Here is a 72,089-nt window from a genome sequence, read left to right on the forward strand (position 1 = left end):
TGGCATGGTTGTTGGTGCCAGAAGGGCTGGTCTGAGTATTTCAGAAACTGCTGATCTACTGGGATTTTCACGCACAACCATCTCTAGGGTTTACAGAGAATGGTCTGAAAAAGAAAAAACATCCAGTGAGCGGCAGTTCTGTGGGCGGAAATTCCTTGTTGATGCCAGAGGTCAGAGGAGAATGGGCAGACTGGTTCAAGCTGATAGAAAGGCAGCAGTGACTCAAATCACCACCCGTTACAACCAAGGTAGGCAGAAGAGCATCTCTGAATGCACAGTACGTCGAACTTTGAGCAGCAGAAGATCACACCGGGTGCCACTCCTTTCAGCTAAGAACAGTAAACTGAGGCTACAATTTGCACAAGCTCATCGAAATTGGACAGTAGAAGATTGGAAAAATGTTGCCTGGTCTGATGAGTCTCGATTTCTGCTGCGACATTCGGATAGTATGGTCAGAATTTGGCGTCAACAACATGAAAGCATGGATCCATCCTGCCTTGTATCAACGGTTCAGGCTGGTGGTGGTGGTGTCATGGTGTGGGGAATATTTTCTTGGCACTCTTTGGGCCCCTTGGTACCAATTGAGCATCGTTGCAACGCCACAGGCTACCTGAGTATTGTTGCTGACCATGTCCATCCCTTTATGACCACAATGTACCCAACATCTGATGGCTACTTTCAGCAGGATAATGCGCCATGTCATAAAGCTGGAATCATCTCAGACTGGTTTCTTGAACATGACAATGAGTTCACTATACTCAAATGGCCTCCACAGTCACCAGATCTCAATCCAATAGAGCATCTTTGGGATGTGGTGGAACGGGAGATTCGCATCATGGATGTGCAGCCGACAAATCTGCGGCAACTGTGTGATGCCATTATGTCAATATGGATCAAAATCTCAGGAATGCTTCCAGCACCTTGTTGAATCTATGCCACAAAGAATTGAGGCAGTTCTGAAGGCAAAAGGGGGTCCAACCCGTTACTAGCATGGTGTACCTAATAAAGTGGCCGGTGAGTGTATGTCCCCCTATAACTATATACAGTCCCCTATAATAACTATACACACCCCCATAACTATATATTGTCCACTATAATTACTATATACAGTCCCCTATAACTATATACAGCCTTCCTATAACTATATACAACCTCCCTATAACTATACAGTCTCCCTACAATAAATATATATACAGTCCCCTATAATAACTATATACACCCCATATATTAACTATATACAGTCCCCCTATAATATCCATATAAAAAGTCCCCTATAATAACTATATACACCCCCTATAATAACGAACTATATACAATCCCCATATAACTAACTATATGCAGCCCCCCTATAATAACTAAGTATATACAGACTCCTAGTATAACTATATACAGTCCTAAGTAAAATAATAAAATTGTACTCACCCTCCATCGTTCCCCCGATGCACGCCATCCTCCTTCCCTCGTGGCATCAGGATAGTATCGGAGGACTGCCGGCATCTTTGTATACCTCCGATCGTCTATGACAGAGCAGGGAACTTATAGTTCCCTTGTTCTGCCATAGACTGAAGACGGGGCACATCGGCACATCTGCCGGCCCTGAGATTACAGGCCATTTTTTTATGCACTTGGTATTTACAGTATTTACTGTCTGCTTCAAATGACACGTCAGCTTTATGCTTTTAGTCAGTAAAGTCATGGAAATACCAAATTTCTATAATAATATCTTATTGCAAATAAATTTCTAAACTGTTAAAAAAATAATGTTGCCATATCCCTGTTTTCTGACACTCGTAACCAAATTTATATTTCGGTGTACAGAGCTGAAATATACGAGGGGCAGACTAGCTATATACACTACAAGGGGAGCAGGCTGGCTGTAATCTACAGGGTGCAGGATAGCTATATAATACAGGGGGGGGCAGGCTGACTATATCCTAAAGGGGGACAGACTGGCAGTATAAACTACAAGGGGAGCAGGCTGGCTATATACACTACAGGGGGGGGGGCAGACTAGCAATATAGACTACAGACGGGCCAGGCTGGTTATATACTAGAGGGGGGGGGATGGTTATATACTACAGAGACACAGGCTGGATACATACTACAGAGGGGGCAGGCTGGCCATATACATTACAGAGAGGGCTGGGTATATACTACAGGAGGGCAGGCTGCCTATATACTACTGAGGGGGCAGGCTGGCTATATACTACAGGGGGCAGGTTGTCTATATACTGCAGGGGTGGCAGGCTGGCTATATACTACAGGGGGAGCAGACTGGCTATTTACTACAGTTGGCTGGCTATATACTACAGGAGGGGCAGGCTGGCTATATACTACAGGGGGCAGACTGGCTATATACTACAGGGGGCAGGCTGGCAACATACTACAGGGGTGGGAGACTGGCTATATACTACAGGGGGGCTGGCTATATATTACAGAGGGGACAAAATGTCTGGCATAGAAGCGGAATAAATGTTTTTTTCAAGCACATACTATGTAAATTTTGGATAGATTATCACTGCTAACATTTGTATATTGTTATCTCATATCAAGTTGTAACTTTAGGGATGTTCTTGCTAATTATATACTCCGGTGTCTGACCAATGAGAAGTTCACCTTTATATGTTTGATTTCTAGTTGTTCACATTGGGGCACATTTACATACCCGTCCCGTTGTGTCCACCGATCCGGAATGTCCTTATTCTTCTGGATCTCTTGCAGCATTTGACACTGTGAGGGCGGATTCCCACATGACTTTGGCCAAAACGCATATGCGTTTCCCATTAAAAACTATGCATTTGATGGGAAACGCATATGCGTTTTGGCCAAACCCCCTCCCACTAGTGTTTTGGATGCATTTAAAAATGCAACAAAAACGCCACGTGGGAATCCGCCCAGAACCACCAGCACCTTCTCAGGATTCTTCACTCCAATGGACTGAAGGACACTGTGCTCTCTTGGTTCTCTTCCTATCTCTCTGACCATACTTTTGGTGTTTCCTTGGATCTCACTCCTCTTTTGCCTGCTGTCTGGGTCCTCAGGACCTTGTACTAGGTCCTCTCTTATATATTCCCTCTATACTGTCCCCGTTGGACAACCCATTAGCAGATTTGGTTTTCAGTACTTAAAGAGGACCTGTCACCCCCAACAAATTAGTTCCCCCTCATCCTATCCCCTGCCCCTTTATATTTATTGAATTTTTATTTAGATTTGTGTTTTTATACTTAGTTTAAAACGATCCGACCACTTATCAAATAAGAGGTCGGATCGTTGTACAAGTTCCCTAACAGTCAGCCATATTCATGAGGGGGCCGGCCGACACACCCCCTCCACGCCCCTGTCACTCTGGGACCTGTAAGACTCGCCAGCAGCAACGCATGTATTGTGCAATTGCTGTCGGCTCTATGCGATGCAGCGCTGTACTGATAGCGGCCATAGAGGGGCTTATTCACAGCACTGGCCGAACATTCAACCAGCGCTGTGAATAAGCCCCTCTATGGCCCCTATCAGCACAGCACTGCATCGCATAGAGCCGGCAGCGATTGCGCAATACATGCGCTGCTGCCGGCGAGTCTTACAGGTCCCTGAGTGACAGGGGCGTGGAGGGCTGGCCCCCTCATGAATACGGCCGACTGTTAGGGAACTTGTACAACGATCCGACCTCTTATTTGATAAGAAGTCGGATCATTTTAACCCCTTTGCGCACCTTGACGTGACTCTACGTCATAGGCTGCGGGTCTTTCCCGCGCCTAGACGTAGAGTCACGTCACAACTTTAAAGTGTCACTGTCATGAGTGACAGTGACACAGACTCGCGATCTCGGCGCCGGCCGCCGGGTCCGGTATCCTAGTAACCGGCAAGGGACCTATCACAGCGGTCCCTTGCCGGCGATCGCTCTGATTGGCCGATCTGTACAGAATGGCCAATCAGACAGCGATCACGTGTCAAGAGGAGGGCTGCAAGCTCCATTCTCCTCATTCAGCGTTGTGAAGTGAAGAGAACGGAGCCTGTGTCCTTCTGCTGTCCCCTCACAGTCAAAGTCCACAATTTTAACCCTTTGATCACAGCTGCCCCTCTGTGATCATCCCCCATAACTCCCACACTATTAGGGAGTTCCCAGTTTCTTTTTTTTTTGTCAAAGTCAGTGTTAGTTAGTATCAGTGTCAGTCAGTGTCCGTCAGCGTCAGTGAGCATCAGTCAGTGTCAGTTAGCGTCCGTCAGTGTTGGTTAGCTTCCGTCAGCGTCAGTGAGCATCAGTCAGTGTCTGTCAGTGTCAGTTAGCGTCCGTCAGTGTCAGTTAGCGTCCGTCAGTGTCAGTTAGCGTCCGTCAGTGTCAGTTAGCGTCCGTCAGAGTCAGTGAGCGTCCGTCAGAGTCAGTGAGCGTCCGTCAGAGTCAGTGAGCGTCCATCAGAGTCAGTGAGCGTCCGTCAGAGTCAGTGAGTGTCCGTCAGAGTCAGTGAGCATCCATGAGAGTTCAGTTTCTTTGTTCTTTGTCAAAAAAACTTATACATAAAAATTTTTTTAAAAAGTCAGTGTTAGTGTTATAATCAATTAGTGTCAGTCAGCGTCCGTCACAGTCAGTCAGCGTCCGCCACAGTCAGTCAGCGTCCGCCACAGTCAGTCAGCGTCCGCCACAGACAGTCAGCGTCCACCACAGACAGTCAGCGTCCCCCACAGCCAGAGAGCTTCCGTCACAGCCAGTGAGCGTCCGTCACAGCCAGTTTCAGTGTCAGCGAGAGTCCAACAGCGTTATTCACTGTCAGACTGACAGTTTTGAACAGTGACAGTTCATCTGTGTCCACCAGCAGCAGTCAGTGTCACTGTAACGATTGTTACATTTGCAAGTAAATTACATTATACTTTGTTACAGTTTCAAATAAAGTGCATTAGACAAAATGACACAAAGAACATACAGTGCTGAAGAGGCGTATGCTATGTTAGCCTCAGACACAGAATCAGCGAGTGAGGGAGGCACAGAATTTGTTCTGTCCTCCTCTTCTTCTTCCTCATCTGATAATGAAGAACCTCCTCGCAGGGTTAGGAGGGCCATAACTCCAGTTTTACCTCCACCTCCAGAAACTAACTGGTTTTCCACAACCTCCTATGTCCCCCAAGTACTTGACTTTACCGCTGTTCCAGGAGCCCAAGTACAAACAGCAGGGTTATCTGAAATTGGCCATTTCAAATTATTTTTTACAGATGACCTGCTGGACTTGATTGTTGAGCAAACCAACTTATATGCCCAGCAATTTTTAGAAACTAACCCCAATTCATTTTATGCCAGGCCATATAGATGGTATCCAACCACTAGAGAAGAAATTAAAAAAATTTGGGCATTAGTGCTAAATATGGGCCTTACAAAAAAAACCATCAGACTATTGGTCTAAAGATCTATTACATCATACCCCCTTGTATGGATCAACAATGCCCAGGGCTCGCTTTGAAGCCATCCAAAAATTTCTCAATTTTTCTGACAATTCCCAATGCCCCCCCCAAAATGACCCCAGTTTTGACAGACTATATAAGATTCGGCCCCTGATTAAATTTCTAAGCCAAAAATTCTCTTCCCTATACACCCCAAAAAGAGAGATTTCTGTGGATGAGTCCCTGGTGCATTTCAAGGGGAGAATAAAGTTTAGGCAATATTTGCCTAACAAATGTGCCAGATATGGCATAAAGATTTACAAAATGTGTGAGTCCGAAACAGGCTACACTCACACATTTCGGATCTATGAGGAAAGGGACAGTCAAATTCAGCCCCCTGATTGTCCTCCATCCCTCACAATAACTGGGAAGATTGCCTGGGACCTCCTGCATTCAGTGTTTGACAAGGGGTACCACGTGTACCTGGATAATTGGTACACAAGTGTGCCCTTGTTTCAGTGCCTGGCTGGGAAAAAAACACTCGCATGTGGGACGATCCGCAGGAATCAGAGGCACCTTCCCAAGACCCTAATAAGCCTAATAACAATTTTTGCACGCTACATTTCAACAAAAAACTGTAAAAAAACCATAGCGTCAAAAGGCTGATCATAACCATAAATGCATTCTTTCAGGGGTGTAGTTTCAAAAATGGTGTCATTTGTGGGGGGTTTCCATCATTCTGGGGGTCCATGGTCTCTTTGAACATTACTTGGGGCTGTTGAATCAATCATTCAAATATTGGTCTTTGAACGCCTCAGGTCGCTGCTTCACTTGCAGGCCCTGCCGTATGTCCAGTTAACATATTTATGCCACTTTGGGGGTATTCCTGAACTCAGGAGAAACGGCACTATAAAAATGAAGCCCATTTGTTTCACTTTCATGCTCTGCATCTGACAAATCTGTCCTATAAATGCTGAATTTGTGAAAAATGGCAAAAAAAAATTTTCACGCTACATTTCAACAAAAAACTGTAAAAAAACCATAATGTCAAAAGGCTGATCATAACCATAAATACATTCTTTCAGGGGTGTAGTTTCAAAAATGGTGTCATTTGTTGGGGGTTTCCATCATTCTGGGGGTCCACGGTCTCTTTGAACATTACTTGGGGCTGGTGAATCAATCATTCAAATATTGGTCTTTTAACGCCTGAGGTTGATGCTTCACTTGCAGGCCCTGCCATATGTCCAGTGAACATATTTATGCCACTTTGGGGGTATTTCTGAACTCAGGAGAAACAGCACTATAAAAATTAAGCCCATTTGTTTCACTTTCATGCTCTGCATCTGACAAATCTGTCCTATAAATGCTAAATTTGTGAAAAATGGCACAAAAATTTTTTGCACGCTACATTTCAACAAAAAACTGTAAAAAAAACCATAGCGTCAAAAGGCTGATCATAACCATAAATACATTCTTTCAGGGGTGTAGTATCAAAAATGGTGTCATTTGTGGGGGGTTTCCATCATTCTGGGGGTCCACAGTCTCTTTGAACATTACTTGGGGCTGGTGAATCAATCATTCAAATATTGGTCTTTGAACGCCTCAGGTCGCTGCTTCACTTGCAGGCCCTGCCATATGTCCAGTGAACATATTTATGCCACTTTGGGGGTATTTCTGAACTCAGGAAAAACAGCACTATAAAAATTAAGCCCATTTGTTTCACTTTCATGCTCTGCATCTGACAAATCTGTCCTATAAATGCTAAATTTGTGAAAAATGGCACAAAATTTTTTTTCACGCTACATTTCAACAAAAAACTGTAAAAAAAACCATAGCGTCAAAAGGCTGATCATAACCATAAATACATTCTTTCAGGGGTGTAGTTTCAAAAATGGTGTCATTTGTGGGGGGTTTCACCCTTCTGGAAACCTCAGGAACTTTTGAAATGTTTCCTGGCACCTGATCTGTGTCCTTTGCCGAATCTGCCCTCCAAAAGCTCAATGGCGCTCCTTCTATTCTTTACCCTATTGTGGCCTCATAAAGCGATTTACATCCACATGGGGATTATTGCCATAGTAAAAAGAAACTGCACAAACAAAAATTTGTGAGGTTTTTTCCTTTTATCCTGCATGGACATATGTATTTTAGGGCTAAATATTAACTTAATTGTAAAAATTAGAAAATTCCAAATGGAACCTCCATCTTGTTTCAATTCATATGAGACACTGAAAGTGTTAACACACTTATTAATGGCTGTTCTGAACAGTTTGAGGGGTGCAGTTTTAAAAATGGGATGATTTGTGAGGAGTTCCACAAAATATAACTTGTAAAACCCTTTACAATATGAAATGACCTCTAAAATCATTGAATCTTACATTTTTTTGAAAATTTGAAAAATTGCTGTTCTATTATAAAGTCACCTAATGGCCAAATAAAATATTATAACATTTAAAAAATGATGCCAACATAAAGTAGATTTATGGTAAATGTTAATTAGTTACTAATTTGGGTGGTTAGATTTACTGTAAAATGGGAATAACATTTAGAAATAAAAAAATTGCCATTTTTTCAAAATTTTTACCAAATTTCTTACTTTTTAATAAATAAATGCAAAGCATAACAACCAAAATATACCACTAACGTGAAGTACAACATGTCACAAAAAAACAATCTCAAAATTACCTGGGTATGATAAACCGTTCCAAATTTATAACTGCAAATAGTGACACAGAACAGATTTTAAAAATTGTGCTTGGTCCTGAAGCTATATAATGGCTTAGACGCGAAGGGGTTAAACTAAGTATAAAAACACAAATCTAAATAAAAATTCAATAAATATAAAGGGGCTGGGGATAGGATGAGGGGGAGCTAATTTGTTGGGGGTGTTTTCCCCGGGTGACAGGTCCTCTTTAATACTGATGATGCCCAACTACATACTTCTGCACGTGATCCCTATTTTACTGCAAAACACCATAAATTGTCTCGCTGCTGTTTCTAACGTCATGACCTCTCTCTACCTGAAGCTTAATTTTCTGAGACTGAACTTTTTGTCTTTCCACCATCTACAAATTAACCTAACCCTGACATGCCCATTTCCATCAGACATCACCATAATCCAAAAGCCTTTTGAGACATTGTAAATAATTTTTATTAATGAAGTTCTGAGACATGAGGCGGTCCTATGACTGATAGAAGCGGAATAAATGTTTTTTTCAAGCACATACTATGTAAATTTTGGATAGATTATCACTGCTAACATTTGTATATTGTTATCACATATCAAGTTGTAACTTTAGGGATGTTTTTGCTAATTATATACTCCGGCATCTGACCAATGAGAAGTTCACCTTTATATGTTTGATTTCTAGTTGTTCACATTGGGGCACATTTACATACCCGTCCCGTTGTGTCCACCGATCCGGAATGTCCGACGAGGAATTTTAAATTCTGTGGTTTGTCCAAATCAGTCGGGTTGTCCAACGGCAACGCCCCCCGATTTGTGTCGCATGAAAGCCGGCGCTGATGCGGCAAAATCGGATTGCGTGCCCCAAAAACCCCAGTACAAATCAGGGCAAATATATTCGGGAAACCCTACGGAAATGCGTCCGACGGACCCTTAGTAAATGTGCCCCATTATGTTTGAGAAAGGTTCTGTGCCACCGAAACGTTGCACTATGGAAAAAAGACACTCTTCTTTTCATCACAGATTGGAGTGCTGCCTATTCCTTGCATTATGTATTTTTATTAGGGTATCCCTAATGTAATGCTAGAGTGTGTATATCTATCTGTATGTTTACACTTAGTAACTGCTTAAAAATGGCTCCAAGAGCTGAAACGTTGCTGATTTGTTTCATATGTGGATAAAATGATCTATGGTTGTTATTTAAAGTGCCGCTTCCTTGCTGTTCGTTTTCCTGCAGGGACCTAAGATCCAGGTCTTCTTTGAGGTCTTGTTGTTGTGTAACCATAACTTAAAGCACTGGATCCCATTGTGGTACTTTGTGTTGTCTTCAAGATTATTCGCAAAAAAATATTCTTTCCTGTTGCTTCATATTTTTCTGTGGTTTTTGAAAACTTTAATGAAATCTTTTACACTGTTCACCTTACAGTATAAAAAAGGTCTGTAGGTTAGTGTGATTAACCTCCTTATGACACAGGACGCGTTAGTATTGCATGGGCCGAGGTGACATGCCTACCTGTGCAGTACTATCAAGCATCTGGCACCGATTCCCTTGTGGACCCTTTGCCAAAAGCTGTGTATACAGCTGACAGCGGCCCCTAACACCCACAACTGAAGATACTTCCAAGTGTGTGTGTTAACAACTTACTTGCCGTGGTCAAGCATGCCCAAGGCATGTAAGGGGAATGTGGCTGCTCTCCCTATGGACCAGAAGTTATGCCTTCAAAAAGATAGAGGTTTTCTTTTTGTCAGTAAAACTGTACAAGTTCTGGATTATAAGGTGGACCTACATGGCACAAGTCATAGGGCCTCCACCATCCTGCTTGCCCCGACTTCTGACATATAATTTGCTGTATCAGTGTTCTGGGAACTTACTGATACTACTGTTTTCTATAGAGTACATACACTGTCTCGACCATCCAGCTCCTGGTTTTAGAGCCGACAGAGGGGGTGGAGCTACGAAAGTATATGCAGTTACTAAAGATGGAAATGTACCTGCTCTTCTTCTTTTTTGTTGTCTGCTTATACAATATTCTATAATATGGACGCCTAATAATTTGGTTATGGATATATAAACCACAACTTAGTACTAGAATTGCAGTCAGCTCTGACTTTTGGGTCTGTTGCTAGGCATTGCCAGAAACATCTCTATGCTACCTAACAAACTACCTCCATGTATAATGCAACATCGCCCACTGGGGCCTAGCCTTTTCTTGGGGCCTGGAGTCAGCCCGGGGCCCGCAGTACCTGAGTGGCTGGCGGTTGCGGCCTAGGCACGCTATTGTCACGGTGCTTGGTATGGGGAACCGGAGGGCTGTCCTACAGCCTGGCAGGTCTCCAGCAGGGTGGTGTTGGCAAGAAATGATGAGGGAGAGGCTGCTATAGCGGTTCTCCCTGGGGCAACCCTTTGGTGTCTAGAGTAGGAGTCTCTGTATGGTGGACAGAGTGCCCGTGATGGTGACAGCCGTAGTAACAGGGACCAGATGGAGGCAGACGTTGAACAAAGATAACTTACAGTTCTTTATTGGAACCGACAGGAACAGTAGCAACGTGCCTTGACAAAATGGTAGAATTCTGGAGATGCAGTTGGAGGGAGCCACAGGATGGATCATCAGCCTGGATGCAAAGGGCAGGCTGGGAGGTAGCTGTGTCCTAGTAGGATGCTTCAGCTTGTTCTGGGTTGCTTCAGATATCACCCTTGAAGGTAGGATGATACCCCTTTCTCTCCTGCTCTGGTCTGGTGTGCTGGCTGCACTGACTCTTCTGAGTCTCTAATCTGAGAGAGTGAACTCTCTCCTCACACTGGACTCTCTTCTTCTGAACTCTAGAAGATTCCTGACCAGGGGTTTTGTTACTCCCACTGGTCAGGTGGTGGCTACTCCTCCAATTACATCTCAGCTCACAGAAACAAAGTAGTGCTCTTCTATGTTATGTAGTGACTATGTAGTGACATGCTGTGGGGCTGATCAGACCCTTCACAGGCTGCAAGCTACATGGTGGGACGTATTCGCAACCACCTCTCTGCCTTGCATCGGCGAGGTTGTAGCAATAGTTTTAGGCCTCGTGCATGCATACATTGTTAAGGGACGTTTGCTAGCTGTTTCATCAATTGGCACTCAATGGGACTTATTTACTAAGGTCCCGCGGCCGCATTTCTGTTGGGTTTTCTGACGTTTTCGAGGATCGCGCCGGGATTTAACATTCAAAATTGTGTCGCAAGCCAAGCACTTACATGCACTGGGAAGATGGTGAACACCGGTGGACCTGAGTGGGGAAGCGACACATGCAGGAACTTGGGCACACAATCTTCATGAATCACGGCAGATGGGCATTCCAGCGGACAACGCACCTCGGGGATCACGCAGGGACCAGGTAAGTAAATGTGCCCCATTCCCTTGTGTTCTATGGGTTCACTCACATGGCTGTGATTTCCATTGCGTGTGAGCTGCCTGCCTGCAGGTCTTATTCCTGACTTGCCGATGACATACATTTGTGTGCACGAGGCCTACATCTGAAGGTCTACTAATGAATGATTATGATAGGAAGCTAGCTATTTTAAACCAATTCAGTGCTATTTGTTTACCTTGCGCTTTATCACATTTACTGTTTGTGCTTTGTAATTTTTGACGCAATAGGCAGCGGTCCTAAACGTAACTATTGTTAATGGTATAAGGAATATTTCCAGTGATACCATTACTTTTTAGAGGTTAAGATCCTGCAGCCTGTCAATGTTCCATGTTCCCTGTAAAGAAGCCCTTAATGTTACCTCCTACCAGCTTGGCAGATGGTTGCTAATGTCCTGTTTTGGGATGGGGTGTGCATAGGGATCAAGTGTCCTTTGCATTCTCACTGCTCCACTCTAAACTAGGATTTTTTTTTCAGTGCACAGGGAGAGAGAGGGAGCAAGTAGGTGAGTGTTTGGAGAGTGGGTAGGGAGGGGGCAGTAGGACAGAGAGGCAAGGGCACTGAGCCAGAGATCAGACAGGGGTAGAGGGACAAGAAATCATTTACATATAATTGTATGCAATTCTATTTAGAAAATCTGATACACATACACATATACTGAAATAGAAAGGTGCACACTGAATGAGAGGCTTTTTAATAGGAAGCTAAATTATTAAAACTCTATACGCCACAGCTAAATTACAGAACAGAAAAGTGGAAGAAGAATACCAAATTGGAAATGCAAAATAAGGATTTATAAAAGTGACCCACATTTGAATCTAGATAAGCTACACAAGGTTACAAATTTTGATAGAAAGCGCTTAATTGAAATCGTACTGCAGTGAAATAACTGGCTGTAAGGAGTCTGAGGTCCAAGGATCAGCCATACAACAATTATCTGGGAATCAGAAGCACTTTTATTTGGATATTTGGAATTCATTCATCTGTTCTGGATAACGGAGAATCTGGAACATGTCTACAGCAGTGTCATCCTCAACGATGGACAGAGAAGGGGGCCACACAGGCTTTGTCTTCAAGGTAGCGCGAGAAGGTGGAAATATAAATGCTGTAGTCTATTCAATGTGAATTATCTAGATAATGACATCTTACCCCTGACTCACTAGAATCCGCTGACAGGGCTGCGCTGGAAGCGACTGGAAGAGCCACTTGGATTCATTAAATTGTTAGAATGGGTAAGTAAAACTTCTTTCCCAATATGATCTTGTAGCTGGATGCTTTTAAATAGCTTTCTTTAAAAATAACTAATATATATATATATATATATATATATATATATATATATATATATATATGTCAATTTCACTTTTTGAAACCAGTTGTTCTATTCCGCTTGGGTTACATTTTTTTTAAACAAATAATGTAGGGGTGTAAAAGCAACACAAAAGGATATTGTACATTTGGCAACATGTGACAGTCTCAGCTGTTTCTGCACTCAAATAGTGACAACTACTCTGCCTGTATGCATGGATATTTTTGGCACTATAGGGGATGTTTGCTCCAAGACTGGAACACACTAGAAAAGAGATCCTTTAATTTGGGCACAATTCACACATTAGTATTATTCATTTTGACTCTTTTTTCAGTAATATTTCTTTCACACAATATTATATATTTCTACTCCCCGCCCCCAACTTGGAGGGCACTATATGCCAATCACAAATAGCTGTTCTCACATTTCACTGCAGTTCAGGAATCTCTCCCAGTCCGTAACCTTTCTACCATCTCCATACCCCACATGCTTGGGATCACTCAGCACTCAACTTGTGCCAAAGAGTAGTCATATTTCAACCATATATTCAGTGTTTGACACGTACCTTTTACATCTAGTAACTGTGCTCATAAAATGATGATAACAGATAAAGAGCTGAATCTAATGTAGTACAAAATATATGTAATGTTTTAACCCCTTCCCGACATTTGACGTAATAGTACTGCATCGCGGGAGGTGCGTTCCCGCAAAATGCAGTACTATTACGTCAAGCTTCTGGCGCCGGCTCCTGAACGGAGCCGGCGCCAGAAGCTGCGGGTGTCGGCTATATATTATAGCTGACATCCGCCTCTAACACCCGCGATCGGAGATTTCTCCGATCGCGGGTGTTAACCCCTAACACGCCGCGGTCGCGCTGACCGCGGCGTGTCAGAGGCATTTAAATGTCTATATTACCTGAATCGGACCCCCCCGCGGCGCGTACCGGGGGGGTCCGCTGCTCAGATCGCAGCCCCGGGACTGCCGGTGCCCGGGGCTGCAAGATCTTGATCCGGAAGCCGGGTCCGTGCCTTCTGGCAGGACCCGGCTGTAAGACACTGGGCATGCGCAGCATGCTCAGTGTCTTACATTACACAGTGCAATACATCTGTATTGCACTGTGTAATCTGTAAAAAAGCTTGAACAAGTGATCAGAAGATCACTTGTTCAAGCTTAGATGTCATTACCTGTAAAAAAAGTAAAAATAAATAAATAAAGGTTTTTTACAGTAAAAATAAATAATAAAAGAAAGTGAAAGTCCCCCCAAACACCACATTTCCCTTTACACAAGTAATAAAGTATAAAAAAACACTAAATCACGAAAAAACCCCACTTATTTGGTATCGCTGCGTCCGTAACAATCTGTACAATAAATCCTAATCATAATTGGACCCGCTCGGTGAACATGGTAAAAAAAAAAACCCAAAAACTTGCCAAAAATTAAAACTTTTTATCAAATTGCTTTACAAAAAATGTTCTAAAAAGTGATCCGAAAAAGTTACAAGCACCAAAATGATACCAATAAAAAGAGCAACTTGTCACGCAAAAAATAAGCTTACAACCAGTTCCGTAAACCAAAAAATACTATAATTATGCCGCTATAAAAATGGCAATACTAAAACAAATGCAATTTTTTCTATTCTAGTTTTCCTTCAATAAAATTGGAAAAATAAAAATAAAACTATATAAATGAGGTATCACCGTAATCGTAGTGATCCGTAGAATAAAGATAATATATTATTGTTATGCTACAGTGAACAACCCCCCAAAAAAATGCTAAAAATCCAAAACAAGAATTGATGATTTTATTTTCCTCCACACGTAAAAAGTTAATAAAATTGCTTCAATAAGCTAAAAACCCACTAAAATTAAGTTTTTTTTACAGTGCATCTCGTCTCGCAAAAAATAAGCCCTTATTTGTCTAAATTGCTTAAAAAATAAATAAAGATTGTATAGCCTATTCCCAACGAGCGTTGTTATAGAACGGTGCGGCGAGTAGTGACTTTACAACACCGGTCAGGGTAAGACGGCGGCTGTTCACTGATTGGGGTAAGACGGCAGCTGTTCCTGACAGCCATCCATCCTGCCCCATGGACCAGAAGGGTTACCTTCCCCCCACACACCCCCAGTTTATTATCGCTGCTATTGGCTCATCAATTCAGACGAGCCAATAGCAGCGAATTTACTTATGACGTCAGTAATACCGGTCACTATGTCTGTAGACACGGTGATCGGGGCAGGGTGGCGGCTGTTCCTGAAAGCCACCAATTGTGCCTTGCGGTCCAGAGGGGTTTTGTTGCCCCCCTCTGTCCATGTTTGCCGCTATTGGCTGGTCGATTTGGTCCAGCCAAAAGCAGCAATATTCGTCACAATGGGCATCGCTAAGGTGAATAAGAGCAACACTTGGCGATAATTTCCCTACTAAAACGAAGAAAAGCGCTGGCTGTGCACATTGTTCAGATGATGCTGTACAACTCTTACGAGCTGTTCCAATGTGCATGTCCTGCAGTATCATTTCTCCGTTTTCAAGAGAAAGATATTAGGAAACTAATATTGGGACAAGAAGGACGGGGCCCCAGTACCTCTGGTTTAGATGTTTCTGTGTTTTGCCAGGACAGCATTTTCCCGGTGAATTCTGCTGCTTCTAATGATAGGACTCAATAAAGAGTCTGTTCCAAAAGAGGAGTTAGGATGGACACTATATACTAAGGATGGACACTATATACTAAGGATGGACACTATATACTAAGGATGGACACTATATACTACTAAGAGACCTGCGACAACTCCAGAGTGACAAAAGTTTAGTTGGTCCCTTGATATATACTACCTCCTTATACACTAGACATTCACAATTCACGCCCAACCTATTGTGAATTAATTTCGGTAAAATGAATAATTGTAACAACTGTTATTTCCTGTTGCTCCCTACACCCCTCCATTATTTCATAAGGGGCGCCACATAACGGGCACTGAACTTTCCAGAAATAATTGAAATTTCCATCTTGGACTCCATTGCACATCATATTTGGAAACCACCTATATGTTCAAAATGCTCATTTCACCACGTGTATTACACTACACCACATATTACACCTTGCTAAATTCCCCAAGGGGTGTACATTCAACAATTAGGGTCACTTTTCGGGTTTTCCTCTGTTTTGGTACCACTACGGCTCTCCAAATGCATCCTGACACATGTGAAGGATTTCTTACAAATTTGGCCTCTAAAAGACAAACATCCCTCTTTTCCTCTACTGTGCGCCCATAAAGCATTTTATATGCACATGTGGGGTACTTCTACACTCGGGAGAAATAGTTTTACACCTTTTTGGGGTTATTTAATATATTATCCCTTGTGGCTTACAAAAATTAGAGGTAAAGTGACATTTATAGGAAAATTTTCACCTTTTTAATGATTAGGGCCTAATTGGATCATTCACCTGTAGGGGCAAATACATATATTACACATTGCAAAATTCTCTAAGGGGTGTGCATTCAAAGATTAGGGTCACTTTTCGGATTCTTATCTGTTTTATACCACTAGGGTTCTCCAAATGCATGTCAAACATTTCTGTCAAATCTGGCTTCTAAAAGGCAAACATTCCCCTTTCCTTTTACTGTGCGCCCATACAACATTTTATATACACATGTGGGGTACTTCTACACTTGAGAGAAATAGGTTTAGACATTTTGAGGGGTTATTACATTTTTTTATCCCTTGTGGCTATATAAAATTAGGAGTAAAATGACCTTTATAGGAAAATGTTCACCTTTTATCTATTTAAGTCCTAATTAAATCAAACACCTTTACGGACAAATACACATATTACACCTTGCTAAATTCTCTAAGGGGTGTGCTTTCCAAAATGGTGATACTTGTTGGGGTTCCGCTCTGTTTTGGTACCACTACGGCTCTCTAAATGCATGCTGACACATGTAAAGGATGTCTGTCAAATTTGGCTTCTAAAAGGCCAATGCCCCTCTTTCCCTTCTGAGCTTCACTGCGTACCCATACAACATTTTATTTGCATGTGTGGGGCAATTTTATACTCGGGAGAAATGCTAGTACACATTTTTTGGGGTTGTTTCATCTTTAATGCCTTATGGGATACAAAAATTAGCCATAAAAGTGACTTTTTTTGGAAAATGTTCACTTTTTTCCTTTTAGGGACCTTATTGAAGCAAACACCTGTAGGGGAAAATACACATATCACACCTTGCTGAATTCTCCAAAGGGTGCACTTTCCAAAATGGTGACACTTGTTGGGGTTCCCCTCTGTTTTGGTACCACTAGGGCTCTCCAAATGCATCCTGACACATGTAAAGGATGATTGTCAAATCTGGCTTCTAAAAGGCCAAAGCCCCTCTTTCCCTTCTGAGCCCTACTGTGCACCCATACAACACTTTATATGCAAAAGTGGTGCAGTTCTGTGCTTAGGAGAAATAGTTTTACACATTTATGGGGTTGTTTTATCTTTTATCCCTTGTGGCTTACAAAAATTTGGGGTAAAAGTGACTTTTTTGAGAAAATGTTCACCTTTTTTCACTTTTGGGGCCTAATTGAATCAAACACCTGTTGGGGAAAATACACAAATTACACGCTGCTAAACTCTCCAAGGGGTGTACTTTCCAAAATGGTGTCTCATGTTGGGGCTTTTCTCTGTTTTGGTACCATTATGGCTCTCCAAATGCATCCTGACACATGAAAACTTTTTCAGCCATATTTGCCCTGCAAAAACGAAACAACGCTCTTTCCCTTCCAGGTGCCCCCCTGTGCCCGTACAGCAGTGTACAGTGACAAAATGGGTATTGGCATACTCAGGAGGAATTGACCTAAACATTGTAAAATGCATTTTCCTTTTTAACCTATTGTGAAGGTGCAAATTTTAGTGTTCAATGAATCTATAGTGAGATAAAATTACATTTCTCTAATTTCACTTTCATTTATCTTTCACCCTCATGAAACGCTCAAAGGGTTAACAAAATTCCCAAAGGTTGTTTTGAATATTTTGAGGGGTGTAGTTTCTAAAATGGTGTCATTTGTGGGGGTTTTCTGTCATGTGGGCCTTATAAAGTCACTTCTAACTAAATTGACCCTCCAAAAGTAGGTTTTGATGATTTTTGTGAAAATCTGAAAAATTGCACCTAAAGTTATAAGCCTCCTAACATCCTAAATAAAGGAAAAGATGTTTGAAAAATGATGCCAAGTTAAAGCAGACATATGGAAAATGTTAGTTATCAAGTTATTTTAGTGATATGACCCACTTTCCAAAAAGTAGAAAATTTTGAATTTGGAAAACATTGTTTTTCTCAAAATTTTTGCCAAATTTCCATTTATTTCATAAAGAAATACTAAATATATTGATTACATTTCTCAACCAGCATGAAGTACAATGTGTCACGAAAAAACAATCTCAAAATCAACTGGATATGTTAAAGCGTTCCAAAGTTATAACCACTTAAATAGACACATGTCAGATTTTAAAAAATGGGCCGTGTCAGGAAGGTGAAAAGTGGCTTCAGCGTTAAGGGGTTAAGGAGATCTTCAAGGTGTCATCTCATATAAGTGAACTTTCTTTGTTCCCCCTTTTTTATCCATTACTGTCACTATTATAATAATAAGTCCTAATTTTAATTATACGGGTAAGTCCGAAAATACAGATGTATGCAGAAATCTTGAAAATCAGACCTTTCTATAGAAAGGTGGACTGTTGGGTTACAGTGGTAGAAGGTTGTCCTCTGCATAAAATAATTTATGGTGTTACCTGCCTTATACACTTAATGAACCTTCTTGAAGCCCTAGTGTTCAGTACTTCAGGCCAGCCGTGTAGTATGAACTGTTCCAAGATATTGAGAAAATCTTCTGCAGCAGCTGTGCACCATTTGTGCTATGTTGGATTTGCATGTGTTTCTTGTGGTTTTCTAAAAAATAAGTGCCTCATAATGATGGTTACTGATGAAAATGTTAAATGTAATGATGTGGAAAATGTAATACTTGTAATGACTGGTTATAAATGTGCAGTATACATTTTGTATTTTTTAATTGCTTAGTGCTTCTCTCAGTGACACCAATGATTATAATAGTGGGGGGTTGTACATTTAGGGTCCCATAATTTATACACAAATAAATATTTTAAAAAATGCCTCACATTCCTAGGAACAAATTGAGATTAACTGATCTCAACCTTCAAGAAAATGCTTGGCATGAGTCTAGGCAAATCAGTAAGAAAGCCAAGCCAAAATATGCAATAGAATGCTTCTTTTTACTCCACACGAAGTTTCCTCTAAGTAGGAATGGAAAACATTTCTCAACACTTCTCAAGACTTCCACCATGTTGATAACATGGTATATAATGCTATAGTCAGCCTAAAATGAACACGGTTATAGGTACTGTATGCTTATGTAGAATGATAATCTGCAATGATGGAACAACTGAAGTAAAACTATCATTCTTTGAATTAAAATTGTCAATGAAACTAGTGTAACACTATGTTGACTGTCCAGTGGATATATTCATTGTATTTACAATCAAACCCACATCTTAGTTGTACGTGATATATAGCTTTTTATACAACAAGGCTGTGACAGGTGTATTCATATTGTACTTTCAAAAAGAGGGAGGCTGTTCGAATCAATGAGCTCCTCGGCCAAGAGAGTGACAGCTGTAAATCTGGTGTGTCTAGAAATACCAACCCGTGTTGTTCCTGTATATGTTGACAACTGCTTTTCTTATTTCCTATTGCTGACTAGCATCCAGAATCCATTTTCCAGGTCTATCCTGAATCATTGGTATTGGCTTAATATATTAACACTTCACTACAGTCTCAATAAGGTTTATAACAATTTTTTATCAAATAAAAAGTCAAATGAATTATCTGCAGATCTGGCTACAGCTACATGTGCACAATATGCATCGACTTTGAAAAATGAAATTAGTAATAGGATAGACATATAATTAGGTGTCATGCACACACACAGGTATGCTATACCTGGGCCTGGATCCAGGCATTACAACCAGCTGGAGTAGGGTAAGGGTAAGGGTGTTTGCTCCTGACCCGTCCGCTATCCATAAAGAGACATACAGTCTTACCGTATTACTAATGAAAGATGCCGCCTGCTTTATCAGTTTCCGGTGACGTCATGAAACAGTGGTCACCATACCGTGATGCGCACAATGCACCTCTATGGCATTGCATCCTAATAGTCTTTGGCATGGAGAAAATGCACCTCATAATCTACCTCCTATTCGTTTAAATGAACGACTATTGCCTTTTTCTGCTAAGGGATTTTTCAGCTGCAAGAAGAAAAAGCTACATGCTGCCGAGATACCTGTTTGATAAATGGAGGTACAAATTCACTTAAAGGGAACCTGTCATCAAGAACAGGCACCGTAAAACTTACTCACCTCCACTGTTCTCTTTGTTGAGAAGTTCAGTGTAGGCATCCTATCATAAATCTGTCTATGTTGACTCCACCCATTGCCGATTGGTCCTGCCCATTGTGGGGTGCGTGTAGTGGTAACAAGATGTGCAGCTTCCCACACAGTGCTCACTGCTAAATACTCCATGCAGTGAGAGGGACAGCATTCCATTAAGTACATGAGGTTGACAGAAACAGAAGTTCTGGTCAGCTCAGGCCGAGAATTGATTGACAGCTCAGTGTCACTTCAAAAGAAGGAGGTGTGGTTCACTGGCAGCGTGAAGAAACCATGACTTTTCTCTTGTCTCTTCTGTACATGTGTATTGAGAGCAGGAACAGATGTAGGAGGATTTCATTGGTAAAGGTCCTTCTTGGTATAAAATTTGGTGGGTGGTTTGAGGGCTATGGGTCCCCTAGAAGGCTTGGGGCCCAGGATGTTGCCCAAACTGACTATATTATAATCCACTAATGAGTATATCAGAAAAAGGCTCTAATTAAGGTACAGTTCCTCATTGGCAGATAATATTAGGTGATTTGGGGCATTAGGACATTTTACCTTATACCAGCAGGTATTACTGATGTGAGGGGTAAAATTCTGGTGACAGGCCTTCTTTAAAAATCCAAAAAAATCCAAAGAAAAAGCTTTCACTAAAATCTTCTATGAAGATACGCTAACTTTATTATGTACCTTTGGCACATCTTTGTACATCTTTGGTGACAAAAATATTTATTTTTATCAGTATATACTTGTGACACTGTGTAATAAATAAAAAACATAAACTGATGCCATTACTATTACTACATACTATTATTCCATTTTTTTCATATCATTTTCTGTTTAATTTTTCTAGCTCTTTGCCGTCTTTGCCTTTGGAACTTGTGGTTCCTTCGTTGGAGAGACAGCAGCAGTCGTGATGTGTAAGGTTTCAGAGACCCAGACAGACACAGATTTAATTTCTGTGCCTTTTGGGTACCCTTTCAGGTAATATGTTGGCATCTTTACTTGACTCAGCTTTTCTGCCTTCTTTGTCTCATCATTAAAGGGTATATCCGTTTTATAGGTTATAAGAATATACAAAGCAGCAGATATAAACTTTCGCAAAAATGTATATGTTGTGCCCATTAGTAAAAAGCATATTGCAACCTAAAATATGGTCCATTCACTCACTGGAAGCCTCCTATTGAGTGCCCCTTTGGTCAAGTGATGAGAAGACTGGCATATTGAATCATACATAGTTTGCTGTAATATTTTACTATGCAATTCTATAAGGCTCAATATTGGGCATCCAAGGTCTACTGGGATGTTTGGGGTAGTAAAGGCTAGCCTTTACTAGGCTAGTTGTCAGATGCTGAAGTAAACATGGCAACATTAAAAAGTTAATACTGGTTATAAGTTATGCATTATGGGAAGACAACAAGCTATCAGAGACAGTGCAATGCTTTGGAGAAGCTTTACCTAGGAAACCTGAGTGATGATATTCATGTTGATGTTACTATAATACATATCACCCACCTAATTGTTGCATATCATCCAAACACTGACGTGACAATGGTATTTGCAGGGATGTGCTGGAAAAAGAAATCCGAGTCGAAACCATATAGGACGTAAAGAAGGTTCTTCTAGTATCTTGGTGTCAATACAAGACAATACATTATAGAGTATGCAATATGCTTGGTGTATATTCTTATCAATAGCAAGTCAAATTGCTTTATGCATATTATGTATTTTCGCTTGTAGTGCTCCTAAATTACAGCCTTAAATATTGTCTCAGGATATATTCAGAGCCCTATTGGTTGTCATTGGTAACAAAACAGTTTATTCAACATCATAACACTATTGCATAGAAGATGAGTAATTGGAGCATTAAAAGGGGTAGTTCCTTCATTCTCAAGTCCCAGAGATGATACCTGCATCTTTCAGACATTTATGACATATCCTTGCATGTTATGAACTCATCCCTATATTAGATGAGTGGATCCATAGTTTAAGTTTTGGTTCGGTCACACAACCAGGACATATTGCCAGCTGAACAGCAAATTGACGCTTCTTGCTACTCACCAATCATGTTTGTTGTATTGGACAATAACATATTATTGGGGTAGCTAGACATTTCATTGTACATTTCACGTTGTTGTGCTATTAAGTATGTATGATCTAGATTTAATTATTTGTTAAGTTTGTTAAGTTTAGTACTTGTTTATACTGTAAACATATAATATGCTGCTTTGATTTCTGCATTTTGTATCAGATTGCATATTTGTTTCTAGGCTTTATCGACAGCGCTATGAGATGCCAGTCTGTGGCGACACTGAAAGTCGTATTTTGCACCTCTCGGGGGATTTCTCTGCACCAGCTGAATTCTTTGTTACTTTGTCAGTATTTGCTTTCCTGTATTCCATGTTTGCACTTGTAATTTACTTGGTCTTCCATGAACGATATACTCAGATACGAAGAGTACCAATTGTGGTAAGTGGCTTCAGAGAGGCAAATTGCTAGTAAAGTAATTAAAACTTAACAGAAGGAGCATTAGGGCCCATTTGTAGTGCGGTCCATACAGGCTTTCATAGTTCTGCTGATTGTTGTTAGAAACACTGACTTCTTTTTTTAACAGTTCCTTGCAATAAGGTTCCATTATCAGGTGACCCACTGTGGTCATGTTAGAAACATTAGTTTGAATGTTTTTGGCCATGTCATGCATAGCATCAATATAATAGGGCAGATTTATCAAGCTTTCATTTTACCAGTGCTCATGAATATTTTAAGCGGGAACTGTGATTGGTTGCCATGGGCAACTAGAAATATTCTGACTTTCAGACAGCTTGATAAATCTGCCCCAATGTATTATTGGAAAACCCCTGAGCGTTTCTTTGGGTCTCCACACCCTGTACTATACGTCATAAGAAAATAAACGCTCCACACAATGGCTTACAATTTAGCTATTTTTCTTTATCAGAGATATGTAAGCCATAACAAGCGTTTTAATAAAAAATAATCACCCATGTGCAATAGTCCATTTAGTCTCGTGTGAACTCCGGGATGCGGGCTGAGATCACCATGTGTTACTCCACTAGGGAGGATGGCATCAAACACTTGTTATGGCTTACATATCTTTGATAAAGTGTGAGGAGCGTTTATTTGCTTATGGCCATATTATGGATGACAGACACATCTTGAAGTAGAAGAGGATGAGAAACTATAGTATGAGTTTTTTGGTCATAGTATCGATGATACGTCTTCTTGTGGAAGAGAAACTATAGTATAAATGTTTTTGGCCATATCATGGATGGCACATAATTTTTGTGGGCAGCTGCACCACTGAAACATTATGTAATTTATGTGATTTATCTGAAGAAAATGTTAGACCACTGTATCCTTATGTATAATGTTGTTACACTAAAACTGCTCAAATAATCCAGTCTTACAACCTTCCTTATGTTTATGTTATTTTTCAGGATTTTTGTGTGACTGGTGTATTTACCTTCTTATGGCTTGTAGCTGCCTCAGCATGGGGAAAGGGTCTTATGGATGTGAAATTAGCTACTCACCCTTCTAGCATCCTGTCATCAATGCCAGTTTGCCAGCTGGAAAACGCAGAGTGCAGTGCTGGCGTTACACCGTACTACGGCCTTGCCAATATATCTGTGGTAAGAGTAGCACTTATATGCTTCTCAATGTAAAATAACTCAAACATGTATAAAAAATAAGTATGCATAGTCACATACACTTGTCCCACAAGTTTTAAACTGTGGCATAATCCAAAGAATTTGAGGGATTTAGGAGTTAAAACACATTTGGTGGGCACATGCATAACAGCAGTTCTCAACTTGTAGTAAATGTACTGAAAAGGATATATCCCACACCCTGTGTACATAATCTTACAATCCTTCTTTCATTCCCAAAGCCCCCAATATAAGCCTCACCTTAACTATGTTCATTTACTATAGACACTGCTGCCAGTGTTACTTCCTGTCTATTTGGCATGAGTGAAGTATGACTCTGGAGTTTGCACTTACTTCACTTCCTCTGCACCAGGTTTTAACAGTAGGGTTCAGATATTGATGGGGTACGGCTGGCTATACTAAGATGCCTCCATTATATTTTATCTTTTCCCAAATCTGAGTGTGCGCCATTGGCACTTGTGTGGTTGTAACAGGTTCCCCAATACTGTGTGTTCCAGCCATAGTTTTGCTGTAATAATATTAGGCAGGAACAGTTGCACCCATATCCATGTGTGCAGTCCACAGCTACACCAAAAAGAATATATGCAATAATGCAAACTATCGGTTTCCCCAATAAGGTTCTCCTTATGTTATGCTCTCACAGAAGCAATAAGGCATCTGAGTTACAAAGGAACGGAATAAAGGATTGTTTTATGAACGCTTATAACTGATCGGGAACAGTTATTTGGAACCTGGGGTAATTGTTATGATTGCAGAAAATGGGATAAAAAACATTTAGCATGATTGCTATGTGTTATCGGTGATGATGCCCCTCCTACCCCCCCTTCCGAGGTAAATGTTGAGAGAAAATCACTTTGGCTCTACAAGGGCCAAATGTTATACCATGTCCCCCTCTGTATTGTCTGTGCCCCAGGAATAGAAAATGCTAAGTGATGTAGTCTTGGGCCTCTTTCACATGAACATATGAAAACAGCCGTATGTTACCCATACTATACCTTTTACACACGTAGCATGTGGCCACTTTCATTTAAATGGCCATGTTTTCCACCGCACCATAATGTAGTACCATAGAAGTATATGGGAAAATTTTAAATACATGTTGCAATATGTGCTGCATACAGTTGTGCACAGTACGCTGCCGTATATATGTGCAGTATCTAAGGAGACCAGAACCAGTGGGAAGTACATGCTGTCAGCCAGTCATCATGTGCCAGCCCACTGTATTTTGTACGGATACTGTGACATACGTGGACATACAAAACAGAAATACGGGACTGGAGAAATCATACGTTCCTGCAAAAAGGGCCTTAGTCTCGCAAATCCTTGTCGTTTCCTATTTGTGTATTTTATGTCAAAACTACACTTCAAGGACAGCTTTGACATAATTCATAGATTTCAACTCATTTCTATGATCAGCATCCTCCGAAGTTTTAGAAGGATGTTCAGTATGCCTAAAGGTGTAAATTCACGCAGGGGAATTTGCTCGGCATATTTTCTTCTTAGGAGATCCCTGGGAGAAGATATTACATAATAAGGAAATATGTCCCGAACATCCCACCTTTAGTCAGATGTTGCAACCCCCCTCTTCACATGACAAGGGGGTAGGGATTAGAAAAATATTCAAAAATAGCTTACCAACATTCATTAAGGGTCAGACTCCGTTCTCTTCCGGGTATCTCTTTTTCCAATCTAATTAGTAAGAGCTCTGTTTTTATTTATTTTTACTGTTTTGCTTTTAAGTATGCATGTCTGTTTATAAGCTATAAGCATTTTTCCTTTGTATATTAAACTGACCTTTACTAAGTTATTCCTTGTGGCTCTATAAACGTTCCCATATCTCTCCGGAGGTAAATTACCGCTATGGCGTCTTTACCTGTGAATGTCTGTATGCTAGCAACACAGCTTGTGTTCTGCTGTAAATAAAAATGTGTGCCCCGATGAACTGTACAATACCTTGAGTATTGTTTATCTGGGTGTATGTGTATTGTCCTGGCGTAGACATCTTGTAGGCCTTAATCAACAGGTGGTGACAGTAAAAAATGCATGGAATAGGCTGAGCGTGTTTGGGATAATTTGCTTTCCTGACAATTTACAATTTTCTCTCATTTCACTCTAAATTTTGTTGTTTTTCACCAACAGCTCTTTGGATTTCTAAATTTTTTCATCTGGGCTGCCAATGCATGGTTTGTGTTCAAAGAAACTGCATGGAGCAAACAGGCTACCACTAAAGAAGATTCTGCTGAGCGTGGTGAGGCTGAAGATCTTCAGTGATTCCTCATCACTTCCCATCAAGGCCAGGAAGTCTTTCTCTGTCAACTCTTCTTGTTCTTTGGAGAGGACTTCTAAAAAGACTTGGGCTTGTATTTACTAATTATTGCTCAGTTCTATGTTACTTTGAACTAAATAACACTCCGGTTCATAGTTTTCCATCTTTTTGTTTTAATCCATCTAGAAATTGTAACATCTTCGGTGCTATTTATTAAATTTAACAATGTACACTTTCTCTTCAAACCTAGACTCTTACCTCAAGCAGAAACAAGTGACACTCACAACAGAGGAGTTAACTTTGATCCGGTCATTTTTCAACTACAAAACAAGTGTTTAGCAGTTAGTAACTTATCTAAAGAGAAAAACATGGGGGGGGGGGGGTTTATTGATCAATATATCACCACAACTGAAAGTTTACCAGGAAGTAACGGAATTACCTTAAATTGAGACATTCTGTGCTATAATTGTAGATATAAAAAAAAAACTAATAAATAAGATAAAAATGTCTCACAGGTCTAGCAACATGCACCAAATTTATTGTGCAGCACACACCATGGTGATAAATTTGGCAAATCTTTATACTGTTTGGTTTATGTTGAGTATTGGACACGATTAATACATTTGCTCCATATAGTGTCAGAACGCGCTAAATTGCTTCTATAATGTTTTAGCCACACCCAGGGCTGCATTGCTGGGAGGGTTAATTGACAGTTGCCTGAGCTGGGTGTGTGTTCTTTGGGAAAACTAGGTTGCGTTATTTGGTAGCTAGTGTGTGTTTAAGGTGTCGGTTGAATCATGGACTTCTAGGGTGGCCTCCATGTGTGCCTATAAATGTTTGATCCTCCCCCCCATCTAGTTTCTGGTTATTACTAGTCTTCTTGCCACTGCTTGCTTTCTACTATACTTCAACAGTTTGTCTAAACTCACTTGTCTGTCTATTTTCTGTTATTTGTCCCTTTGTGTTTGTTGTCATCATTTATAAGGTCCCTTTCGCACAAACCTATGATTTCTTTAGTCTTGTAATTCAGGTCTCTATGAATCCATATATAAGTGAAATTTTTCATCTGTATGTGCACATATGATCCACTGTATCTGTACCGTATGTGCAGGGGTGTAACTTGAGGGGGTGCAGAGGGTGCGGTCGCAACCGGGCCCAGGAGGCATTGGGGGCCCATAAGGTCTCACTTTCCCATATGAGAAGACTAGTACCATCGTTTAACCATCGTTAGGGGGGCCTGGCACAGACTTTGCACTGGGGCCTATCAGCGTCATGTTACGCCACTGCGTATGTGTATAAAATGTGGTGAGCTGGCAAATGATAATTGGCTGACAGAAAGCACTTCCCTCTGGTTCTGGTCTCCCTGGATACTGCACAACTGTAAGCAAAACATATTTTAAGACTTTTAGACTCCTATGGGGCACACAGAACAGAAATACTGGACAAAATAGAGCATACCATGTATACTCGTTTATAAGCCGAATTTTTCAGCACAAAAAATGTGCTCCTCTTCTGTCTTCCCCACGGCTCCTCTTCTGTCTTCGCTCTTCTGTACAGCAGGCAGGGACGCAGCCACTTTAGCTTCCTGGCCGGCTGATGACGTATATGCCCCAGCTGGGAGATAACATGGCCGCGTCCCTGCCTGCTGTACAGAAGACCGGAGCGCATCAGGGACATCGGGAGGATGAGTATATGTTTATTTTTTAAGTGCTGGGTGGGCTGGCTGTATACTACAGGGGGGCTCGGCTGGGCAGGCTGTGTTCTCCAGGGGGCAGGCTGGGCTGGCTGTATACTACAGGGGGCAGGCTGGGCTGGCTGTATACTACAGGGGGCAGGCAGGCTGTATACTACAGGGGGCAGGCTGGCTGTATACTACAGGGGGCAGGCTGGCTATATACTACTGGGAGCTAGCTGGCTATATAGTACTGGGAGCTGGCTGGCTATATACTAGAGGGACTGTGATCAATGCATTTCCCACCCTTGGCTTATACTCAAGTCAATAGATTTTCCCAGTTTTTGGTGGTAAAATAAGGGGTCTCAGCTTATACTCTACATATACTCGAGTATATATGGTAATCTTTTTACGTATCCCTCACAATATGATACAGTACAGTGGACAATGCGGCCATGTAAATGGATGGTTCACTGTTGTACAAAAAATTCCCCAAAAATGTGGTGCCACTTTTTATTGTGCAAATGAAGGCAGACATATGGGACTCATAACTTGTAAGAAAGCTGAATATTTATGTCCTAGAGCAGCGGTGGCAAACCTATGGCACTGGTGCCAGAGGCGGCACTCGGAGCCCACTCTGTGGGCACCCAGGCCATCAACCCAGCATGAAGTTCACCAGACAGGACTCAAAGAATCTTCCTACAGAATCTGCCTGCAGAATCTTCCTACAATGATATATGAATTTGCCCTCCTCCTTTGAACTGCGTTGGTGTCCTTAGGAGGCTGAACGATTGAAAGTTGTCAAAGAACAAGGAGAAATAAATTACTGCTTAAATTGCTGTGGTGGCACTTTGCGATAAATAAGTGGCTTTTGGTTGAAGTTTGGGCACTCAGGCTCTAAAAGGTTCGCCATCACTGTCCTAGAGTATTCATATTTATTAGAGTATCCATCTGTGCTAGTGATGCCCCATGTGTATTATTGCAAAATTAAAAGAGTATATTGTATTTTCTGTGTTGTTTTAAGGCTGGTGAATAGAAGGAAGAGAAATTAGTAATATGCAGTAGTGGTAGGAAACTGAGAAGACCTACTTTTTGTCCAGTACTCACAATAAACCAAAAACTGTGCACCAAGATAATTAACGAATAGCCTTACTTGTAATGGAGCTCTGCCCATGACTTTATCCCCTATAGGCTAAGTTCCGGCATTCCATTCAAGGTGTAAGCTCTACTCTAAGAGGTTCCAGGTGAAAAGTACCACCCACATTAATGTCATGGGTGCTAAGGATGGCCTGTACAAAACACTTGTAATCCTATGCATCAGAAGACAATGGCTTCCTTCATAATTTCTTAAAATAAAACAAAACATTATAGATCAGGGGTCTCAAACTCGCGGCCCGCGGGCCAACTGCGGCCCGCGGGACAATATTTTGCGGCCCCCACCTGCATGGAGAGGGCAGGTCGCGCTGCATGGAGAGGGCTCACGGGCCGAGCCCTCTCCATAGCCGGTAAGTCTTTGCTGCATATTGCAGCAAAGGCTTACCGGTAACACCCGCGATCGGTGCTAGCACCGATCGCGGGTGTTTTGACAGCGATGGCTGCCGGCAAAGCTGCCGGCACCTCAAAAAGATAGCGGCGCATGGGCGCCGCCATCTTACCTGGGATCGCCGCTCCCCGTGACGTCATCGGGGGACGGCGATCCGTCTCCATGGTAGCCTCGGGTCTTCCGTAGACCCGAGGCTATTTCGTTTTAACCCCTTCATTACAATGTGCTGATAGCACATTGTAATGAATGAGGAGGAAAATCCCCATATACTGCCATACTGTAGTATGGCAGTATATGATAGGATCGATCAGACAACCTGGGGTTAAAGTACCCTAGGGAGTCTGAAAAATAGTATAAATAAAAATACAAAAAAGTTAAAAAAAAAAAAATTATAATAAAAAAACCTAAAATTTCAAATCACCCCCCTTTCCCTAGAACTGACATAAATATAAATAAACAGTAAAAATCATAAACACATCAGGTATCGACGCGTCCGAAAATGCCCGATCTATCAAAATATGATAACGTTTTTTCAATGCTTTTAACCCCGTAACAGAAAATAGCGCCCAAAGTCGAAAATGGCACTTTTTTGCCATTTTGAAAAATATAAAAAATCTATCAAAAGTGATCAAAAGGTCGTACAGTCCTAAAAATGATATCATTGAAAATATTATCAAATTTCGCAAAAAATGACACCACCCACAGCTCCGTACACCAACGTATAAAAAAGTTATTAGCGCCAGAAGTTGGCAAAATCAAAAAAATAATTGTTGTACAGGAGGTTTTAATTTTTGTAAAAAACATTATAAACCTATAACAAATTTGGTATCCCCTTAATCGTAACGACCCATAGAATAAAGTAGACGCGTAATTTGGGGCGCTCAATGAAAGACGTAATATCCAAGCCCACAAGAAAATGGCGCAAATGCGTTTTTTCACCATTTTCATTGCATTTGGAATTTTTTTCTCGCTTCCGAGTACATGGCATGGAATATTTAATACCATCACTATGAAGTGCAATTTGTTACGCAGAAAACAAGCCGTCACACAGCTCTTTACGTGTAAAAATAAAAAAGTTATAGATTTTTGAAGGTGGGGAGTGAAAAATGGACATGAAAAAACAGGAAAGGACCCGTAACCGGTTAATCCCCTTCCCTCCGGTACTTGAAGAAGATGAAGTCGCCGCTCTGAACGCCCTTGGTGCAGGTCAGAGCGGCGACTTCATCTTCTTCGATGGGAGGGACACGGGGAGGCAAGTACCGGGGGGGAGGGGGGGCGATGGAGTGTCCCTGACTGGGCTCAGTGCGGTAGGAGCTTGGGACCCCTCGGTGCACAGGACGCGTTCATAGAGAAAAAACATGTCTCCCAGCTCGGGGCTTTCCTTGCGCTGGGAGACGCCATGACATTTGAATCTGAATAATGATATTTTGTAAGCGCATTTTGTGCGGAAAACTTGATGCGGCCCAGCCTTACCCAGAATCTACCTCCAGCGGCCCCCAGGTAAATTGAGTTTGAGACCCCTGTTATAGATTAACCACCTGATCACCCTTCCCCTCACATTTTGCGCCTGATGTAAATAATAAAAACAACATTACCAGTCATCTTGAGCTCCATGTGTGTTTTCAGGGACACATTACAAGAGCCCAGGCTGAGATCTTTATGGAGGATATCACTTGTAGCCTTTCTAGTGATTTGCTCACAAATAAACAAATGTGCACCAATATGATTGACCTCAATATGAGCATAGCAGTGATAAAGCCTCAGGTGGTAACTTTTAAAATTATGCTAATGTACCAGAAAGGTATTCTGGGTGATGTAACCAGAACCCATCTGTGTTACAGCTTTACAGGCTGTTACACTGTGCAGAAGCACTTCTCCCCTCCCACTCACCTGGCATGGAAAGCCCTCTCCATACATCCACAGCTGACTTGTGACGTACTAATACATCACAGGTTGGTAAGAGGTTAAAAAGCATAAATAATCTGGGCTGCAATGCTTTTTTTTTATCAATTATGATAACGCATAACGCATGGGTAACAGAAGTGAACTTGCTTATATGAAAGACAATGGCAAAAGATAGTAAAGAATGCGAACAGCGCATTTTCGTCAGGTTTCGCAATTTTTTTCCGTTTGCTCCGAATTCCCCCGGGTTTTTGGCGCACGCGATCGGATTGAGGCGCATCGGTGCCGGCTTGCACATGACAGAAATCAGGGGGTGTGGACATCGGACAACCCGACTGATTCGAACAAACCGCAGAATTTTAAAAAGAAATTGTGTCGCAAGATCAGCTCTCACATGCACAGGGAAGAAGAAGGTGAACTCCTGCGGACCTCAGCGGGGGAAGCGACACATGCAGAAAATTGGACGCACGATCTTAGTGAATCGCGGCAGACCGAATCCTCGTCGGACATCGCTACGGGACGGGTAAGTAAATGTGCCCCAATTTTTCTAACCGGAAATTTAACAACTGGCTTGAGTTGGCCGTATCCCACCCCTGCTTCCCAGAGGGGTTTATTATTGGGGTTCAAAACTGATTTGAGTGAGTTCCAGCCCACCAAATAGCTCACCTATCCCAAAACACAGAATTTCACTTGTGTGAACTGTGCCTAACTCAGTATTTACACTTCCTCAGTAATTTGTCCTGGAAATGTATAAATTAACATCAAATATAGGATACGACATGCCAAATCTGATAGTAAAAATTAATTTTTATTAAATGCAAAATTCGTTAAAATAACATGTAAAAATGGCATCTCAGAAGAGACGTAAAATGTGAAGCACACCAAGTGTACTATCCATACACAGTAATATATTTCCAAGAAGTGTAAACAACCAGTGTAAACAATGATAAACTGCAATGCAACATGTACACCATTAAAAACATATCGCCTATATCAGCCTGTAATTAAGCTCCATAATGCAGCATCGTGCCTTGGTGAATGTGCAACACCCTCGCCGATGCAAGGCAGAGCTGTGTTTGCAAATACGTCCCACCATGTAGCTTGCAGACTGTGTAGGGTCTGATTAGCCTCACAGCATGTCACTACCTAACACTAGATAACACAGATGAACTCTGCAGTGGTAGATCCTGCCTGGCAAGGCAGGAGTTAATTCTTTGATGTGATGTAAGATGTGTCATCCAATCACATGTGTTATCCTAATGTATTGTAAGCTGGGATGTAATTGGAGGAGTAACCACCACATGACCAAGAGCAGAGAAAAAGTGACGGTTGGAGATTTCCAACAGTTAGTTCAGTCAGAGAAGTGAGTCTGACAGGATTCAGTCAGAAAGACTAGCCAGTCAGACCAAGCAGTGAGACTGTAAAGTGTAGTGAGAAAGACAGAGAGAGGAAAGGGGTATCATCCTACCTTCCAGGGTGATACCTGAAGGACTCCAGGATAAAGCTGAAGCATCCTACTAGGACACGGCTACCTCCCAGCCTGCCCTTGCATCCAGGCTGATGATCCCTCCTGTGGATCCCTCCAAATGCATCTCAGCACTCCACCATTTTGTTAAGGCACGTTGCTGCGGTTCCTATCGGTTCCAATAAAGAACTGTAAGTTGTTTTTGTTCAACGTCTGCCTCCGTCTGGTCCCTGCTACTACGGCTGTCACCATCACGGGCACCCTGTCCACCACACAGAGACTCATACTCCAGACCCCAAAGGGTTGCCCCAGGGAGATCCGCTATAGCAGCCTCTCCCTCATCATTTCTTGCCAACACCACCCTGCTGGAGACCTGCCAGGCTGTAGGACAGCCCTCCGGTTCCCCCATACCAAGCACCGTGACACTAGCGTGCCTAGGCCGCAACCGCCAGCCACTCAGGTACTGCGGGCCCCGGCTGACTCCAGGCCCCGAGAAAAGGCTAGGCCCCAGTGGGGGATGTTGCAAGTGGCGTCACGAACACAGGATCATTACTTCTGTGCCTTATTCTGGCACTAGAGACTATCCTTTATTGAAAAACTACTGTGCTGCCTAACCCTGCTACCATTCAGGTATAGACCCAAGTGATTTTGTGCTATATTTCACATTGACTTTATTACTGCTGCCAAGCGCTGTCAAGCATCGCTCCAGCAATCAGGGGGTTAATCCCTGCCAACGGACTCTGTTAGCTCAACTACAGTTGGTGCAGAGCGGTTGAAGCATTTACCTCACAAGGCTGTGGCGCAGCAAGTATTTCCAGCCCTCCAAATCCTCACTGGCGGGAACTCCAGAGTCGTCACTAGGCTCCGCCCCCTGCGCGAGTGGCGCAAAGCACCGTGGAGGAGCTGGAGCGTGTGCGGCCGGCAACGAAGAGGGTTAATCGGCCATCTTGGATTTCGGCGCAGGCCGTGCCTGAAGCCTGCCAGCAGCGTGCGCCTCATCCGGAGTTCTGGCGCACGTGTCCTGCGACTGGAGGAGAACACCGCTGAGCATCACCGAGCCCCGCTGCCTGCCGGACATCGGGAACGGAGTCCTTCATGCACCGGAGCTGTCCTGTCATCGCGGCTGATCCTGAGTGAGTACCGCTGGGGAAGTTAAAGGAGGGTAGAGATTGTTTCCGATGCTAGGTTATTGGCTCACCTCCCAGGGAATAGTGACTGTGTCTTAAAGTGCCCACGTCCCATTCTAGCCATCGCCCATAGCAACGGACATTGTGTAACCCTACAGACTTCCCTCAGCTAGGCCAGTCATGTCCGCCCAGGACGAAGATACGGGACTGGAGCAGGTCCCCTCCCCTGGTCCCTCCTCAGGGTACCGGAGCATGTTAAGCCCTCCAGAGAGTCCTTTCACCCCTGCTACAGTCAGGGTCCCTGGGACCCCCACCATGATGCCTCTGACTATGCCATACTATCCGGGGGCCCCCTGGTTACCCCACTACGAGGGAGAATCACACACTCTCCCTGAATTCAGGGACAAGTTGTTAGCCACCTTTGCCCTGTACCCGTTCACAGAGGAACAGAAAGTGGGCATCCTAACCGGGCAGTTGAAAGGACCCGCTCTCCGGGAAGTCAAGTCTTGGCCCCAAGAACAGTGTCAGAATGTAGTCCAAATTCTTGATAGGCTGCGCAACACCTTTGACAAGTGTACTGCCTCAGAGTTGAAGCAGCAATTCTTCGGGAAAAGACAGAAGCCCCAAGAGTCCCTCCGAGACTTTGCCATCTCCCTACAGGAGACATGGAAGGCCATAACCCGTCTTGATCCCAAAGACGCTGAAACCTCTGATCAAACCCTGAGAGAACAATTCATTAATGGACTTGTTGATAGAAATCAAAGGTGTCAACTAAAGATCATCTCTTCTCAACATGCCCAGGCCTCCTTTCTTGAGTTTAAGGAAATTGCCATTGACATATTAGGGGACCGACCGCCTACTGGACCGCAGAAAGAGCCTGAATCCGTGGAAATGGAGGACTCTGCTCTAGCTTGCCATCCAACGCAGTCAACATCACCTACTCCTGCGGCTACGGAAGTTGCTGGCTTAGCAGGACTGATCCCTAATCTGGCGGACACCCTGCATAAAATACTCGATCGGTTGACCCAGTTGGAAGTGACTGTCTCCGCTATGAGGAAGAAACCTCCAGAGAACTCTGTACGGTCAGCTACCCCTCGTGACTCTCCGGCCAAACAGCGCCCAAGAGAAGCAAAGTCGTTAAGCACCTGGAGTCAGAAGAAACCCCGCCAGCGGTGCAGCTACTGCCATAAATATGGGCATGAAGAGGATGGATGTCGTCAGTTAAACGACAAACCCTTGAAGAACCTGTAAGTCCCCGAGATGCTAACTGGATGCCCAGGTTCGTGGGGACTCGCCCCATGGTTCATGTAACCATCAACGGAGTTACTCTACCGGCCTTAATTGATACAGGCTCTCAAGTGACCACCCTCCGGAGTGCTGCCTTCGAGAAATGCCGAGGAGGAGCATCCTTAGTCCAGCCTCCCAAGGCTTACTTGAACATTATTGCTATGAACGGAAAACCCGTACTCAACCGTGGCTACTGGGAGCCCACGCTAACCATTGGAGACACTGAGTTAACCAGACAGGGCGTAGTGGTGACACGAGTGCCCGAAAACGGTAACTTCTCCCTGGTACTGGGTACCAATGTCCTCCGCCACTGCTACCCTGAAGTGCTGAAGGCTCTCCACGACTCCCTGCCAACAGTGCCCAACGGTTCCCGGAAGGTAATTCAGGAGACTATGCAGGTTCTAGCGGTGCAACAGAAGTTTGCTGGCCCTAATGGTGAAATCTGCAGATCCTGGATCAAGGATCCCCAACCTGTCCGCCTTCAACCTGGGACTGAGACGTTAGTATGGTGTCGAGCCTGCATGGGCGTCCAAGGTCAAGACTACCAGGCGATAGTAGAACCTCTACCAGCTGATGAAGACCTGCCCATTCTAGCCGCCCGGAGCCTAGTCACTGTATCCCGAGGACAAGTACCCATTCGACTACTAAATGTGGGAGACTCCCCAGTGGATCTGAGAAAGTACCAGGCCGTAGCCACTCTCTTCAGCGTCCATCCTGAAGACTTGGTGGAAACCTCTCTGTCTGCCTCCCAACAGTTGGAACTGAAGCAAAGTGCTGAAGGTGAGCCTGCCGAGCAATCCTGGTGGCTTGAGCTCAATATTGGAGACGACGATTTTACTCCTGCAGACCAAGTACAAGGTGTCCTGGATGTTGTTATGAAGCACCACCAGGCCTTCAGCAAACACCCACTGGATTTTGGGCAGACTACCCTGATCCAACATACCATCCCTACTGGCTCTCATCCTCCTATCAAGGAACGATACCGGCCCATACCTCCAGCCCGCTACCAAGAGGTGAAAAAGCTGGTACAAGAGATGAAGACAGCCAACGTTATCCGGGAGAGTCACAGCCCATGGGCTGCCCTGCTGGTCCTTGTGAAAAAGAGGGATGGAACCCTTCGATTCTGTGTTGACTATAGGAAGATAAACAATATCACCCACAAGGATGCCTATCCTCTGCCTCGAATCGAGGAATCCCTTGCAGCCCTAGGGTCAGCTGCCTACTTCTCCAGGTCCAGGGTAGAGAAGTAGGCAGCTGACCAGTGGCTACTGGCAAGTGGCCATGGCGCCGGAAGACAGAGAGAAGACGGCTTTCACCACCCCAATGGGCCTGTTCGAGTTCAACAACATGCCGTTCGGACTATGCAACGCCCCAGGCACATTTCAACGGCTGATGGAGAGATGTTTGGGTCATCGAAACTTCGAGACAGTCCTGCTATACTTGGACGACATCATCATCTACTCCAAGACTTATGAAGACCACCTCCACCATCTGGCTGAAGTCTTCCAAATCCTGACCCAACATGGGTTGAAGGTCAAGCCATCCAAGTGCCACCTGCTACAACCTAGCGTCAAGTACCTGGGACATGTGGTGGGCGCTCATGGAATTGAGCCGGATCCAGAGAAGATTGCAGCTGTCCACGACTGGCCTACCCCATCAACCATACGGGACATCAAAAGCTTCCTGGGATTTGCCAGTTATTACAGGCGTTTCATCCCGAAGTTTGCCCAGCTGGCGGCTCTCCTGCAAGAACTTCTAAGGGGCCTGCCAAAAGAGAGCCAACGTTCCCGAGTATCCATTGAGTGGACAGCCGAACGAGAAGCTGCCTTCCAGATGCTCAAGCAACGGTTGACGGAGCCTCCGGTGTTGGGATATCCAGACTACAGTCTGCATTTCACCCTATACACTGATGCCAGCAAGCAAGGCCTAGGGGCTGTACTATCCCAGCTCCAAAACGGAACTGAAAGGGTCATAGCCTACGCCAGCCGTTCCCACCGAGAACCGGAGCAAAACGACCAGAACTACAGTTCCTTCAAGTTGGAGTTTCTGGCGTTAGTCTGGGCTGTGACCGAAAAGTTCAAGGACTACCTGGCTGCATCCTTCTTCACTGTCTTCACAGACAATAGCACTGGAACAACGGTGGGCCTCCAGACTTGCCAACTTCAACTTTACCATCAAGTACCGGGCTGGTAAGACCAATGACAATGCCGACGCTCTGTCCCGTCTCCCTGACCAGTGGGAGGGGCCCTCCACGGATGCTCAGTGGGAAGATGTCGAGATGCCAGCGTTCTATGCCCGGTTTGTGCGTCAAGATGCCCAGAGAGTTTACTCCTTACCATCAGAAGCAGCGCCAGCTACTCCTCAAGAAGAGTCAGAGCCCCCTGCGGAAAAGGACCTCTGGATAAGTCTTCAGGCTGATAGCCGCGCCATAGGAGAAGTAATGGACTATCTCTCTAGTGGGCGAGTGCCTGACAGAATCCGCCGCAGAAGAGCTGATGGAGAACTGTCTCAATTGTGGCGCCAGAGAAAGACTCTGAACATGCACCAGGGTCTGCTACAGAGAAGAACTCTGGACCCTATCACTTATGACCGGCTGTACCAGATTGTGATTCCCAGGAGGGACGCCAAGATAGAACTGGATATGTACCATGACCAGTCCAGACACTTTGGCGCTCAGAAGACTGAAGCCACCCTCCGAAGGCGCCTCTACTGGGTCAACATGAAGCCCGACATCGAAGCCTGGTGTCGGGAATGCCCAGCCTGCGCCAATTGCTCGAGGAGAGCGACACAATCAAAGGGCCCCTCTACAGCCCATTGTGAGCCAACGGCCCTTAGAGATCCTGGCATTGGATCATGTGAAGTTGGAGCCCAGCAGATCTGGTCACAGTTATGCTCTCACGATCATCGACCACTATACCAAATTTGTGGTTGCAGTACCTGTCAGATATCTATCTGCAAGGACCACCGCAGCGGCCCTGTGGAAGAGCGTCATCCTCCCCTATGGCTGTCCGGACCAGATCCTTACGGACCAAGGAACAGCATTTGAGTCCCAAGTCTTCCAGGAGCTGTGCACTCTATATGGCTGCAAAAAGCTGAGGACCACAGCCTATCATCCCCAAGGCAACGGGCTTTGTGAAAAGATGAATCAGACTCTAATCAACATGCTGAGGACTCTGACCCCTGCAAAAAGGGATGACTGGCCAAAACTGTTGCCCGAATTAGTGTACCTGTACAACAATACCACTCATTGCTCCACAGGATACACCCCGTATTATATGATGTTCGGGAGACACGGCCATCTCCCTGCTGATATGACCTGGGACATGGAGTCCCCTGATTCCCAGTCTTTACTCCCCCAGACTGACTGGGTTCACGAACTCCAGAGGCGCCTGGCGGATGCCAGAGAATTGTGGATCTGCGGTTGGAAGAGGCCCGAGAGAAACAAAAAAGAGACTTTGATCGTAATGCCTGTGCTGAGCCTCTTGCCCCAGGAGATCGAGTGTGGCTGCGCAACAACCATCCCACCAGTAAGCTAGATGGGCGTTGGAAGCGTGAGCCATACCTAGTTAGGGACAGTCTCTCCCCTGAAGTCTACGAGATTTCAAGAGGAGACTGTCCACTACTCCGGGTACATAGGAACCGGCTGAAGAGATGTCTTCGTCCTTTTGCCCCTATGTCCACACCTCTCACCTCGACCCCCAACTTACAGACCTCCTTGTGTTCACCTACCCCCAGTTTCTTAGAACTTGTGACTGTGCCTCAACTCTGTTTTGTTGTTTCCACTCCAGTAAGAGGTACCCCAGAGAGACCATCATCCCCACCGCAGTCTCCAATACTGCTGCCTGTGGAGGATGATCCGGCTCCAGTGTCTGCAACCCCTGAAGCATCAGAGGCAGCTGAGACTCCGACTCCAGCGCCTGACTCAGAGGAGGACGATGAGGAGGTTGTTATCTTCTCCAGGCCGGAACTTCGGAGGTCTCAAAGGGAGACAAAAGGTAAAGCTCCTGCGTACCTGCAGGAGTACCAACTGGTGTCACACAGAAGGAGGAGGCAGGTACGCTTTTCTGACACCGACGTACTTACCACCGAAGAAGATACTGAGTAACCCCTGATGGGCTGTAGCCCACTTCAGGTACTGTGAATACTGTGTACATATGTAAATATTATTTCCGCTAACCCTATAGAGCCAGAGACTTTCCTGAGACTCTCACCCTATTTATTTATTTCAGTCAAGAGACATACCTTGAACTGCCCACTGTCATGTGCTATGATAGCACCCCTACAAAGGACTCTGTCCCTCTACACAAAGAGGAGACCCTTTGCATCTTTATTGCACTTTTCCCACTTCAAGGGCTGTACCCAGAAGATGGACTTTGCTATTAAAAACCTTCTGAGAGACTTTTGCCAACCTCAAGGAAAAGTTGCTACTTTATTTATTTTTATATTGCACTTAATGCCTTCCTTTTAGGTACTGACGTTCTACATGCACTTTTATGCCTTTCCTTTTCAGGTAAAGAGACATTCTATGCTGCTACCCTGAGTAGCCTAACTATCTGTAACATTTGTAATGTTATAAGATGTGTACCCATTGGGCTCCTAAGCCAATGTGAGTTTACAACATGTTTGCACACTGTCAATATATGTCAGTAGTTTGCACTAACCTTTTATAGGCTTTTCAGATTGTACTGTGGCTGTGTCGGACCGTCTAATCCAGGGGTCCGCAAACTTTTTACATAGGGGGCCGTTCATTGTCCCTCTGAGACCGTTGGACGGCCGGATAAATTGCAGTACATGTGACCGCATCTGTAATACACTGCCCCCCCCCAATTAATTATTTAATATACTGCACCCCCTCGTGAACTATTTTATATACTGGCCCAATTAATTAATTAATTGGGTCAATTAATTATTAATATACTGGGACCCCCACCATTAATTATTTCCTATGCTGCCCCTCCACCATTAGTTATTTTATATGCCCCCCACCATTAGTTATTTTATATGTCCCCCCCCACCATTAGTTATTTTATATGCCCCCCACCATTAGTTATTTTATATGTCCCCCCCACTGCACCATTAGTTATTTTATATGTCCCCCCCCGCACCATTAGTTATTTTATATGCCCCCCACCATTAGTTATTATTATTTTTATTTGCCCCCACCATTAGTTATTTTATATGATGCTCCCATCATGAATTATTTCATATATTTGGGCCCCCCGCTGGCACAATGTTTTTACTGCTGTTTAAAAAAAAAATTAAAATCCTATACTCACCTCTGGCTCCCGCGTCTTCTTTCTTCTTGCGGCTGCCGGACAGGAAAAGGTGCGCGGCCAGGTGATGACGTCATCACGCGGCCGCGCATGCAGGTTCAAAGAGCGATGTGCGCCGGGGTGGTTTTCCGGCCACATCGCTCCACCTGCAATAATAGTGCTCGAGCGGCCGTTTCCGGCCGCATCGAGCACTATACTGTGACGGGCAGGAGCTTCCTGTCCGGACGGACGGAAGGCCCTGCCTGACTGCTGGAGGGCTGCCGGGGGCCGCATAGAAATGGTCCGCGGGCCGCATGTGGCCCGCGGGCCGTAGTTTGGGGACCCCTGGTCTAATCTGTAAACCTTGACCGCTATCTTATGCCTCAAACCAAAGCTTTGCAAGTGGGGGTAGTCCGTAAACTGCGGGTCCTTAGGGAACCGGGGGTGTTACAGAGATAGCACCTGGATGCCACTCACACAAGGGTAAGAATGTCAGTCGGCAGGTACTTGTACATTGTACAATGTTTTATTGTGTCACATATGCCAATGTAATGCATATATACACTATATATTTGTCGCCAGGGAAGAAGTGTTTATATAACAAATATACAGGCCCCGGTGCAAGGAGTGGATTACAGTACATGACACCACACCTTTCCTACTGTACAGTTTGGTTTAATGGCGTCAGCAACCAACTGTCACACATGTCCTTGTCTTAGTCCGACACCAACCCAGGTGCCTGTCTCCAGGACCATGGGCGGTTTGTCCCTACAGATCATGTAGCCTGCACTTCACAGAAGTGCCCCTATCTACCTCTGTGCCCCAATCAGTCTGTAGTCGAGCCGAGGGCGGCTCTTTCAATTGCCCCGGGGGTATGCAACACCCTCGCCGATGCAAGGCAGAGCTGTGTTTGCAAATACGTCCCACCATGTAGCTTGCAGACTGTGTAGGGTCTGATTAGCCTCACAGCATGTCACTACCTAACACTAGATTGAACACAGATTGACTCTGCAGTGGTAGATCCTGCCTGGCAAGGCAGGAGTTAATTCTTTGATGTGATGTAAGATGTGTCATCCAATCACATGTGTTATCCTAATATATTGTAAGCTGGGATGTAATTGGAGGAGTAACCACCACATGACCAAGAGCAGAGAAAAAGTGACGGTTGGAGATTTCCAACAGTTAGTTCAGTCAGAGAAGTGAGTCTGACAGGATTCAGTCAGAAAGACTAGCCAGTCAGACCAAGCAGTGAGACTGTAAAGTGTAGTGAGAAAGACAGAGAGAGGAAAGGGGTATCATCCTACCTTCCAGGGTGATACCTGAAGGACTCCAGGATAAAGCTGAAGCATCCTACTAGGACACAGCTACCTCCCAGCCTGCCCTTGCATCCAGGCTGATGATCCCTCCTGTGGATCCCTCCAAATGCATCTCAGCACTCCACCATTTTGTTAAGGCACGTTGCTGTGGTTCCTATCGGTTCCAATAAAGAACTGTAAGTTGTTTTTGTTCAACGTCTGCCTCCGTCTGGTCCCTGCTACTACGGCTGTCACCATCACGGGCACCCTGTCCACCACACAGAGACTCATACTCCAGACCCCAAAGGGTTGCCCCAGGGAGATCCGCTATAGCAGCCTCTCCCTCATCATTTCTTGCCAACACCACCCTGCTGGAGACCTGCCAGGCTGTAGGACAGCCCTCCGGTTCCCCCATACCAAGCACCGTGACACTAGCGTGCCTAGGCCGCAACCGCCAGCCACTCAGGTACTGCGGGCCCCGGCTGACTCCAGGCCCCGAGAAAAGGCTAGGCCCCGGTGGAGGATGTTGCAAATGGTTACAGAGTTAAACATTGCATGACATGTAATGGTTGGACATACTACCTGGTGTGCCTCTAGCCCCCAACATGCGTTTCAACCCGCCTGGTCTTCCTTTCTTGCTGACCGGCTGTGGCTGTTTCTTCGGGCTGATAGGTGGCTTTGGCATCGTGCAGGCCTACGTTCCAGCGAAGCAATGGAAGTAGAAGGCGCCCCCGGATGAAGTGAGCAGGTCGGGCAGCCGCGAACTGTTTGGGCCTGCCGCACATATACTGGGCCGGCGAGGTAGTGAGTTGATTGGGCAGCCGTGGACGGAGTGGGTCATCCACGCGGCCGCGTACGTACTGGAGCAGGCGGCCGAGAGTGGAATAGGCCGGCGGGTGGCCGCTGTTGGAGTAGGACGGCGGGCGCCCACGGACTGAGTAGGCGGGCCCGGCGGCTGGTGAAATGGCCAGGCCAGGCCATGGAGCCGTCAGGTGCAGTCGGCGCCAAATGAAGTGGGCGGAGTGGCCGCAAATGAAGAGGCCGAGTCGGGCGGCCGCAGATAAGGTGGGCGGACAGGAACGGCACAGGGGCCCGTATTAATGTACAAGGGAGGTCCCATTGCCGCAGTACACATTTTTTCTCAGCTGTTCATCCCGGGCCCCTGTGCCGCCCGGGCCCCGTAGTAACCGCTACGGCTGTTGTTACGTCACTGGTGTGCAGCATGAGAAAGAAGAGACTGATAAGGCCTCCTAGTGGAATAAAATTACTTTATCACTTTTAGAAGTGATACAATATACTTGACCCTTTTACATCGAAGCCACTTTTCACCTTCCTGACAAGGCCCATTTTTTTCAAATCTGATATGTGTCACTATAAGTCAGTGATGGCGAACCTATGGCACGGGTGCCAGAGGTGGAACTCGGAGCACTCCTTGTGGGCACCCAGGCCATCACCCCAGCATAGAGTTTCCAGACAGGACTCAAAACTTCCTCCTATTGTCCCTGGCCACCCAGGACATGCTGTGACCAGTGCTATTTTAAACCTACACATGCTTAGCAGCCTTGGACTATAGGAGGAGCAAGGAGGTGCAGACAAGGCTGCGTTATTATTGCCGCTCCTGCTCTGGGCCCCGCATTTCTTCCTGTTCAGGGGGCCCTTGAAGGAATCTACAATGATAATCTGAATTTCTCCTCTTTTTTGAAATTGTTTTTGTGTCCTCAGGACTCTCATACAATTAAAAGCCTTGACAAAACAGGTAGCAACATGTAACCACTTAAATTGCAATGCTGGCACTTTGCATTTAAATAAGTAGGTTTGGTTCTAGTTTGGGCACTCGGGCTCTAAAAGGTTCACCATCAGTGCTTATAACTTTGGAATGCATTAACATATCCAAGTGATTTTGAAATTGTTTTCTCGTGACACTTTGTACTTCATGTTAGTTGAAAAATTTTGGTGGTATGTTTTGCATTTATTTCTGCAAATCAGATATTTGGTGAAAATTTGGAAAACTAACATTCATCGAATGTCTACTTTATGTGGGCATGGTTTTATATGCAACCTCTCATTTTTGTAGAAGGTTATGGGGCTTTGAACTTTAGGTGCGATTTTTCACATTTTCATAAAAAACACAAAATCATGCTTTTGAGGGACCTAAATAAAAGTAAAACCCCATTATAGACCCCTCAATGTACGTAAAACAATTTTTATGAATTTTGTTAACCCTTTAATTGTTTTACAGGATTTAAAACAAAATCGTATGCAATTTTGAAATTCAAATATTTTTGGCTAAATGAATGTGTATGTCATAAAATGTACATATTCTCAGGGGATAAAATACCAAAATGCTCCTATCCCTCCCGAGTATAACTACCCCTCATATGTGGTGGTAAACTGCTGTATGGGTGAACTCTAGGGCATGGAAGGGAAGGTGCGCCATTCAGAGCAGATTATGCACTGAATCGCTTTTTAATGCTATACAATCTTTATTTTTTTGGCAATTTGGACATACTGTATAAGGGCTTATTTTTTGCGACATGTGATGCAGTTTACAAATACTGAATTTTAGTGGGTCTGTTACAGATTAAACAGGCACATAACTTTTTTTGATCACTATTTGGAAAATTTTTGTTTAGGGATTTAATGAAAAATTTACATTGTTGGCGACTTTTTCGGGTCCAACAATGTTTCTGAGTTATTGTACAGATTGTTACGGACGCGGCAATACCAAATCTGTGGGTTTTTGGGGGATTTTGTGTTTTTCTTTTTACTTTATTAGATGTGTATAGGGAATCTTAGTGTTTAGGGGACTTTTACTTTATTTTATTAGAAACTTTATTAAGTGTTTTAAACTTTAAAAAAATTTTACAATACAAATACAGATGTATTACACTATGTTATGTAACGCTGTGAGCCTTCAAGCAGGATCCGGCTCCCGAAGATGCTGCCATCGGAGCAGCAGACCCCCTGGGGTGGGGGGTTATTTCTCTTCCGAAACCGCAGCATAATATACCCAGAGACCCTTACCGGTGCAGCTGCTCACCGGCATAAGAACTGATCTTCAAACTCACCAATCACCAGTTAGAGACCTAGCTCACTGCGTGTCAGTTACAGAGTCTTACCAGAAGGGCCCCAATCTTTTCCTAATTTCCTGTCAAAATCCCAGATACCCATCCGATTTATCTACTATTCTGGCGGCCTGTGTCTCCTCTTCATTGCGGTTTTGCTTTGTTCCTCTCAGCACCTAGTCTGAACTCACGCACGTCCCCCCTGGCTCAGCGAGCGCTCACACAACTGAGGCACTTCTTCTAAACACACACTGAGCTTTATAACAATTCAGACCCCCGGCTTGGGACACCAGGTATCTATATGTATTTTACCCTCCAATCCCAGCTACCTACAACCACAGTATCACCACCATTCGAGTCACAGGCAAGCAACAGATTAGCATATGTAAACTGAAAGTTACCGTGATCGTGGGTTTATCTGTCCCGCTTGTGGAGCGGTGATCCCGAGGCTGCAGGCGGTGCCCGAATGAGGGGGCATGCTGGTCCCGCTTCTTGGGTTTCCCTGTTCGGCACCAACTGTTGGGGTGAGGGTTTCTAACCTTCTCCTTAGTGCTTGTCAGTTGTGTGTTCCAAATCAGTGAAGCACATCGCAAGGAATGACTCAGACAACTGTTGGCTCAAGTCTTGCTCATGCTCTCGCCCTGGTTTGTTCAGCACTGCGCAAGGTTTATTTGTTTTACAAGTCTATATAGAAAAGTAGGAGTGTACAAAGCATTACATATCAGACATCCTGAGTCGTGGAGTCTCTTGATTGGAGAGTTTCCTGCTGTCTCCATAGGGCCTTGTGTATGGAATTTCTGGAATTCTCCAGCCTTGAGGTTTTAGGTGCGGTCCAGGATGCTGGCACCATCTTTAAATTCATCTTCTATTACAATACTTTTTAGGAAAATAAGGCAAGTTGAAATGACAGGATTTGATCATGCAGCTTTCCTTCCCTCAACAATTGTATGCAGGGCTTTTAAGGGGGGGGGGAGCTGTGGTCCTAATGGATACTAAATTATATGAAAAATCTGTTTATAATATTTTAGATCATAACAGCAAAGGAGAATCCATTGGACACTTTCAGTTACAGATTAAACAAGCTTTTGGATGACGGTGTAAGTTTGGGAGTGATTACAGAGAAAGAAAGAAATTTTAATAGTCAAAAAAATCCAATCACCTCAAAAACCACAACCTGTGATGTGGTTGCACTTTATTTGTACATACCACATCACTTAGAGTTACAAGCATTAAATTATCATTTAAATAAATATAGTGTATAGTAAATATATATAATTTGAAAGAATTTTGATGCAATCTGTTGATTGTTTTATTTCAAACAAACTATTTTTGTTTCAACTGAATAAATGAATTTTCAAAAGAATTTTCTCTTCAAGTAGAAGGTCTCCCTATGGGATAAAACTCTCTCCATCCATCGCAAACATTTTCATGTCATGTTGTAAGGAGAGTATTGTCTATGAGCATGCCAAACCTTTCATGCAGGTTCATAGACAATATTTTGATTATATGTCAGGGTGATGAGAACAGAATTTCTTGTTTCAGGGAATTTTTAAATGATAAATCTGAAATTTACGGGTGAGAAATCCTCTTTCAGCATATCATTTTTGGATTTGCTTTTAACTAGGGGTTCATCCTTCGACACTGTTCACACAACAATGTACACTCACCGGCCACTTTATTAGGTACACCTGTCCAACTGCTCGTTAACACTTAATTTCTAATCAGCCAATCACATGGCGGCAACTCAGTGCATTTAGGCATGTAGACATGGTCAAGACAATCTCCTGCAGTTCAAACCGAGCATCAGTATGGGGAAGAAAGGTGATTTGAGTGCCTTTGAACGTGGCATGGTTGATGGTGCCAGAAGGGCTGGTCTGAGTATTTCAGAAACTGCTGATCTACTGGGATTTTCACGCACAACCATCTCTAGGGTTTACAGAGAATGGTCCGAAAAAGAAAAAACATCCAGTGAGCGGCAGTTCTGTGGGCGGAAATGCCTTGTTGATGATGTGCCTTTGCGAGAATGGGCAGACTGGTTCGAGCTGATAGAAAGGCAACAGTGACTCAAATCGCCACCCGTTACAACCAGGGTAGGCAGAAGAGCATCTCTGAACGCACAGTACGTCGAACTTTGAGGCAGATGGGCTACAGCAGCAGAAGACCACACCGGGGGCCACTCCTTTCAGCTAAGAACAGGAAACTGAGGCTACAATTTGCACAAGCTCATCGAAATTGGACAGTAGAAGATTGGAAAAACGTTGCCTGGTCTGATGAGTCTCGATTTCTGCTGCGACATTCGGATGGTAGGGTCAGAATTTGGCGTCAACAACATGCAAGCATGGATCCATCCTGCCTTGTATCAATGGTTCAGGCTGGTGGGGGTGGTGTCATGGTTTGGGGAATATTTTCTTGGCACTCTTTGGGCCCCTTGGTACCAATTGAGCATTGTTGCAACACCACAGCCTACCTGGGTATTGTTGCTGACCATGTCCATCCCTTTATGACCACAATGTACCCAACATCTGATGGCTACTTTCAGCAGGATAATGCGCCATGTCATAAAGCTGGAATCATCTCAGACTGGTTTCTTGAACATGACAATGAGTTCACTGTACTCAAATGGCCTCCACAGTCACCAGATCTCAATCCAATAGAGCATCTTTGGGATGTGGTGGAACGGGAGATTCGCATCATGGATGTGCAGCCGACAAATCTGCGGCAACTGTGTGATGCCATCATGTCAATATGGACCAAAATCTCTGTGGAATGCTTCCAGCAACTTGTTGAATCTATGCCACGAAGAATTGAGGCAGTTCTGAAGGCAAAAGGGGGTCCAACCTGTTACTAGCATGGGGTACCTAATAAAGTGGCCGGTGAGTGTATATGAAACCACAAGCGGTAAATACAATAATGGACGCTGGTAGTTGCCATCCTCGGCATACTATTAAGTTCATACCGCTTTGTGAGTTTTATAGATTAAGAAGGAACAGTTCCAAGAATTAAATTTTTTAAGAACAAGCTGAAATTTTAACTAAAAAACTCGGGATGTGGGAAATGGATGATTAACAGGGCACACAAAAGAGTGGAGAACACCACACAGTCAACTATTCTAAATTCAAAAGGAAATAATAAATATAGGGCTGATCGTCCACAGGTCGTATTTTCTACTTCTTAGGGCTCATTCACACTGCTGTCAGCCGGCTGTACATGCGGCCGCAAATTTGCGGGCTCATGTACGTCCCCATAGACGGCAATAGCGGCACAGTGGGGATACATGTGTGGCACCGATCCGGGCCGCACACCGCAAAAAGATAGAGCATGCTCTATCTTTTGACAAGTGTGCGCCCTTGTGCCGCTCTTTTCTATGGAGGGAGGAGGGGTCACCTCCTCCTTCATTCCAGCACACGGCGGTGTGCCCGGACGGCTGGCATACCGCGTGTGTATGTACCCTAAAAGTGCTAATTTCCATCAGACATGTAGAGTCATGACAATGACACAATAACAATGAGAATGACACAAATATTATATTTTCACATGATCTGCTGCCCTCTGGTATTTATGTGTGTTTGTTAGATGTTTTTATCACATACAGAAATACAAGTGCAATCATATTATTAGAAACAAAAGCTTTTATTGACAGTTAGAATGAGTTAATGCAGCAAGTCAATATTTGCAGTGTTGGCCTTTCTTCTTCAGGACCTCAGCAATTCTCCCTAGCTCTCAATCAACTTCTGGACCAAATTCTGTCTGATAGCAGTCCATTCTTGCATTCTTGCATTTTGTCACAATTTGTTAGTTTTTGTTTGTCCACCCGTCTCTTGATGATTGACCACAAGTTCTCAATTGGATTGAGATCTAGATCTATGGAGTTTCCAGGCCATGGACCCGAAATCTTTATGTTTTGTTCCCTGAGCGATTTAGTTATCACCTTTGCTTTATGGCAAGGTGCTCCATCATGCTGGAAAAGGCATTGTTGATCACCAAACTGCTCTTGGACGGTTGGGAGAAGTTGCTTTTGGAGGACATTCTGGTACCATTCTTTATTCATGGATGTGTTTTTAGGCAAGACTGTGAGAGAGCCGATTCACTTGGCTGAGAACCAACCCCACACACGAATGGTTGCACAATGCTTTACAGTTGGCATGAGACAAGACTGGTGGTATCGCTCACCTTGTCTTCTCCGTGCAAGCTGTTTTCCAGATTTTACAAACAATCGGAAGGGGATATTACCCCAGTCCTCAGCAGTCCACTCCCTGTACCTTTTGCAGAATATCAGGCTGTCCCTGATGTTTTTTCTGGAAAGAAGTGGCTTCTTTGCTGCCCTCCTTGACACCAGGCCTTGCTCCAAGAGTCTCCGCCTCACAGTGCATGCAGATGCACTCACACCTGCCTGCTGCCATTCCTGCGCAAGCTCTGCATTGCTGGTAGCCCGATCCCAAAGCTGAAACACTTTTAACAGATGGTCCTCGCGCTTGTTGGTCCTTCATGGGCGCCCTGGAGCCTTTTTGGCAACAATGGAACCTCTCTCCTTGATGATGCAATAGATTGTTGACTGAGGTGCAATCTTTCGAGCTGCGATATTTTTAACTGTTAGGCGAGTTTTGTGCAGTGCAATGATGACTGCATGTGTTTCTTTAGAGATAACCATGGTTAACAGAAGAGAAACAATGATGCCAAGCACCAGCCTCCTTTTAAAGTGTCCAGTGATGTGATTCTTACTTAATCATGACAGATTTATCCCCAGCCCTGTCCTCATCAACACCCACAGCTGTGTTAATGGAGCAATCACTGAAACGATGTCAGCTGCTCCTTCTAAGGAAGGCCTGCAATGAAGTTGAAATGTGTTTTGGGGGAAAAAGATCATTTTCTAGGCAAATATTGACTTTGCAATTAATTGCTGTTAAGCTGGAGTATATGCAAATTGCCATTATAAAACCTGATGCAGTAGACTTTGTAAAAATTAACATTTCTGTCATTCTCAAAACTTTTGGCCATGACTGTAGTATTGTCAAAAACTATGTTCCAATCCAATATGTTGAACCAGCACCCTATTCTCCATGACATTTTAAAACAAGGAGTCTCTTATGTTCCTACGACAGGAAAATCTTTCGGAGATATTTTATCCCCAGCCTGTATTTAGTAAATAAAAATAAAAAATAGAACTTGGTTATCCCAAAAAGGTTTCTTCATATTTGGCTGTAGCAGGTGTAATATGTGTGAACACACGTAAGAGAGAATATTTACAGATAAACAGTTTAGATCAATTAAAACTCTAACCTTTTATGGCATAGAGAGGTTGTGTAAACTTTTGAGGGTAATAAAACATTCTACAGTATAATTCACTAAAATACAGCATTATAACAGCAGATATAATTCCAACCAGTCCTGGTGTTTATAAATTTGGTTGTCCCTGGATCCGACCTTAAATCTTCTGGCTGTAGCCGGATTGTACATGATGTATGCTGATAGTACAAATAGGTAACTGAAGTTGTTAGTCCTTACAACTGACAGAGAGAGGTGATAACATTTAAAAAATCCAAAATAAAATAAACATGGTAGGATTTATACTCTATATAGCTCAGAGCACACATGGTAAAGTGAAATCAAATATATATAGTAAAACATAGTACATAAAAAATATTATTCATAATAAAATGTAATATGCAATGTCAGGGCTCGGGTCGGTGAACCCCCCGGACCACCGTGGACGATGACAGGTTGGTCTTGCTGCTGCGTGGAACCACCTGGTCATTCCACAGGTGGAACTTGTCTGCGGTGGTCGAGGTACACAATCGGTAGACAATCTCGTGGTCGGGGACAGGCAGTAGTTCAATGCAGGTGACAGAGGTTCAAGGTCAGAGACGAAGCAAGAGGTCAGAGCTGGCAGTGGAGGAGCATAATCAGGAACAGATCCAGGGTCACAACGGGAGCTCAATACAAGGAAATAACTCGCAGAGAACAGCTTTCTCTTAGGCATTGAGCACAAAGAACCGGCAGGGTGTACAGGGAGAGGCAGATTTAAAAAGATTTCTGGGAAATGGCCAGCGACAATTAACGGTACGCTGGTCCTTTAAATTTCTTGAAGCTGGCAGACCGCGGACAGGAATCAGGTACGGGGGAAGTGAGCAGCATGAGCGCCGTGCCAGTGAACATGGAGGGGCAAGGGTGAGTCTGCGACCCGCGGTGTGGTTTGCGGGAGCACCCGTGACCCCCGTGACAGTACCACCCCTTCGGCCTGTCCGTCTTCTTAGTATGGAGATATCTCTGCAGGAGACCATGGTCCAAAATATTGTCCTAGGGCTCCAATGATCTCTCCTCAGGCCCGGACCCCTTCCAGTCAACAAGGAAGAACCACTTACCTCTCACTGTCTTCATATCCAGGAACTCCTTTACCTCGAAGACATTGGTGGAATCAGCCTCAGTAGCAGGAGGAGGCACTTGCGGTTCAGGATGACTGGCTTCAAGAGAGACGTGGAAGGAGTTTGGGATGCACATGTAGGGTGAAAGGCGAAGTTTGTATGCCACAGGGTTTGTGGAAAGGACTCAGAAAACGTGGTCCAAGCTTGTAGCTGGGGATTTTTATCCAAACGTATTTGGATGAAAGCCATACCTTGTCACCTGTAGAGAAGACTGGAGGAGGCCTGCGTTTCTTATCGGCCTGGGTTTTTGAGCGGGCAGACGCCTGAAGTAGAGACTGATGAGTCTGTTCCCAGATAGACCTGAGGTCCTGCACCAACTCTTTCACCGTAGGAACATCCAAGGGAACGGACAGAGGAAGAGGTGGGTGTGGAATTTGTCCGTAGACAATAAAGAATCGGGGCTGTACCAGCAGACTCAGAGTCCAGGGAGTTCGAAGTGGATCAGTCGTCCTGACGGGCAGAGACAAAATGACAAAGGTACGATGGTACACAGAAGAGAGGTCCAACTTCACTTGCAGCTGATTACACAGAGATAGCCAGATGCGGGAAACAAACTGGACTGAATTGATGTGCAACGGAAGTCCATGTAGCCGAAAGATGTGGGTGAAGAAGTGGCTGGCAAGGTAAGGAGCAGATGGTAGACTGGGCAGCGGGACAAAATTAGACATCTTTGAGAAGCGGTCAGTTACCACCCAGGTGACAGTATTCCCAGAGGAAGATGGAGGGTCCGTGACAAAGTCCATGGACACGTGAGTCCACAGGCAGCTGGGTATCGGCAACAGCATCAGGAGACAAGCTAGTTTGAAGTGTGATGGCTTATTACGAGCACAGGAGGTGCAGGAACCCACAAAATCCCATACGTCTTCGACCAGATCTGGCCACCAATGGTAATGGGAAATGAGGGCTACAGAGCGCTGCACACCAGGATGCCCAGCCACATGAGAGCAATGTCCCCAATGTCAAAATCTTCTTCAGAAGGGTAGGACATAAGTCTTGCCCGGTGGGAGCTGCCAGAGGTCCACTGGAGCGGCCAAAACAAGGGATGGGATGATATGCCGAGGAGTCGGTTCTTCCCCACTAACATCAGAGGCACGAGAGAGCATGTGCCTTGATTTTCTTCTCCGCAGGACAAAAGTGGATCAATAGGTTGAAGTGTGAGAAGAAAAGTGACTTGCCTTGGGTTAATACGTTGGGCTGTCTGGAGATACAGGAGATTCTTTTGGTCCATATACATGCAGACCAGATGGCGAGCTCCCTCCACAAGATATTGCCATTCTTTCAGGGCAAGCTTGATGGCCAGTAGTTATCTATCTCCTATAGAATAATTTCTCTCTGCAGGAGAAAACGTTTTGGAAAATGAGCCGCAGGTGAGAGTTTGGCCCTTAGGCCCTTTCTGGGTGAGCACTCCCCCAGCATCTATGGAGGATGCATCCACCTCTAGATGAAAGGGCTTCTCCGTGTCAGGCCTAGCAATAACAGGAGCCAAAGCAAAGTGAAGGCCTCTTCAGCCACCGAGGGCCAGAGGAAGCGATTGGTGCCCTTTTTGGTGAGTGCCATGATGGGAGACACCAGAGTAGAGAAATGTGGGATAAACTGCCAGTAATAGTTCCAAAACCTAGGAATCCCTGATTGGCTCGTAGACCTTCTGGACACGGCTACTGCAGAACTGCAGACAGTTTAGCAGGATCCATCTGGAGACCTTTGTCTGCGATTATGTAGCCAAGGAAAGGAAGGCTTTACTGCTGGAACAGACACTTCTCGAGCTTGGCGTAGAGACGATTAGCCCGTTGGCAGCCAAGAACTTGCCGTACGCGAGACTGGTGGGTCTTGAGGTCTGAGGAGAACACCAAGATGTCGTCTAGGTAGACTTTAACACATGTACATAGCAGATCTCTGGAAATCCAGGAAGACAGCTGGATCATTACAAAGTCCAAATGGCATCACAAGGTATTCGAAATGTACATCACGAGTGTTAAACACTGGCTTCCAATTGTCACCCTTGCAGATCTGGATGAGGTTGTAGGCCCCACGTAGGTCCAGCCTGGAGAAGACTTTGGAGCCCCGCAGTTGGTCAAAGAGCTCTATAATCAACGGCAGAGTGTAGCGGTTCTTAACTGTGATCTTGTTAAGCCCGCAATAATCAATGCAAGGACGGAATGACCCATCCTTCTTGGTCACAAAAAAGAAGCCTGCACCAGCCGGAGAGGAGGACTTACATATAAACCCTCCCTGCAAGTTCTCTTTAATATACTCCGACATGGCAGCGGTCTCAGGAACGGAGAGATGGTACACACAGCCCCCAGAGGAGAGGTACCCAGCAACAGATCTATAGGGCAGACGTAGGGACGGTGTGGTGGCAATTTCTCTGCCTGCTTCTTGAAGAACACATCGGAAAAGTTCAGGTAAGACGTTGGTCGGCTCTCCAAAGGCTTATGAGTCACGGAGGAGGTCAAGACGGCTACTGGTATAGATGCCACCATACAGCGGGACTGACACTGTGAATGCGAACTAAGAATTTCCCCCGTCATCCAGTTAAGGACAGGTGCATGGAGCTGCAACCATGGAAGGCCTAGTTGGAGGGACAAGGTAATAATTGGCAGAACATAGAAGTACAATCTCTCCTTATGCAGAGCACCGACTTGCTGGGAAATTGGCTCAGTATGATACCGGACCAGATTGGAGACAGTTTGTCCGCTGACCGAGGAGATGACCAGAGGCTTCTCTAGATGGACCACAGGGATGTGGTGCCGGGAGACCAGAACAACATCCATGAAGTTCCCCGCAGAGCCGAAGTCCAAGAAAGCAGAGACCTGGATCTGGTTCCAGGTGCCACAGCTGAGGAGAACAGGAATAGTCAGATGTGGAGTAACTTTGCTTACACCTTCTCCAAAGAACCCAAGGTGCCAGCGTTTCCCGGACGTTGGGGGTGGACAGGACAAGCCCCAATGAAGTGCTCTGGACTGCCACAATACAGGCATAGGTTCCCCTGATGTCTTATGGAATGCTCCTGGGAGGAGAGTTTGGCTCTGTCCACCTGCATAGGCTCCTCTGCAGACAGTACGGCGATTAGGGCTGCATCGTTCCATGAAAGTTTGGAGGCCAGGGTGCAGAACTGAACTGCATATTCTCCCACTGACCAGTTGTCTTGGTGCAGGTTCAGCAAAGCAGTTTCAGCAGAGGTAGCCCGTGCAGGTTTTTTTGAACATGGACCAGAATTCCGCCAGAAATGCCATGTGAGTAGCTGTGACCGGATCGTCTCTGTCTTAAAGAGGGGTAGCCCAGGCCAGCGCCTTCCCGGAGAAGTGACTGAAGATAAATGCTACCTTGGATCGCTCCGTGACAAATTGAGATGGCATGAGTTCAATGTGCATGGAGCACTGGGTAATAAAGCCCCTGCACAGCTTGGGGTCCCTATCGTATTTACCGGGCACAGATAGTCATATCCTAGGTTCAGCGACAAGATAACAAGCCGGGGTAGCAGAAGTCACAGGAGCAGTTGCAGGAATCTGACGCTGATGCTGAGTGGCAAGCAGCTGTTGCAGCATGGTGGTGACTTGGCCTAGCTGTTCTCCTTGCGCAGTAATCTGCTGGGTCTGCTGGTACACAATGCTGATAAGATCAGCCGGTTTTGGAAATTGAACCTTAGCGGGGTCCACGGCCAGATCTTACTGTCAGGACTCGGGGTCAGTGAACCCCCTGGACCACTAAGAGGCACCTGGTCTTCACCAGAGCCCACCGCAAAGCAGGTTGGTATTGCTGCGGCGTGGTACCACCAGGTCGTTCCACAGGTACGACTTGTCTGCGGTGGCAGCCAAGGATGAGGTACACAATCGACAAACAATCTTAATACATGGAAATAACTCACAGGGAACAGCTTTCTCTTAGGCATTGAGCAGAAAAATCTGGCAGAGTGTGCGGGGAGAGGCAGATTGAAATAGATTTCTGCCAATTAACGGTGCACTGGCCCTTTAAATTTCCTGAAGCCGAGAGGTGAGCGCCTTGCTAGCGAACACAGAGGGGCACGGGTGAGCACCCATGACCCCCGTGACATGCAGTAGATATATAAGAAGAAAAATAATTAGAAGGTACCCACCATAGATGTTAAACAATTATAGATTCCCATATATATGGGTCAGTCTTGGTGGGACCTGTGGGTTTTTAAAAAGGTTCAAGTAGATGAGTAGACATCAATGTGTCAAGTGGAGCTGCGATACTTGAGTAGTAGAGAAAATAGGGCCAGGTGGGTTGCTCTGGAAGGTCTGGATATCTCTGATAGTAGTGATAGTACTAGTAATGAACCTTTAGGAATATTACTGGATGAGTCTGATAATGGAACTGTCTAAGTGGGATAAACCTATGGAAGTAAGAGAAGATGAACATAATATAAGTGGTGTGGATAGAAGTACTCACTTAATGGGAGATAGATTGGTTTAAGTCCATATTACTAAAAAAAAGGATATGACAAAGAATGGGTGGAGAATGGCTAGTGATCATATACACTCACTGGCCACTTTATTAGGTACACCATGCTAGTAACGGGTTGGACCCACTTTTGCCTTCAGAACTGCCTCAATTCTTCGTGGCATAGATTCAACAAGGTGCTGGAAGCATTCCTCAGAGATTTTGGTCCATATTGACATGATGGCATCGCACAGTTGCCGCAGATTTGTCGGCTGCACATCCATGATGCGAATCTCCCGTTCCACCACATCCCAAAGATGCTCTATTGGATTGAGATCTGGTGACTGTGGAGGCCATTTGAGTACAGTGACCTCATTGTCATGTTCAAGAAACCAGTCTGAGATGATTCCAGCTTTATGACATGGCGCATTATCCTGCTGAAAGTAGCCATCAGATGTTGGGTACATTGTGGTCATAAAGGGATGGACATGGTCAGCAACAATACTCAGGTAGGCTGTGGCATTGCAATGATGCTCAATTGGTACCAAGGGGCCCAAAGAGTGCCAAGAAAATATTCCCCACACCATGACACCACCACCACAAGCCTGAACCGTTGATACAAGGCAGGATGGATCCATGCTTTCATGTTGTTGACGCCAAATTCTGACCCTACCATCCGAATGTCGCAGCAGAAATAGAGACTCATCAGACCAGGCAGCGTTTTTCCAATCTTCTACTGTCCAATTTCGATGAGCTTGTGCAAATTGTAGCCTCAGTTTCCTGTTAGCTGAAAGGAGTGGCACCCGGTGTGGTCTTCTGCTGCTGTAGCCCATCTGCCTCAAAGTTCGACGTACTGTGCATTCAGAAATGCTCTTCTGCCTACCTTGGTTGTAACGGGTGGCGATTTGAGTCACTGTTGCCTTTCTATCAGCTCGAACCAGTCTGCCCATTCTCCTCTGACCTCTGACATCAACAAGGCATTTCCGGCCACAGAACTGCCGCTCACTGGATGTTTTTTCTTTTTCGGACCATTCTCTGTAAACCCTAGAGATGGTTGTGTGTGAAAATCCCAGTAGATCAGCAGTTTCTGAAATATTCAGACCAGCCCTTCTGGCACCAACAACCATGCCATGTTCAAAGGCACTCAAATCCCCTTTCTTCCCCATACTGATGCTCGGTTTGAACTGCAGGAGATTGTCTTGACCATGTCTACATGCCTAAATGCACTGAGTTGCCGCCATGTGATTGGCTGATTAGAAATTAAGTGTTAACGAGCAGTTGGACAGGTGTACCTAATAAAGTGGCCGGTGAGTGTATAATTGGGAATAAAATGGATAAAGGTAATTGAGTGTAGTAGGCATATACTAACGTGGCATATATTACACTTGGGCATATTCAAATATATTATTATATTGGTAGATGATATTACTGTATGGAGAAATGACTGGGGAAGGTGTAAGAGTACACACATTCAGAATGGTTAAGATCGATCGTTTTTTTGAGGCTATGAAGAAAGAAGGGTTGATATTTAAAAAAAAAAGTGATTAAACGTGTTCCAGAGCTTCATTTGATCCATATGGGCACATTGGGGGAGATTTACTTACCCTGTCCATTCGTGATCCAGCGGCGCGTTCTCTGCGGTGGATTCGGGTCCGGCCGGGATTCATTAAGGCAGTTCCTCTGACGTCCACCAGGTGGCGCTGCTGCGCTCTAGAGCATTGGAATGCACTCAAGTTCACCGGCCTATTCCTAGTGAAGATAAGTGCAAGATCCGCACCACTTTTTTTTTTTAAATGCGGCGGTTTTCCGAATCCGTCGGGTTTTTGTTCGGCCACGCCCCTCGATTTCCGTCTCGTGCATGCCAGCGCCGATGCGCCACAATCCGATCGCGTGCACCAAAATCAGGGGAAATCGGCGCAAATCTGAAATATTCGTGTAATACGTCGGGAAAACGCGAATCGGGCCCTTAGTAAATGACCCCCATTGTATTTAGTTTGAAGATCTAAAAATGTTTCCTTTTGATCAGTTGGGACAGACGATCAGCGTGGTCATTGGGGATCCGTTCGATGGGGTTAAGGGTCAAGTTACTGATGTCATCATTGTGATGTTGGTGGCAATGCCGGGACACACTGTGTAATTGATTCGTTCCAGTGCCTGTGTCATTCCTCCTACATAATAAAGTGGGCAAGAACACTGGAAAAGATAGACCGCAAAGTCTGATGAGCAGTTCATAAAGTTGGAGATGTCAAATAGTTCACCTGTCACTGAAGATTGGAAATGTCGGGCCTGATGTGAAATCAGGTCACATGTAAGGCAGCGGCTGCTGCTACATCCCTAGCTCCCTTTTAAATCCGGTAACGGAACATCTTGTATTCTTTGTGTTCTGACGCAACTTGGTAGGAGCCAATAGGGTCTTAAGGGTGGGGGCTCTCCCGTAGGTAAGTTGGGGACGGGTCGGATGAGGATCCTTGAGGAAAATAGGCCAATATTTAGATAATATGGTTTTTATTGTGCTGTGGTCCGATGTGTAGGTGGTGATAAAATTTGGTCCCCTTTATTCCTCTGTGTCAGTCCTCTTTTTTGGCATCAGGCAGTCCTTCTGGGATAGGCTCTTGGTTTTGATGTAAGCATCCTTAAGAATGTTCTCTGGGAATTCCTTTTCTTGGAATAGCTTCCGCAGGTTTTTGAACTGCTCTTCAAAGGTGTTGTCACTAGTACAATTTCTTGTGATATGCTTGAACTGGCTATAGAGAACATTTTTGAGCCAGCTTTTGAAATGGGCACTTTCAAATTCTAAAATTGACATAGACTTTTTAAAAAAAATGTACATGTGGATAGACTGTTCTGTTGTTCATTAACTGATGTTATTCGATCTGAGTCAGGGAAAAATTGAGAACTAACACTATGCCCCACGTGTTCATTTCCAATACGAATTCTTGTGGCCATCCCAGAAGATAAAGAGATCATCAATATATCTTCTGAATAGCTTGATCTTATTTGGCAATGCTGGTGATAAAGGTGGCTTCGAATTTGCTCATGTAGATGTTAGCGTAACTGGGTGTGAATCGATATCAATACATAGTGTGTCCCGGCATTGCCACCAACATCACAATGATGACATCAGTAACTTGACCCTTACCTCCATCGAACGGATCCCCAATGACGACCCTGATCGTCTGTCCCAACTGATCAAAAAGGAAAAATTTGGGATCAAACTAAATACGATATGCTCATATGGATTAAATGAAGCTCTGGAACACGTTTAATCTCTTTTTTAAAATATCAACCCTTTATCCCTCATAGCCTCAAAAAAATGTGTGTACTCTTATACCTTCCCCATTCATTTCCCCATGATAAAGGGGATTTTGGGGATTGGGTTTTTACGCAGTTCCTATAGGTTTCAGTGATTTTATCCAGCCCCTTAATCTATTTACCATAAGCAGCTACTCCAGTCCTTCATACATCACAAGTGTAACATACAATCCTCAAAAATACTTATATATAAAAATAGTTTACTAATAACATACATGTGGCAAAGTAACTACATAAAATACAATACAAAATACATAGAGAGCACAACTACACACAAACCTCCTTTCCTGCCCCCTCCTGGACCACAGTAATGTGTATTGTGAAACACTGAAGGGGTTAACTGTGGATGGGCGGTATGTTTCCCCTAGGTTTTGCTATTATGCAAGGCCTTAGTGCTGAGGTTGGGTGTCCAGCACCTTGGACACAGGTGATGGGAGCAGCCCAATCAGTTTTTTTTTAAAACCGCTCAGTAGAGCTGAGAGTTTTGTCTCTCTCTAGAAGGAGGCTGGAGAGCACACAGCCCTGACCTCTGTGCCTGGAGCAGCCAAGTGATTTTGTATAGTGGCGAGTTAGTGGAATACCAATATAGTTAGCACCCTGACGGGTAGGATTTTTTGTTTATTTAATGCCTGAATGTAAAGGCTGTTTTATTTTGCTGCTACAATAAACGCAGGCGAGACCTGTTTGGACTAAACCTTGGTGTCACTGTCTTGAACTGCATCACAGCACCCCGCTACCACGGTCTCTACTGGGCCAAATCTCCCACATATGGTGCTTCGGATTGCGGGCAGTTCAAAAAGACATACACCTGAAAGGCTTGCTACATCCTGCAACATTGCATGGCCTGGGTGAAAGCAGCAGGCAAATTGCAGGATACAGCCAAGATGGAGGACTTCATTAAATACCTGCAAGAGGAGGCCAGAGCTAATCGGCAGCAGCAGCAGGAAGAGTCCCAGGCTAATCGGCAGCTGCAGCAAGCCATGCTCCAGCAGCAGGAGGAGAGGTCCCGCCAGCAGCAAGCCATGTTCCAGCTGCAGGAGGAGAGGTCCCGCCAGCAGCAGGAGGAGAGGTCACGCCAGCAGCAAGCCATGCTCCAGCAGCAGGATGAGAGGTCCCGCCAGCAGCAAGCCATGTTCCAGCTGCAGGAGGAGAGGTCCCGCCAGCAGCAGGAAGAGTCCCGAGCCATGTTCCAGCTGATGATGGAGAAGTTTTCTGGCATTATGGCAGCACCGCAAGCGACGACTACTGAGGGGTCCCATAATGGTCTGCAAGGGTAACCGGTTGTCCAGCGTTCAGCACGGGCTGCAGTACAAAAGGCTTTACAAAAAATGGTGACAACGGACGACGTGGAGGCGTATCTCACTGTGTTCGAGCGAGTAGCTGAGCGAGAGGAGTTACCGGCTGAGCAGTGGGCAGATGTCCTGGCACCGTTCCTGACCGGCGAGTCGCAGAAGGCTTACTACGACCTGAGTGAAACGGAGGCCCGTAAGTACCCCCAGCTAAAGGCGGAGATTCTGGCTCGTCTTGGGGTCACCGTTCAAGTTCGCTCCAGCCGGGTCCACCAGTGGGCTTACTCAGAAAAATTACCCCCACGCTCCCAAATGCATGACCTGATCCATCTTGTCCGGAAGTGGCTACAACCAGAGGACTGCACCCCAGTACAGATGGTAGAGAGAGTGGTCCTCGACAAGTTCACCACCGTTCTCTGCCCTCTCGGCTCCAGCAGTGGGTTGGACAGGCCGGTCCCACAAAAGCTGAGGAGCTCGTGTCCCTAGTAGAGAGGTATCGGGCTACGGAGGAGCTTCTACTTACCTCTCCCACACAAAGCAGTGCCAGTGACAGGGTCACCAAACCAGCTGGTAAGACTGCTACTGCGGAAAAGGGGAGACATGTCAGGTTGGGAGGGGGTTCATTGGGGGGCGTGGATACCCAGAAACCCAGTGAGGCTCGTGACAGAGGTCATGGCCGTATCCAGTGCCATGAAATGGGCCATATTGCTGCCAACTGTCCACTGTCAGTGGAGCCAATGGACTGCAACCAGACCCGGCGAGTGTCACTGTTTGCCCGGCCGGTTCTGGCGGCCGAGTCAGTCACGGATGCAGAACCCCAAGTGTGCATGGTCACAATCGGTGGTCACACAGTGGAAGCCTTGCTAGACTCAGGGAGTCTGGTCACCCTGGTGCGGGGAACTTTGGTTGATCCTGGACTGTACAGCGGGCGGAAAGTGGGAGTGTTGTGTATACATGGGGACACTCGCGAATATCCCACTGCTGTCATCAACCTACATACCCCTTGTGGTACTATTACCCATGAAGTGGGGGTGGTGGGGACCCTGTTTCATGAGGCTATTATCGGCAGAGACTTACCGGTGTTTTGGGACCTCTGGAGACGAAGACCCACCTCAGGTGCTGTTGCAGATAATGGACGTCAGGTATGTCCGGCCTTGGCCCCTGAACCCTTTGAGGCCGATGTACCCACACCAGCAGTAGGGGTGTCCCCATGTGATGAATTCTCTCCCCTAGAGGTCCTAGCTGGTGAGGTCGAGGGCCACGAGGAGGTGGCCGACATGCCGGACCTTGAGGTTTCCCGTGAGAATTTTGGGGTTGCACAGCTACAGGACCCTACCTTGTTTAAAGCACGGGAGAATGTTAAGGTGATAAATGGGGTACTCCAAATACCAGGGGCTGACAAAATATACCCCCGAATGGTGATTGTTGGGGAGCTGTTGTACAGGGTCGACCAGATACGGGGTGAGGAGGTTGAGCAACTTGTAGTACCCCAATCTCACCGTAGGCTGGTGCTAGAGTTGGCACACAAACATGTGCTGGGAGGGAACTTAGGTGCTGAGAAGACCCGGGAGAGGATCCTGCAGAGATTTTTCTGGCCCGGGGTGTGGGAGGAGGTAAACCGGTATTGTAGCTCCTGCCCTGAGTGTCAACTTACTGCCCCGGTGTCCCACTTCAGGAGTCCTTTGGTCCCGCTACCAATCATAGAGGTGCCATTTGAACGGATTGCAATGGATCTGGTTGGCCCCATAGTCAAATCCTCAAGGGGGCACCAATACATCCTGGTTATCCTGGACTACGCTACGCGGTATCCCGAGGCGATTCCATTAAGGAACACCTCCTCCAAAAATATTGCTAGGGAGCTGTTCCAGGTATTCTCACGCACAGGCCTCCCCAAGGAAATCTTGACTGACTAGGGTACCCCATTCATGTCTAGGGTAATGAAGGAGATGTGTAAGTTACTGCAGGTAAAACAGCTCCACACCTCTGTGTATCATCCTCAGACAGATGGCCTAGTCGAGAGGTTTAACAAGACCTTGAAGGGGATGCTAAAGAGGGTGGTCTGCAAGGATGGGAAGGACTGGGATTGTTTGTTGCCCTATTTGATGTTTGCCATACGTGAAGTTCCCCAGTCCTCCACGGGTTTCTCACCCTTTGAGCTGTTATATGGCCGTTCCCCACGTGGGCTTTTGGATATAGCCAAGGAGACCTGGGAACAGGAAAGGACCCCCCACCGTAGTGTGATAGAACATGTCTCCCTTATGCAGAACCGCATAGCGGCGGTAATGCCCCTTGTAAAGGAGCACATGACAAGGGCACAAGAGGCCCAGTCTAGGGTCTACAATAGGTCAGCCAGACTCAGGACCTTTAACCCAGGCGACAGAGTGCTATTTCTGGTGCCCACCGTTGAGAGCAAGTTCTTGGCAAAATGGCAAGGACCATATGAGGTCATGGAGAAAGTAGGGGAGGTAACCTACAAGGTATCTCAGCCGGGGAGGAGGAAACCCGAACAGATATACCACGTGAACCTCCTAAAGCCATGGAGGGAAAGAGAGTCCCTGATGGCCGTGGCAGTAGAAAAAGCGTCTGTCCCCAAGAAGGGGACACCGGAGGTAGGTGTACCCGATGCCAAGGCGCCTGAAGTACGGATCTCGGAGTCCCTCTCCAGGGCCCAGATTCAGGAAGCAAAGGAGTTTGTGCTCCGAAATGTGGATGTGTTCTCTAAGTTACCGGGACGTACTTCAGTCATCAAGCATGATATCATAACCGAACCCCACATCCGGGTACACCAAAAACCCTACCGGGTCCCTGAAGCGCGCCGGCTTGCCATATCCGAAGAAGTCAGGCAGATGTTAGACCTGGGGGTTATCGAGGAGTCTAAAAGTGACTGGTCGAGTCCTATTGTGTTGATTCCCAAACCTGATGGTTCCCTACGGTTCTGCAATGACTTTAGGAAGTTGAACGAGGTGTCCAAATTTGATTCTTATCCCATGCCCAGGGTTGACGAGTTGATAGAACGACTTGGACAGGCTAGATTCTTCTCCACCCTTGACCTGACGAAAGGGTATTGGCAGGTACCCCTTACTGACAGGGCCAAAGAGAAGACCGCTTTTGTTACTCCTGATGGGCTTTTTCAGTACGTGGTACTCCCCTTTGGGCTACATGGGGCTCCCGCCACATTCCAGAGGTTAATGGATCTCGTCCTAAAACCTCACCGGAGATATGCCTCTGCCTACCTGGATGACATCATAGTTTATAGTAACGATTGGGAGAGTCACCTGGCCAAGGTGCAAGCAGTGGGCAGCAGGGTTGACAGCGAACCCCCAAAAATGTGCACTGGGTCTGGAAGAGGCCCATTACCTGGGGTACCGTATTGGGCGAGGTGTCATCAAACCCCAAGTAAATAAAGTGGAGGCGATCCAGCAGTGGCCACGACCTATGAGCAAGAAGCAAGTGAGGGCTTTCCTAGGCATAGTGGGCTATTATCGCCGATTTATCCCCGATTTTGCTACCATAGCGGCACCCCTGACTGACCTGACCAAGGGTAGCAGGGCGGTGATGGTAAAGTGGAGTGAAGAGGCTGAGGGGGCGTTTCAGCGACTTAAGATGGTTTTGTGCGAGGGACCGGTACTGATCACCCCTAACTTCACCAAGACTTTTATTGTGCAGACTGACGCTTCTGACGTGGGCTTAGGGGCTGTCCTGTCCCAAGTAGTGGAGGGTGAGGAACATCCTGTGACATTCCTGAGCCGCAAGCTCACACCCCCTGAGAAGAACTATAGCATAGTTGAGAGGGAGTGCTTGGCGATAAAATGGGCTCTGGAATCCCTGAGGTATTACTTGATAGGGCGACAGTTTACACTGGTGACCGATCACTCTCCCCTCACCTGGATGAGTCAGGCCAAAGAGAGGAACGCCAGGGTCACAAGGTGGTTCCTAATGTTGCAGAATTTCAAATTCACGGTAGAACATCGAGCAGGAAAGCTGCATGGGAATGCCGATGCCCTGTCTCGTACCCACTGGCCAAAAGTGTTCGCACCCACAGGGTCAAACAGAGGGGGAGGGTATGTGAGACACTGAGGGGTTAACTGTGGATGGGCGGTATGTTTCCCCTAGGTTTTGCTATTATGCAAGGCCTTAGTGCTGAGGTTGGGTGTCCAGCAACTTGGACACAGGTGATGGGAGCAGCCCAATCAGTTTTTTTTTAAAACCGCTCAGCAGAGCTGAGAGTTTTGTCTCTCTCTGGAAGGAGGCTGGAGAGCACACAGCCCTGACCTCTGTGCCTGGAGCAGCCAAGTGATTTTGTATAGTGGTGAGTTAGTGGAATACCAGTATAGTTAGCACCCTGACGGGTAGGATTTTTGTTTATTTAATGCCTGAATGTAAAGGCTGTTTTATTTTGCTGCTACAATAAACGCAGGCGAGACCTGTTTGGACTAAACCTTGGTGTCACTGTCTTGAACTGCATCACAGCACCCCGCTACCACGGTCTCTACTGGGCCAAATCTCCCACAGTATGTATATCTGGATATATCCTGAAGCAGGGGTCACATCATGTACATTAGCATCTATATATCTACTCCTCCAATACACATGCAGGGCACAGATCCACATGTGAATGGGATATGGCTACAGGTTGTACATGTAGTTACACTAACATATGCACACTCACTGCAAACACAACATGTATAAAGTCTACTATATTATAATAAGTACTAACTTAGAATTACTCTTATAAAGTTATATACACTCACCGGCCACTTTATTAGGTACACCAGGCTAGTAACGGGGTTGGACACCCTTTTGCCTTCAGAACTGCCTCAATTCTTCGTGGCATAGATTCAACAAGGTGCTGGAAGCATTCCTTAGAGATTTTGGTCCATATTGACATGATGGCATCACACAGTTGCCGCAGATTTGTTGGCTGCACATCCATGATGCGAATCTCCCGTTCCACCACATCCCAAAGATGCTCTATTGGATTGAGATCTGGTGACTGTGGAGGCCATTTGAGTACAGTAAACTCATTGTCATGTTCAAGAAACCAGTCTGAGATGATTCCACCTTTATGACATGGCGCATTATCCTGCTGAAAGTAGGGTTGGGTACATTGTGGTCATAAAGGGATGGACATGGTCAGCAACAAGACTCCGGTAGGCTGTGGCGTTGCAACGATGCTCAATTGGTACCAAGGGGCCCAAAGAGTGCCAAGAAAATATTACCCACACCATGACACCACCACCACCAGCCTGAACCGTTGATACAAGGCAGGATGGATCCATGTTTTCATGTTGTTAATGCCAAATTCTGACCCTACCATCCGAATGTTGCAGCAGAAATCGAGACTCATCAGACCAGGCAACGTTTTTCCAATCTTCTACTGTCCAATTTCAATGAGCTTGTGCAAATTGTAGCCTCAGTTTCCTGTTCTTAGCTGAAAGGAGTGGCACCCGGTGTGGTCTTCTGCTGCTGTAGCCCATCTGCCTCAAAGTTCGACGTACTGTGCGTTCAGAGATGCTCTCCTGCCTACCTTGGTTGTAATGGGTGGCGATTTGAGTCACTGTTTCCTTTCTATCAGCTCAAACCAGTCTGCCCATTCTCCTCTGACTTTTGGCATCAACAAGGCATTTCCGCCCACAGAACTGCCGCTCACTGGATGTTTTTTCTTTTTCAGACCATTCTCTGTAAACCCTAGAGATGGTTGTGTGTCAAAATCCCAGTAGATCAGCAGTTTCTGAAATACTCAGACCAGCCCTTCTGGCACCAACAACCATGCCACGTTCAAAGGCACTCAAATCACCTTTCTTCCTCATACTGATGCTCGGCTTGAACTGCAGGAGATTGTCTTGACCATGTCTACATGCCTAAATGCACTGAGTTGCCTCCATGTGATAGGCTGATTAGAAATTAAGTGTTAACGAGCAGTTGGACAGGTGTACCTAATAAAGTGGCCGGTGAGTGTACATACACAGAAAGCTCACACAATATATAACCTGGTTCCTTATGTTAAGTGCTGGTCTTCCAGGAGGGTCAGGACACAAAAGCGAGCAAGATTTCTGGTTTCAGCGGCTTAAAGGGGTATTCTCGTCTCGGCACTCACATTCAGTTTCATTAATCTGCCATATGTAAACATTTCTTCAAATGTTCCTGTGTGAAGATAATTTCTCATAAATATAGTTATGTTGTCCCTTAGAAACGAGATGGCTCCCTCGGATATGGCCACCTCTACTGGAGAGATTGCTCAAAGAAACAAAAAGTTTTTGTATATGAAATGTCCGGGAGTTATTGCAGGTCCCACAGCCGTCCTGTGGTAATGTTTGCTGAATCCTAATGGTCCGACAGGACTCTATAGCGCATGTCTGGCCACCGCTGCCAGAGTGTGACGTGGTCGTATCCGAGGAAGCCATCGGGTTTCTAAGGGACAGTATGACTACATTTATGAGAAATTATCTTCGCACAGGAACATTTTTTTTATTAACATCCAATTGAAGAAATGTTTACATATGGCAAATGAATTTAATTAAATGTAAATGCCCTGATGGGAATACCCCTTTAACTATCTTATCTTAACTATCAGCAGCTTAACTATCAAGCCCCTGCCCACCCCACATAACTCCAACCTAAGATCAGTTATGATAGACCCCAGTGTGTGTACTCACACTTGGTTCATGGTGGCTTCATCCTGTTCAAAGCCTTGTGATATGTTAATGAGCAGAGTGTCCAGTTAGGAACAATGTTTCCCTGTAACACCCCATATAGTAATATCATCTACCAATGTGATAATATATATGCCCAAGTGTAATATATGCCAAGTTAGTATATGCCTACTACACTCAATTACCTTTATCCATATATATACTCGAGTATAAGCCTAGTTTTTCAGCACAAAAAATGTGCTGAAAAACCCAAACTCGGCTTATACTCGAGTCAAAAAAATAAATATATCTAAACTCACCTTTCCGGTGACCCCTGTATATCTTCTGTGCGATCTGTCCGGCAGCGGCGGCAGGCTATATACACTGGGGCAGGGTCTGGCAGGCTATATACACTGGGGCAGGGTCTGGCAGGCTATATACACTGGGGCAGGGGCTGGCTATATACACTGAGGCAGAGCCTGGCTGGCTATATACTGGGGAGGCTGTGAACAATGCATTTCCCACCTTATACTCGAGTCAATAGGTTTTCCCAGTATTTTGTGGTAAAATTAGTGGCCTCGGCTTATACTCGGGCCGGCTTATACTCGAGTATATACTGTATTCCCAATTATATATGATCACAAGCCATTCTTCAACCATTTTTTGTGATATCTTTATTTTTCAGTAATTTTGACTTAAACCAATCCACCCCCCATTCAGCGAGTACTTCTATCCACACCACTTATATCATGTTCATCTTCTCTTGCTTACATAGGTTTATCCAGGGCCGGATTAAGGGTGGTGGGGGCCCCTGGGCGCAAAATCTGGTGGAGGCCCCCACTGAGTGCAGCGTGCATACTCGTCCTCCTGCTCACTATCCACTATCCCCGCAGTAACACCGCTACATACAGCCGCCTCATCCCAGTAACACAGCTAGATGCAGCCGCCTCACCCCAGTAACACATCTACACACAGCCGCCTCATCCCCTGTAACACAGCTACATACAGCCGCCTCGCCCCCAGTAACACAGCTACATACAGCCGCCTGGCCCCCAGTAACACATCTACACACAGCCGCCTCGACCCCAGTAACACAGCTACATACAGCCGCCTCGTCCCCAGTAACACAGCTACATACAGCCGCCTTATCCCCAGTAACACAGCTACATACAGCCGCCTCGCCCCCAGTAACACAGCTACATACAGCCGCCTGGCCCCCAGTAACACATCTACACACAGCCGCCTCATCCCCTGTAACACAGCTACATACAGCCGCCTGGCCCCCAGTAACACAGCTACATACAGCCGCCTGGCCCCCAGTAACACAGCTACATACAGCCGCCTGGCCCCCAGTAACACAGCTACATACAGCCGCCTGGCCCCCAGTAACACCGCTACATACAGCCACCTCGCCCCCAGTAACACAGCTACATACAGCCGCCTGGCCCCCAGTAACACAGCTACATACAGCCGCCTCACCCCAGTAACACAGCTACATACAGCCGCCTCACCCCCAGTAACACCGCTACATACAGCCACCTCATCCCTAGTAACACAGCTACATACAGCCGCCTTGCCCCCAGTAACACAGCTACATACAGCTGCCTCGTCCCCAGTAACACAGCTACATACAGCTGCCTCGCCCCCAGTCACACAGCTACATACAGCCGCCTCATCCCCAGTAACACAGCTACATACAGCCGCCTCATCCCCAGTAACACAGCTACATACAGCCGCCTCGTCCCCTGTAACACAGCTACATACAGCCGCCTCGTCCCCAGTAACACAGCTACATACAGCCGCCTCGCCCCCAGTAACACCGCTACATACTGCCGCCTCGCCCCCAGTAACACCACTACATACAACCGCCTCGCCCCCAGTAACACCACTACATACAACCGCCTTGGCCCCAGTAACACAGCTACACACAGCCGCCTCGACCCCAGTAACATATCTTTATATAAACCTTCACCCGTACCAGATATGCAGTCCCATTTAACATAAACCTCAGCCCGCACCAGACATCCAGTCCTGCAGTTTATACAATTACACACATTTATACACTAAACAAAGAGTAGAAAAGCAGCACTCCGTGACAATCAGGTGTTTATTTCACCAGTGGAGAATTACAACGTTTCAGCTATCTCAATGTAGCCATTTTCACATTTATACACTGATATATACCCACATAAAGTTCTACACTGGTATGCTTGCACCCATATATATACAAGTATACACACACATTTATGTATCCATATACATTTATACACTAATACACAGAGTATACACAAACTCATAAAGTATATACACACATACGGTAGATATACATCACACACATATACACTGACCATATATACATGCAGTATAAAAACACCATATACACACATACAGCAAATACACACACATGCAGTATAAAAACACCATATACACACATACAGCAAATACACACACATTCAGTATATACAGCATTTTCACACACATACGGGAAATACACACACACACATTCAGTACACAGAGCATATACATACATACCACATACACAGCATATAAACATAAACATATATATTTAAATGTGCACATATATATGCTTATACAAATATATGCGTGTATAAATACAGTATATGCAACTATACACAGTATATACATATAAATACAGTATATACACATTATATACACAGTAGATGCATGTATACACATATACACATTATATACACAGTAGATGCATGTATACACATATACACATTATATATACAGTAGATGCATGTATACACATATACACAGTATATACACATTATATACACAGTAGATGCATATATACACATATACACAGTATATACACATTATATATACAGTAGATGCATATATACACATATACACAGTATATACACATTATATATACAGTAGATGCATGTATACACATATACACAGTATATACACATTATATATACAGTAGATGCATGTATACACATATACACAGTATATACACATTATATACACAGTAGATGCATGTATACTCATATACACAGTATATACACATTATATACACAGTAGATGCATGTATACACATATACACAGTATATACACATTATATACACAGTAGATGCATGTATACACATATACACAGTATATACACATTATATGCACAGTAGATGCATATATACACATATACACAGTATATACACATTATATACACAGTAGATGCATATATACACAGTATATACACATTATATACACAGTAGATGCATATATACACAGTATATACACATTATATACACAGTAGATGCATATATACACAGTATATACACATTATATACACAGTAGATGCATATATACACAGTATATACACATTATATACACAGTAGATGCATATATACACATATACACAGTATATACACATTATATACACAGTAGATGCATATATACACATATACACAGTATATACACATTATATACACAGTAGATGCATATATACACATATACACAGTATATACACATTATATACACAGTAGATGCATATATACACAGTATATACACATTATATACACAGTAGATGCATATATACACATATACACAGTATATAAACATTATATACACAGTAGATGCATATATACACAGTATATACACAATTACACATATATACAGTATATACACAGTTACACATATATACAGTATATACACAATATACACAGTATATACACAGTATATATACTGTATATACATATATAAACACAATATACACCATATATACACAGATAAATACATATTGTATTTAATGTATATACCTTCCCTTTTATGTTGACCGGCTGTGGCGTCAGGCTGGTGTTCGGGGGGTCTGTCGGTTGCTTGTTCCGACAGGAGGGGGGTTGTACGGGCAGGGGGGGGAGGGGTTCGGTCGTAGGACGGCTGCCTCTTCGCGCGCGGGGGGGGGGGATCGCGGAGGACACCTGCTTCTTCGGGTGGGGGGGGGGGGGATCGCGGAGGACACCTGCTTCTTCGGGCGGGGGGGGGGGGGATCGCGGAGGACAGCTGCTTCTTCGGGTGGGGGGAGAGCGGAGGACAGCTGCTTCTTCGGGCGGGGGGGGGGGCGGCTGTTTCTTCCGGCGGGGGGAGCGGGGACGGCTGTTTCTTCGGGCGGGGGGAGCAGGGACGGCTGCTTCTTCGGGCGGGGGGAGCGGGACGGCTGTTTCTTCGGGCGGCGAGGGGGATGGAGCGGAGGACAGCTGCTTGTTCGGCGCGGGCGGGGGGGTAGCGGAGAACGGCTACTTCTTCGGGCCGCGAAGGGGATGGAGCGGCGCGCAGCTTCTTCTTCAGACGTGGGGGGGGGGGGGAGCAGCGGAGGACGGCTGCTTGTTCGGGCGGGGGAGGAGGGAGCGCGAACGGGGTTGGAGCGGGTGGGGAGGCCGGGCCATGCAACAGGATGGGCGGACGGGGAGGCGGGTACCTGTGCCAGGGGGCGGACGGGGAGGCCTTGCAGCTGAAGGGCGGGCGGGGAGGTGGTAACTTGTGCCGGGGTCGTGCGGACGGCTCAGGCAGGTAGCGGCTGAGGAGGAAGGGCCCGGGGGGGGCGCGATCTGGTGGGGGCCCCCTGGGGGTCAAGATGGTGGGGGCCCCGGGGCTCGAGCCCCGGGAGCCCCGCCTATAATCCGGCCCTGGGTTTATCCCACTTAGAGAGTTCCATTATCTATTGTCTACTCATCTACTTGAACCTTTCTAAAAACCCACAGGTCCCTCCAAGTCTGACCCATATATATGAGAATCCCCTGGGACTGAATTGTCTAACATCTATAATTGTTTAACATCTAGGGTGGGAACCCTCTACTTATTCTTCTGCTTTTATATCTCCTGCATATTAAATTCTATTATGAATAATATTTTATATATATATATATATATATATATATATATACATATATATATATATATATATATATATATATATATATATATGTCAGATTAAATTAAATCTAGTTAACTTATTTTATGAATTTATGAAATACCAATGACCATGAATATTCAATGATACACTTATTTTTTATATATTTATTTTCCTATGAAATTTATTTATGCTATTATATTTGTATATTATGCCAGTTCAATCTGCATGTCATATCAGTTTTTCCTCACTTACTTTTACAGACTGTATTTGAGTACCGGTATTTCTTTTTTTCTTCACAATCATGCATTTATGTTTTTATATGCATTTATCACTGCATATGGACTTATATACTTTATGTATTTTTAAATAATCTCTTTAGAACGTATGATTGGACCTGACGAAGGGAACAGTCCGTTTCTGGAATGCG

The 72,089-nt window shown here is 45.0% G+C and overlaps 1 protein-coding gene across 1 annotated transcript; it reads left to right on the plus strand.

Moving 5' to 3' along the window:
- The first annotated feature begins 11,918 nt into the window (after positions 1–11,918).
- On the plus strand, positions 11,919–26,360 carry SYPL2 (synaptophysin like 2). Its single transcript, XM_072137377.1, has 6 exons — positions 11,919–12,526; positions 12,613–12,681; positions 21,030–21,160; positions 22,447–22,645; positions 23,632–23,823; positions 25,999–26,360. Exons 1-6 carry the CDS (start codon positions 12,461–12,463, stop codon positions 26,128–26,130), a joined length of 789 nt encoding a protein of 262 aa, XP_071993478.1. The 5' UTR covers positions 11,919–12,460; the 3' UTR covers positions 26,131–26,360.
- Positions 26,361–72,089: the final 45,729 nt, after the last annotated feature.

Source organism: Engystomops pustulosus, chromosome 2 (assembly GCF_040894005.1).
Source record: "Engystomops pustulosus chromosome 2, aEngPut4.maternal, whole genome shotgun sequence".
Lineage (NCBI taxonomy): Eukaryota > Metazoa > Chordata > Amphibia > Anura > Leptodactylidae > Engystomops > Engystomops pustulosus.

Excerpts from the sequence above, each read along its gene's own strand:
- SYPL2 (XM_072137377.1), top strand. The coding sequence starts at position 12,461 with ATGTCTACAGCAGTGTCATCCTCAACGATGGACAGAGAAGGGGGCCAC. Across the intron at positions 22,646-23,631 it reads TACGAAGAGTACCAATTGTG|GATTTTTGTGTGACTGGTGT; the intron begins GTAAGTGGCTTC and ends GTTATTTTTCAG. Across the intron at positions 23,824-25,998 it reads GCCTTGCCAATATATCTGTG|CTCTTTGGATTTCTAAATTT; the intron begins GTAAGAGTAGCA and ends TTTCACCAACAG.